General features: G+C 52.8%; 1 protein-coding gene across 2 annotated transcripts; it reads right to left on the bottom strand.

Moving 5' to 3' along the window:
- Window positions 1-18,157: 18,157 nt before the first annotated feature.
- Window positions 18,158-49,468, bottom strand: yif1a (Yip1 interacting factor homolog A (S. cerevisiae)). 2 transcript variants are annotated; one of them, XM_085976064.1, is made up of 8 exons: window positions 49,315-49,468; window positions 40,531-40,754; window positions 36,719-36,823; window positions 34,849-34,933; window positions 29,787-29,844; window positions 28,739-28,894; window positions 20,972-21,065; window positions 18,158-19,935 (listed from the first exon to the last, which is right to left on the bottom strand). In XM_085976064.1, exons 1-8 carry the CDS (start codon window positions 49,340-49,342, stop codon window positions 19,783-19,785), a joined length of 903 nt encoding a protein of 300 aa, XP_085832190.1. In that variant the 5' UTR covers window positions 49,343-49,468; the 3' UTR covers window positions 18,158-19,782. The 2 variants fall into 2 exon arrangements, with proteins under 2 accessions (XP_085832190.1, XP_085832191.1); XM_085976065.1 differs by lacking the exon at window positions 49,315-49,468 and adding an exon at window positions 41,891-42,096.
- Window positions 49,469-65,273: the final 15,805 nt, after the last annotated feature.

The raw sequence follows: 65,273 nt of genomic DNA, 5'->3' as shown, positions 1-65,273 counted from the left end.
TGGGAATCCCCCAATCCTTGTTGGGGGAGGGCGGAAATCAGTCAAACCATTATGATAATTCAACAAGGAACTGTGGAATATGGACTGGGTGGGGTGGGGCGGTCCCAGGTAAATGTTCATCGCTGGCTGCAGTTGCATCTGTGTGCCACCCGGCTGACACTCCCAGTACAGTACTGATGGGAGCGCCGCACTGTCGTAGGGGGAGTACTGAGGGAGCGCCGCACTGTCGGAGGGGCAGTACTGAGGGAGCGCCGCACTGTCGGAGGGGCAGTACTGAGGGAGCGCCGCACTGTCGTAGGGGGAGTACTGAGGGAGCGCCGCACTGTCGGAGGGGCTGTACTGAAGGAGCGCCGCACTGTCGGAGGGGCAGTACTGAGGGAGCGCCGCACTGTCGGAGGGGCAGTACTGAGGGAGCGCCGCACTGTCGGAGGGGCAGTACTGAGGGAGCGCCGCACTGTCGGAGGGCAGTACTGAGGGAGCGCCGCACTGTCGTAGGGGGAGTACTGAGGGAGCGCCGCACTGTCGGAGGGGCAGTACTGAGGGAGCGCCGCACTGTCGGAGGGGCTGTACTGAGGGAGCGCCGCACTGTCGGAGGGGCAGTACTGAGCGAGCGCCGCACTGTCGGAGGGGCAGTACTGAGGGAGCGCTGCACTGTTGGAGGTGCCGTCTTTCGGATGAGACGTTAAACTGAGGCCCCGTCTGCCCTCTCAGGCGGATGTAAAAGATCCCACGGGCACTATTGGAAGAAGAGCAGGGGAGTTCTCACCGGTGTCTGGGCCAATATTTATCCTTCAACCAATATCACTAAAACAGATGATCTGGTCATTATCACATTGCTGTTTGTGGGAGCTTGCTGTGTACAAATTGGCTGCCGTGTTTCCCACATTACAACAGTGACCACACTTCAAAAAAATACATCAATGGCTGTGAAGCGCTTTTGGGATGTCTTGAGGTGGTGAAAGGTGCTATATAAATGCAAGTTCTTTTCCAGCTCCTCTCTACAGTTCTGTGATGGTTGAGGGCCCCCTTTTAGCTCCCATATTGCACGCGGTTTCTCACTGATGGTTTTTAATGAAGTTTCCACGAAGAGCCAGTACTGAAAGGAGTGAGTTTGTCACAGCACAAAGAAACTCTCCGGATTTCTGTGACTTGGGTTACTCTCGATCCCAATGTAATGCCTGTCAATAAAACACTACGGCCTTTCGGATAGAACCGCTCTCAATCTGTAATCAGACGTTAATCGGAATAAAAATTTTATGCAGATTTGAAAGGTCTTTGTGAGTTTACATTGTATTTCGCAGAGGACACTGGGGACGGGACCTGGGTTACGTGACAGGGAATCCGGGGGTTACATGGGTGTGACTTATATTATGAGTGATGGAATCGGTGCGAGTTACGTGGAGAGTGATGGATGCGCGGAGAGGTGGAGTGTGTTGGATGCGGGTGGGAGAGAGGGAGTGTGATGAATGCGGGGGGAGAGAGGGGAGAACCCCATCACTGGGGGAGGGGGAGAGCCCGTCACTGAGGGAGGGGGAGACCCCCGTCGCTGGGGGAGACCCCCGTCACTGGGGGAGGGGAGACCCCCGTCGCTGGGGGAGGGGGAGACCCCCGTCACTGGGGGAGGGAGTGTGATGGATGCGGGGGGAGAGAGGGGAGAACCCCATCACTGGGGGAGGGGGAGACCCCCGTCGCTGGGGGAGGGGGAGACCCCCGTCACTGGGGGAGGGAGTGTGATGGATGCGGGGGGAGAGAGGGAGTGTGATGGATGTGGGGGGAGAGAGAGTGTGATGGATGCGGGGGGAGAGAGAGTGTGATGGATGCGGGGGAGAGAGTGATGGATGCGGGGGGGGAGAGTGTGATGGATGCGGTGGGAGAGAGAGTGTGATGGATGCGGGGGGAGAGAGGGAGTGTGATGGATGTGGGGGGAGAGAGAGTGTGATGGATGCGGGGGGAGAGAGGGAGTGTGATGGATGTGGGGGGAGAGAGAGTGTGATGGATGTGGGGGGAGAGAGGGAGTGTGATGGATGCGGTGGGAGAGAGAGTGTGATGGATGCGGGGGGAGAGTGTGATGGATGCGGGGGGAGAGAGTGTGATGGATGCGGGGGGAGAGTGTGATGGATGCGGGGGGAGAGCGAGTGTGATGGATGCGGGGGGAGAGCGAGTGTGATGGATGCGGGGGGAGAGAGTGTGATGGATGCGGGGGGAGAGTGTGATGGATGCGGGGGGAGAGAGTGTGATGGATGCGGGGGGAGAGAGTGTGATGGATGCGGGGGGAGAGAGTGTGATGGATGCGGGGGACAGAGTGTGATGGATGCGGGGGGAGAGAGTGTGATGGATGCGGGGGGAGAGAGTGTGATGGATGCGGGGGGAGAGAGTGTGATGGATGCGGGGGACAGAGTGTGATGGATGCGGGGGGAGAGAGTGTGATGGATGCGGGGGGAGAGTGTGATGGATGCGGGGGGAGAGAGTGTGATGGATGCGGGGGGAGAGTGTGATGGATGCGGGGGGAGAGAGTGTGATGGATGCGGGGGGAGAGAGTGTGATGGATGCGGGGGAGAGAGTGTGATGGATGCGGGGGGAGAGAGTGTGATGGATGCGGGGAGAGAGTGTGATGGATGCGGGGGGAGAGAGAGTGTGATGGATGCGGGGGGAGAGAGAGTGTGATGGATGCGGGGGGAGAGAGAGTGTGATGGATGCGGGGGGAGAGAGTGTGATGGATGCGGGGGACAGAGTGTGATGGATGCGGGGGGAGAGAGTGTGATGGATGCGGGGGGAGAGTGTGATGGATGCGGGGGGAGAGTGTGATGGATGCGGGGGGAGAGTGTGATGGATGCGGGGGGAGAGAGTGTGATGGATGCGGGGGGAGAGTGTGATGGATGCGGGGGGAGAGCGAGTGTGATGGATGCGGGGGGAGAGAGAGTGTGATGGATGCGGGGGGAGAGTGTGATGGATGCGGGGGGAGAGTGTGATGGATGCGGGGGGAGAGAGTGTGATGGATGCGGGGGGAGAGAGAGTGTGATGGATGCGGGGGGAGAGTGTGATGGATGCGGGGGGAGAGTGTGATGGATGCGGGGGGAGGGAGTGTGATGGATGCGGGGGGAGAGCGAGTGTGATGGATGCGGGGGGAGAGAGTGTGATGGATGCGGGGGGAGAGAGTGTGATGGATGCGGGGGGAGAGAGATTGTGATGGATGCGGGGGGAGAGAGAGTGTGATGGATGCGGGGGGAGAGAGTGTGATGGATGCGGGGGGAGAGAGAGTGTGATGGATGCGGGGGGAGAGAGAGTGTGATGGATGCGGGGGGAGAGAGTGTGATGGATGCGGGGGGAGAGAGTGTGATGGATGCGGGGGGAGAGAGTGTGATGGATGCGGGGGGAGAGTGTGATGGATGCGGGGGGAGAGTGTGATGGATGCGGGGGGAGAGTGTGATGGATGCGGGGGGAGAGAGTGTGATGGATGCGGGGGGAGAGTGTGATGGATGCGGGGGGAGAGCGAGTGTGATGGATGCGGGGGGAGAGAGAGTGTGATGGATGCGGGGGGAGAGTGTGATGGATGCGGGGGGAGAGTGTGATGGATGCGGGGGAGAGAGTGTGATGGATGCGGGGGGAGAGAGAGTGTGATGGATGCGGGGGGAGAGTGTGATGGATGCGGGGGGAGAGTGTGATGGATGCGGGGGGAGGGAGTGTGATGGATGCGGGGGGAGAGAGGGAGTGTGATGGATGTGGGGGGAGAGAGAGTGTGATGGATGCGGGGGGAGAGAGAGTGTGATGGATGCGGGGGAGAGAGTGATGGATGCGGGGGGGAGAGTGTGATGGATGCGGTGGGAGAGAGAGTGTGATGGATGCGGGGGGAGAGAGGGAGTGTGATGGATGTGGGGGGAGAGAGAGTGTGATGGATGCGGGGGGAGAGAGGGAGTGTGATGGATGTGGGGGGAGAGAGAGTGTGATGGATGTGGGGGGAGAGAGGGAGTGTGATGGATGCGGTGGGAGAGAGAGTGTGATGGATGCGGGGGGAGAGTGTGATGGATGCGGGGGGAGAGAGTGTGATGGATGCGGGGGGAGAGTGTGATGGATGCGGGGGGAGAGCGAGTGTGATGGATGCGGGGGGAGAGCGAGTGTGATGGATGCGGGGGGAGAGAGTGTGATGGATGCGGGGGGAGAGTGTGATGGATGCGGGGGGAGAGAGTGTGATGGATGCGGGGGGAGAGAGTGTGATGGATGCGGGGGACAGAGTGTGATGGATGCGGGGGGAGAGAGTGTGATGGATGCGGGGGGAGAGAGTGTGATGGATGCGGGGGGAGAGAGTGTGATGGATGCGGGGGACAGAGTGTGATGGATGCGGGGGGAGAGAGTGTGATGGATGCGGGGGGAGAGTGTGATGGATGCGGGGGGAGAGAGTGTGATGGATGCGGGGGGAGAGTGTGATGGATGCGGGGGGAGAGAGTGTGATGGATGCGGGGGGAGAGAGTGTGATGGATGCGGGGGACAGAGTGTGATGGATGCGGGGGGAGAGTGTGATGGATGCGGGGGGAGAGAGTGTGATGGATGCGGGGGGAGAGTGTGATGGATGCGGGGGGAGAGAGTGTGATGGATGCGGGGAGAGAGTGTGATGGATGCGGGGGGAGAGTGTGATGGATGCGGGGGGAGAGTGTGATGGATGCGGGGGGAGAGAGTGTGATGGATGCGGGGGGAGAGAGTGTGATGGATGCGGGGAGAGAGTGTGATGGATGCGGGGGGAGAGAGAGTGTGATGGATGCGGGGGGAGAGAGAGTGTGATGGATGCGGGGGGAGAGAGAGTGTGATGGATGCGGGGGGAGAGAGTGTGATGGATGCGGGGGACAGAGTGTGATGGATGCGGGGGGAGAGAGTGTGATGGATGCGGGGGGAGAGTGTGATGGATGCGGGGGGAGAGTGTGATGGATGCGGGGGGAGAGTGTGATGGATGCGGGGGGAGAGAGTGTGATGGATGCGGGGGGAGAGTGTGATGGATGCGGGGGGAGAGCGAGTGTGATGGATGCGGGGGGAGAGAGAGTGTGATGGATGCGGGGGGAGAGTGTGATGGATGCGGGGGGAGAGTGTGATGGATGCGGGGGGAGAGAGTGTGATGGATGCGGGGGGAGAGAGAGTGTGATGGATGCGGTGGGAGAGTGTGATGGATGCGGGGGGAGAGTGTGATGGATGCGGGGGGAGGGAGTGTGATGGATGCGGGGGGAGAGCGAGTGTGATGGATGCGGGGGGAGAGAGTGTGATGGATGCGGGGGGAGAGAGTGTGATGGATGCGGGGGGAGAGAGAGTGTGATGGATGCGGGGGGAGAGAGAGTGTGATGGATGCGGGGGGAGAGAGTGTGATGGATGCGGGGGGAGAGAGAGTGTGATGGATGCGGGGGGAGAGAGAGTGTGATGGATGCGGGGGGAGAGAGTGTGATGGATGCGGGGGGAGAGAGTGTGATGGATGCGGGGGGAGAGAGTGTGATGGATGCGGGGGGAGAGTGTGATGGATGCGGGGGGAGAGTGTGATGGATGCGGGGGGAGAGTGTGATGGATGCGGGGGGAGAGAGTGTGATGGATGCGGGGGGAGAGTGTGATGGATGCGGGGGGAGAGCAAGTGTGATGGATGCGGGGGGAGAGAGAGTGTGATGGATGCGGGGGGAGAGTGTGATGGATGCGGGGGGAGAGTGTGATGGATGCGGGGGGAGAGAGTGTGATGGATGCGGGGGGAGAGAGAGTGTGATGGATGCGGGGGGAGAGTGTGATGGATGCGGGGGGAGAGTGTGATGGATGCGGGGGGAGGGAGTGTGATGGATGCGGGGGGAGAGCGAGTGTGATGGATGCGGGGGGAGAGAGTGTGATGGATGCGGGGGGAGAGAGTGTGATGGATGCGGGGGGAGAGAGAGTGTGATGGATGCGGGGGGAGAGAGAGTGTGATGGATGCGGGGGGAGAGAGTGTGATGGATGCGGGGGGAGAGAGAGTGTGATGGATGCGGGGGGAGAGAGAGTGTGATGGATGCGGGGGGAGAGAGTGTGATGGATGCGGGGGGAGAGATTGTGATGGATGCGGGGGGAGAGAGTGTGATGGATGCGGGGGGAGAGTGTGATGGATGCGGGGGGAGAGAGTGTGATGGATGCGGGGGGAGAGAGTGTGATGGATGCGGGGGGAGAGTGTGATGGATGCGGGGGGAGAGCGAGTGTGATGGATGCGGGGGGAGAGAGTGTGATGGATGCGGGGGGAGAGTGTGATGGATGCGGGGGGAGAGTGTGATGGATGCGGGGGGAGAGAGTGTGATGGATGCGGGGGGAGAGAGTGTGCTGGATGCGGGGGGAGAGTGTGATGGATGCGGGGGGAGAGAGAGTGTGATGGATGTGGGGGGAGAGAGTGTGATGGATGCGGGGGGAGAGAGTGTGATGGATGCGGGGGGAGAGCGAGTGTGATGGATGCGGGGGGAGAGAGAGTGTGATGGATGCGGGGGGAGAGAGAGTGTGATGGATGCGGGGGGAGAGTGTGATGGATGCGGGGGGAGAGTGTGATGGATGCGGGGGGAGGGAGTGTGATGGATGCGGGGGGAGAGAGAGTGTGATGGATGCGGGGGGAGAGAGAGTGTGATGGATGCGGGGGGAGAGAGAGTGTGATGGATGCGGGGGGAGAGAGTGTGATGGATGCGGGGGGAGAGAGAGTGTGATGGATGCGGGGGGAGAGAGTGTGATGGATGCGGGGGGAGAGTGTGATGGATGCGGGGGGAGAGAGTGTGATGGATGCGGGGGGAGAGAGTGTGATGGATGCGGGGGGAGAGTGTGATGGATGCGGGGGGAGAGTGTGATGGATGCGGGGGGAGAGAGTGTGATGGATGCGGGGGGAGAGAGTGTGATGGATGCGGGGGGAGAGTGTGATGGATGCGGGGGGAGAGAGTGTGATGGATGCGGGGGGAGAGTGTGATGGATGCGGGGGGAGAGAGTGTGATGGATGCGGGGGGAGAGAGTGTGATGGATGCGGGGGGAGAGCGAGTGTGATGGATGCGGGGGGAGAGAGTGTGATGGATGCGGGGGGGAGAGTGTGATGGATGCGGGGGGAGAGAGAGTGTGATGGATGCGGGGGGAGAGAGTGTGATGGATGCGGGGGGAGAGAGTGTGATGGATGCGGGGGGAGAGAGTGTGATGGATGCGGGGGGAGAGTGTGATGGATGCGGGGGGAGAGCGAGTGTGATGGATGCGGGGGGAGAGAGTGTGATGGATGCGGGGGGAGAGCGAGTGTGATGGATGCGGGGGGAGAGCGAGTGTGATGGATGCGTGGTCGTTTTCCAGCTTAAATCTTTATCCATCCCTCAATGCCTTCTTATTGCTCAGGTTTGTGGATGTTGTGCTTACCTCTGGTGTCAGCGTGGGGCGAAGGAAGAAGCTGAGTTGAAATAATCAGCCATGGGTCCCCCCTCCCCCACATCCCATTCTACCCCTTGCTGTTTAGTGAGATCCTTTCCCGAGTGACCAGCATCGATAAGGAAAAGTCCTGCAGCCCGTACTTTTTTAAATCTCAGATTATCCGTCCCTCTTTAAATGGCAGAGGCGAGCAGATCACGCCAGCTGTGTGCCCCTTTGCTCAGCAGTTTGACCCTGGGGTCACAGGGCACCAATGTGGCGGATGGAGGTCACAGAGCCCCTAATCGTGTGTCCTGCTCCATCACCGTTCCCTGAGAGTGTCACCACTGAATCAACTGCAGTTCCCAAATCCTCGTCCGTTGGATACTAACGTTAATTCGGATAAGACGTTAAACCCAGGCCCCGTCTGCTCTCTCAGCTGGATGTAAAAGATCCCAGGGCTACTATTGGAAGAAGAGCAGGGGGAGTTCTCCCTGGTGTCCTGGGCCAATATTTATCCCTCAACCAACATCACTAAAACTGATGATCTGGTCATTATCACATTTGCTGTTTGTGGGCTCTTGCTGTGCTCACATTGGCGGCTGCGTTTCCTACATTACAACAGTGACTACACTTCAAAAAGTACTTACTGTCTGTAAAACGCTTTGAGACGTCCTGAGGCCGTGAAATATATAAATGCAAGCCTTTCTTTATTGCCCATCTCGAGTGAGAAGATTCACCCGCTGTTACAAGAAATACTTCCCTTCTTCGATTCTGCCCCACGCGCCCTTTAAAAACATATATGAACCCTGTGTGTACTGGGTGATTTTGAATGAAGTGGAACCTCTCCTTCTCCATTGACAGTGGGTTAAATGTCCTGCGTAGCGACAGAGATAACCCGGCTCGGGAGGCTCCTTTGCCGTTCTGTCCTGTGTCAGCTGATCTCAGGTGGTGGTGGGGTGGAGAGGGGTGACAACTGGCCTCAGTGACCCTGGGCAAGCAGTGGGCGGGGAAAGAGTGTGATATCCGAGTGGTAAGGTCAGAAACTGAGAGAAGCGAGATATTAGGAACAAAACCCAACTGTTTATTTACACGGTGTAGCAGAGGAACATATTTCTTACAAGCTGGAGCCCAGGCACACAATTCTTACTGCACGAGCCAAGATGGAGAATCCACCTCTGAGTCATACCCATAATGCAATGCCACATTACCGTATAAACTGGTGTACCAGGACATTGAATACATGACCCATTACCTTAAATACTGGTGAATGTGAACCCTTAATATTTGGCACCATCTGGTGGATAACTTAAACATTACATCCCAGATTACTATATCCCTCCCCTCTTAAGTTGAACATTAATTTCTTAACAACATTCTTAAAAAGTCCCATAAGGAAACTCCTTTAATGATAGTCCATACTGAACGAATCTAGCAGGTCGTTATCAATCCCTCTGGCGGCTTGTGAGAGCTTGGTGAACGTCTTACAGTCAAGTCCCTGCTTGGTTGTGGTAGAGCCACCTGCTGCTCCTGAGCAGTACTCAGAGTATCTGACTCTGCTACGATGGTTTCCTCTTGACGAAGGGGTCCAGTTGGAACTGGCTCTGTTCGTGGTGGTGGTACCACCGATGTATTTGGATAACTGGGGGCCAACTTGTCCTCTGACATCTCCACTGGAGCCTCCATTTCGATTTCCCCTTGTCTGGTCAGTATCTGATCTACATGTCTGTGTACTACCTGACCAGTTCCCACCATGACCGTATATGATACTGGACCGGTCATTGAGTCTATGATGCCAGGAATCCATTTTGGACCATAACTGAAATTCCTGGTAAGGACTGCATCTCCTTCTCCAAAACTGCAGCTCTTTGTCCTTCTGTCATGGTTCTCCTTTTGTTTGATTTGTCGGTTTTCCACCTTCCTTTTTAGATCTGGGTGAACCAGGTCAAGAGTGGAGCGTAGTCGACGTCCTAACAACAGCTCAGCAGGAGAGAGTCCTGTGGTAGATTGAGGTGTTATTCTGTAGCTGAACAGAACTCGTGACACCTTGGCTGCCAAACTCCCTTCCGCACTTTTTTTCATCATCTCCTTAAATGTTTGTACGGCTCTCTCCGCAAGTCCATTTGAAGACGGATGATATGGAGCTGAGGTCATGTGCACTATGCCATTGTTTCTCATGAACTCTTTTGTTTCTGTACTCACAAAACACGGGGCATTGTCACTTACTACGATCTCCGGTAGCCCTTGATTACTAAAACTCCTACGCAGGCAGTCTATAGTAACAGTAGATGAAGCAGAATTTACAGGATAAACATCCATCCATTTGGAATGGGAGTCAATGATTATGAGGAACGTCTTTCCCATGAATTGATCCGCATAATCTACATGTAATCTTCTCCATGGTTTATCCGGCCACTCCCAGGGGTGGAGAGGAGCCGCTGCTGGTGCCTTCCTGTGTACTTGACAAGTGCTGCATGTCTTGACGAGATTTTCTATCTCCTCATCTAGCTTTGGCCACCACAAGTAACTCCTTGCCAAGGCTTTCATACGCGAAACTCCAGGATGACACTGATGTAGTTGCCCTAGGATAGACTGTCGTGCTGGCTGTGGAATAATCACTCGTGCTCCCCACAACACGCAACCATCCTGCACATCCAGCTCTGTTTTCCTGACACTGTAAGGTGTGAAATCAGTCCCTTCCGGATGCTGTGGCCAACCCCTCATCACATATTCTCGGACTCTAGACAGTACTGGATCTTTACCGGTCCATGTCCTTACTTGTTCAGCGGTCACAATTGCCGTGTCCGTGTCCTCCAACATCAAAACTCTGTCCTCTGGAGCTGCACGGATAGGTGTACCTGGCAGCGGAAGACGGCTCAAGGCATCTGCGTTCCCATGGTACTTGCCCGCCTTGTAAACGATGACATACTCATATGCCCTCAACGTCACTGCCTACCTCTGGATCCGGGGTGACACCATCTGTGGTACTGCTTTCATTTCATTAAAAAGAGATAGAAGAGGTTTATGATCGGTGCATATGGTGAATTTCCTGCCATATATGTATTTGTGAAACCTCTGTAACCCAAACATTACTGCTAACCCCTCTTTATCTAACTGGGAATAGTTTTTTTCCGCCGGTGTCAGAGTTTGAGATATAAAGCCTATTGGTCTTCCTGTTCCATCTTCCAAGCTGTGTGAAAGAACCGCCCCCACCCCATAAGGTGAAGCATCACAAGAGAGAATGATGTCTTTCTCTGCATTGTAGTGAACCAGCATATCCGAGGACAGCATCAGTTTCTTGGACTGTTCAAATGAAACTCTGTTCCTCTTCCCACTGCCACTGTGTCTCCTTGCGCAGAAGTTTGTGAAGACGTGCTAACACGGTTGCTAAGTTTGGTAAAAATCTGTTATAATAGTTTAGCAGTCCCAGGTAAGCTTTTAACTCAGTCACATTGGTAGGAGCTGGGGCCTCCTGCAGTGCTTGTACCTTCTCCTTGATTGGATGGAGCCCGGTGGCGTCCACTCTGTGTCCCAGGAACACAGCCTCATTCCCCAGGAAAGTGCACTTACTCCTCTTGAGCCGTAACCCAGCCTTATCCAATCTTTGTAGTACCTCTCTGAGTGCTCAGATGCTCCTGGTTGGTTCTTCCCGTCACCAGAATGTCATCCAGATAGATTGAAACCCTTGCAGTACACCCTCGATAGTCCTCTGGAAAATAGCTGGACGAGATGAGACACCGAATGGTAAGCAGTTATAGGTAAACAAACCCTTGTGTGTATGTATGGTAACATACTTCTTGGATTCCTCATCTAGTGTAATCTGCAAGTATGCATGACTCATATCCTTAAATACTGGTGAGTGTGAACCCTTAATATTTGGCTCCATCTGGTGGATGACTTAAACATTACATCCCAGATTACTATAAAGAGAAAAAGAATTAGACAGGGGTTTGCCCACCTGCAATTATCCAGTGTGTGTGAGTGTCAGGTGAGGGCAGCACGGACTTAGCTGTGATAGCTTCACAGTCGCATAGCCTGCCAGCTCGCACGTTAAGAATGGTGTCATCTGAAGCTATAGGCTGGTGCAGGGCGGGTCAGCGTGGGGGCGAGGGGTCAGCGCAGGGTTGAGGGGTCAGTGTGGGGGCGAGGGGTCAGCGCGAGGGTAGTCGGAGCAGGGGCTGAGATCAGTACAGGGGACGTGAGCATGGCGGGGAGGTCAGCACGTGGGGTGAGGGGTCAGCGCGGGAGAGGTCAGCACATGGGGTGAGGGGTCAGCACATTGGGTGAGGAGTCAGCGTGGGAGAGGTCAGCACGTGGGGTGAGGGGTCAGCACGGGAGGGGTCAGCGCGGGCGAAGTCAGCGCGTGGGGTCGAGTGGTCAGCGTAGGAGGGGTCAGCACGTGGGGTGAGGGGGCAGCATGTGGGGTCAGCGTGGGAGGGGTCAGCACGTGGGGTGAGGGGGCAGCGTGGGAGGGGTCAGCGCGGTAGGGGTCAGCACAAGAGGGGTCAGTACATGGGGCGAAGGGTCAGCACGGGAGGGGTCGGTACATGGGGCGAAGGGTCAGCACGGGAGGGGTCAGCGCGGGAGGGGGTGAAGGTTAACGCAGGGTCAAGGGATCAGCACATGGGCGAGGGGTCAGCGAGTGGCCAATCTGTCAGCGCCTTTAGCAGGGTCGAGAAAGTGTAAAGACCGGGATATAAGCAACAAGAAACCCCAAAACCCATCATCCTTTTATTGCCGTTTCACGGTTCCGGTGAGAGTTCGTGCGGAGACTCGTTGGGCTCCGCTAGCTGGTTCGCCCGTCTCCCGCGGCCCTCCTGCTAGATCACTGCCTCCGAGGTTGAAGCCGCGCTCTCCAGCGCGTAGGTGAGGATTGCCACGTGCTTGCGAACATCATCCCAAGCGGCCACTCCTCCCCCACCCTTGGCGCGCTGGTAGGCGTCGGCCAGTCCCGGGGCGGTCTGCACAGCCGAGGCTTTCTAGGCATAGATGACGTGTCTGCAGAAAGGAACAAGCGAGATCCCCGTCACTAGGGGAGGGGAGATCCCGTCATTGGGGGAGGGGGGACCCCGTCACCGGGGGGAGGGGTTCCCGTCACCGGGGGGAGGGGGAGATCCCATCACCGGGGGTAGGGGGAGATCCCGTCACGGAGGGAGGAGATATTCCGTCACTGGGGGAGGGGAGATCCTGTCACGGGGGGAGGGGGAGATCCCATCACTGGGGGAGGGGAGTGCCCGTCACTGGGGGAGGGGAGTGCCCGTCACTGGGAGGAGGGCAGACCCCGTCACTGCCGGGAGGGGACTGATCGCTGGAGTGTAGATCGAGTGCAATGGGACAGTGATTGCGAGAGACAGTCAGAGAGAGACAGGGAGAGAGAGACAGACAGAGTGAGAAACAGATAGAGAGCGAGAGACAGTGTGACAGAGGGAGAAAGAGAGTGAGAAAGAGAGTGAGTGAGACAGAGAGCGAGAGTGAGAGACAGAGTGAGAGACAGAGAGAGAGACAGAGTGAGAGACAGAGTGAGAGAGTGAAAGAGAGACAGAGAGTGAAAGAGAGACGGAGAGTGAAAGAGAGACGGAGAGTGAAAGAGAGTGAGAGAGGGAGGTAGAGGGGCAGGGAGAGAGAGAGGTGACACTTTCACATGGTCAGGTCATACTGAACAGGCAGGTCTAACGCTGCCTGACCTGGAGTGTTTTGTGCTTTTATTTCCACACCACATGCCAGTGGGTGTACCAGCGGAGAGCGCGGGCTGGTGCTTTGTCTCCTGGGGCAGAGGGTAGCGGGGCTGGAAGTGGGCAGAGAACAGTGAGGGAAACGAGGGTGTGGCGGGGAACCGCTGGTTATCGAGGACTAGCGACCAGACTTACCGATAGTACAGCTTGTCAGGAAAGGCCAGTGGGTTGAAAAAGGAGCACTCCAGCAGCATCAGCTGATCATTGACCATCCGCAGCTTCAGTGGGCTGGATTACAGGAGAGTCACCGTCACACGCACAGAAAATCGACACGAAAGATACCCAGCATAATCACTCCCCTCTGGTACTGTACGGCTCATGTGTGTCTGATGCGCTATCAATTACTCATAAAAGACTGAGAGTTAAGAGAGTAACTAAAGGCTTTTATTAACAAAAGAATGAAGGTCTGCCTCGAGTGGTCGACCGGTCCAGAATACAAAGGGGCTGGGGAGCAGTCACCTTTATACTAGGACTTGTGGGAGGAGTCAGCCGAGGCATGTCCAGGCATGTACACAGTGGAATACAAACAGTGGTTTACCACAGTGTCTCAGTGCCAGTTCCTGTACATGTACAGCGCACACAGCGGGTAAAAGGGAACGATTCACTCCCGCCTGGTACTGTACAGCCAGTCGGTTCCTGTACATGTACAGCACACCGGGTAAAAGGGAACGATTCACTCCCGCCTGGTACTGTGCAGCCCGTGTGTCTCAGTGCCAGTTCCTGTACATGTACAGCACACAGTGGGCATCCCCCAAGAACGCATAATGCTCAGACATTGCCTGTGGTGAACTCTATGAGTTCAAAGGTCGCCTGAACCCACTGTCAAAGTCACAGGGTGCACAGTGCCGGTTCAGAGGTCACTCATAATTAAGGATCGGGTACTCGGGTCAGAGAGCGTCTGACACCCACCTTTCACTCAGCGCTCGCAGCTCCGATATTCGAGCATTGAGCCCGTCTGCTGCTTTTCCCAGCCACGTTACCGCAGACTGTAGGTGTTCTAGAGAAACAGAGTAAGCGTCAAACACCACCCCGAGATCAGCGATACCCCGAGATCAGTCAAATTGAGGGGTTTGGGGTTGGTGGCGGGAGGGCGTGTGTTATATATAGAATAACCCGGGAGTGAGTTACAGGCTGGGATCTAATAGAGGGGTTCGGGGGGGGGTTTATATATATGAGGGAGCGCCGCACTGTCGGAGGGGCAGTACTGAGGGAGCGCCGCACTGTCGGAGGGGCAGTACTGAGGGAGCGCCGCACTGTCGGAGGGGCAGTACTGAGGGAGAGCCGCAGTGTCGGAGGGGCAGTACTGCGGGAGCGCCGCAGTGTCGGAGGGGCAGTACTGAGGGAGCGCCGCAGTGTCGGAGGGGCAGTACTGAGGGAGCGCCGCACTGTCGGAGGGGCAGTACTGAGGGAGCTCCACACTGTCGGAGGGGCAGTACTGAAGGAGCGCCGCACTGTCGGAGGGGCAGTACTGAGGGAGCATTGTACTGTCAGAGGGGCAGTACTGAGGGAGCGGCTGAAACGTTAACTGTTTCTCTCTCCACAGATGCTGCCTAGCCTGCTAAGTGTTTCCAGCGTTTTCTATCAATAATAATATTACCTACCTCATGGTTTAAAAAAAAAATGATTCATACTCGGAATGTGGGCGCCACTGGGCATGTCCGCCCTCGAGGTGGCGGTGGTGGGCCGCCGCCTTGAACTGTTGTGCTCCATGTGATGAAGGAAGTCCCAAACCGCTGTTACATTGAATTCTGCAGCACAGAATCTCACCTTATCAAGATATTGTTCTAATCCTTTCTCCCTCATGTGTTTATCCAGCTTCCCCTTAAATGCATCTGTACGATTCGCCTCAACCACTCCCTGTGGTAGCGAGTTCCACATTCTCACCACTCTCTGGGTAAAGAAGTTTCTCCTGAATTCCCTATTAGATTTATTAGTGACTATCTTATATTTATAGGGTCATAGAAATTTACGGAGGTGGCCGTTCAGCCCATCGTGTCCGCGCCGGCCGAAAAAGAGCTAGCCAGCCTAATCCGACTTTCCAGCTCTTGGCCCGTAGGTTACGGCACTTCAAGTGCATATCCAAGTACTTTTTAAATGTGATGAGGGATTCTGACTCTACCACCCTTTCAAAACAGTGAGTTCCAGGTTTCCATATTTAAGAAAAGATATACTTGCTCTCGAGGCGGTTCAGAGAAGGTTCACTCGGTTGATTCCGGAGATGAGGGGGTTGACCTATGAGGAAAGGTTGAGTAGGTTGGGCCTCTACTCATTGGAGTTCAGAAGAATGAGAGGCGATCTTATCGAAACATATAAGATTGTGAGGGGGCTTGATCGGGTGGATGCAGGGAGGATGTTTCCACTGATGGGTGAGACTAGAACTAGGGGGCATAATCTTAGAATAAGGGGCTGCCCTTTCAAAACTGAGATGAGGAGAAACTTCTTCACTCAGAGGGCAGTAAATCTATGGAATTTGCTACCTCAGAGAGCTGTGGAAGCTGCGACATTAAATAAATTTAAAATGGAGATAGACAGTTTCCTAGCAGATAAGGGAATTAGGGGTTATGGGGAGCGGGCAGGGAAGTGGACGTGAGTCTAGATTCGGATCAGCCATGATCCTATTGAATGGCGGAGCAGGCCTGAGGGGCCGTATGGCCTACTCCTGCTCCTACTTCTTATGTTCTCCCTCTGGGTGAAGAAGGTTCTCAACTCTTTCAACCAATTACTTTCTGGCCCCTAGTTTTGGACTCCCCCACAAGTGGAAACATCATCTCTAAGTCTACCCTTTCAAACCCCATCATAATTTTAAACACCTCAGTCTTCTCTTTTCTGGGCAAAAGAGCCCCAGCCTGTTGGCCTTTCCCGCGAGTTGTACCCCCTCAGTTCTGGTATCATCCTTGTGAATCCTTTTTGCACTCTAGTGCTTCTATATCCTTATTATAATAGAGAACAGAACTGTGCACAGTACTCTCAGTGTGGTCTAACCAAGGTTCTATATAAATTTGACTCAACTTCTCTGCTTTTGAATTCTATTCCTCTAGAAATATAGGGCCCTGGTGAGACCACACCTGGAGTATTGTGCACAGTTTTGGTTTCCTTACCTAAAGAAGGATATACTTGCCATTGAGGGAGTGCAACGAAGGTTCACCAGACTGGTTCTTGGGATGGGGGGATTGTCCTATGAGGAGAGATTGAGTAGACTAGGCCTATATTCTCTAGAGTTTAGAAGAATGAGAGGTGATCTCATTGAAACATTCAAAATTCTTACAGGACTTGACAGGGTAGATGCAGAGAGAATGTTTCCCCCTGGCTGGGGAGTCTAGAACCAGGAGTCACAGTCTCAGAATAAGGGGTCGGCCATTTAGGACTGAGATGAGGAGAAATTTCTTCACTGAGGGTGGTGAATCTTTGGAATTCTCTATCCCAGAGGGCTGTGAGGCTCAGTCGTTGAATATATTCAAGACAGAGATCGATAGACTTTTGAATATTAAGGGAATCAAGGGATATGGAGATAATGCAGGAAAGTGGAGATGAGGTTGAAGATCAGCCATGATCTTATTGAATGGCGGAGCAGGCTCGAGGGGCCAAATGGCCGACTCCTGCTCCTATTTCTTATGTTCTAAATAAACCCCAGTGCTTTGCTTGCACTTATGACTGTTAGCCTGTGTTGTTACTTTTGATGACGTGTGAATCTGTACCGCATTTAGACTCTTATTTTCCCAAGGAGTATGGGCCCCTTGCATTCTTCCTACCAAAATGCACCACCTCACTGGTCTATATTGTAATTCATTTGTCGATTACATGCCCATTCCACAAGTTTGTTGATGTCTTGTATTTTGTCGCATTCTTCCTCAGTATTACCCCAATTTGGTGTCATCCTCAAATTTTGATGTTGTACTTCCGATTCCCGAGTCCCAATCCCCAATCATTTATGTAAATGGTGAACAGCAGCAGTCCCAGCACCAGTCCCTGTGGAACACCACTTCCCACCTTCCGCCAGTCAACTACCTTTAACCTCTAGTTTTCGGTTTGGTAGCCAGTTTGCTACTTGTCTCCTGACTCCACATGCTGTGACCTTAGTTAGGTGTCTTATCAAAGGCCTTTTGAAAGTCCATGTATATTACATCCATTGCATTACCCTTTCTGTACTACTTCAAATAATTCAGTAAGGCTGGTCAAGCGTGACCTTATCTTTTGAAATCGGTGCTGCCCATCCCTTATATGTTCTAGATTATTTTTTAATTCATTCTCAGGCTGTTGGTGCCACGGGCAAGGCCGGCATTTATTGCCCATCCCTAGTTGCCCCTTGAGAAGGTGGTGGTGAGCCGCCTTGAACCGCTGCAGTCTGTGTGGTGAAGGTGCTCCCACAGTGCTGTTAGGGAGGGAGTTCCAGGATTTTGACCCAGTGACGACGAAGGAACGGTCGATATATTTCAAAGTCAGGATGATGTGCGAGCTGGAGGGGAATGTAGGTACATTATAGGCCTATACTCATTGGAGTTTAGAAGAATGAGAGGTGATCTTACTGAAACATAAAAGATTGAGGATGATTGACAGGGTGGATGCAGAGAGGATGTTTCCCCTAGTGGGGGTATCTAGAACTAGGGGGCATAGTTTCAGAATAAGGGGTCGCCCATTTAAGACGGAGATGAGGAGGAATTTCTTCTCCGAGGGTGGTGAATCTTTGGAATTCTCTACCCCAGAGGGCTGTGGAGGCTCAGTCATTGGGTATATTCAAAACAGAAGTCGATAGATTTCTGACTAGTAAGGGCATCAAGGGATATGGCGATAGGGTCGGTGAATGGAGTTGAGGCAGAAGGTCAGCCATGATCTCATTGAATGGTGGAGCAGGCTCGAGGGGCCGAATGGCTGACTCCTGCTCCTATTTCTTATGCTGGGCACGGACCAGAACTACTAGGTTACCTAACTGGGAACCAGTGATGGTCTATCTTGAATGAATCAGGGCCCAACCTGTGAACAGTCAACCAAACCAGCCCTAAACAGCCAGCATGTGAACTCGAATGGAACTGGGTTCGAAACCCGGCTTACAAGCAATGCAGGAGGTAAAGAAGAGTACAAAGATAGCGGTTTTAAAATGGTATGCATTCTATTTATTTACAGAGTCAGCAGCACGGCGAGGATTTAAAACAGATTACGTTGAGAACCACAGCAAATCAAACCAACATTTTGGGGGAGACGACCCTCCTTCATCTTCAAACTGACAGACGGTGAAAGAAACCGCAGGCTGCTCGACAGCTTCTGATGCTCCACGGCCGTCGCCTTTGAAGTCCCGCGATTGATGTCCATTCATTGGCAAACAATACTCTACGGGAGAGGTTCAGGAGGGCTGATCCGTTGCAGCCTGCTGGGGAGGGTAGGGATGCTCTGTTTTTTGCCACTGCCTGCGGCTGGGGAGTTATCGGATAAGCTGCTCCAAGGGCGCCAATAACACCCCAAGGTGCTGAGGGTGGGGGGGGGGGGGGGGAATGCAGGAGCCAATAACTGGGGCAACGGCTTGCTTGGAGCTTGAAGTAGGGTTTCACCACAAGTAAAACGGGGGGTAAAATTACACCAGTTTGCCTCTCCACGTACCGGCAGTTTTATTAAAAGTTGACTGAGGAAGTGTTGCTGGACAAGTGTTGCTAGTTACGGTGGCAGTGCAGGGTTGAAATGAGGACCCGTTTTTAAGGCACTTCCTTCATGGTGCAATCCTCCTTCTCCATGGGGGAGGGAGGTAAAGGAAGGAGGATGGGGGTAGCTGGGGTTGGAGGTTTTGGCTAAGGCAGGAACCGATAACTGGGGCGAGAGCAGCCGGTATGACACTGGATCGAGCTGGGGTGTCACACTTGAGAATTCCACAATTAAAAACACAATCCGTGTGCAGAGCAACAGTGCAGGTGTAATGCGCTGCAGCACAGATGCTGTGTCTGCGATTCCTCCTATGGGAGCTGATGGTTTCAACTGGATTGTAAAGGGGGTGAGGGGGGGGAAATGTCCAGGGCAGGTCAGACATTCCTGCACGCAGTACGTCCACCAGGGAGGGCAGATGGGAACCTCGGTTTAACGTCTCAACCGCAAGACGGCACCTCAGAGAGTGCAGCACTGAAATGTCGGCCTAGATTATGGGCTCAAGTCTCTGGAGTGGGGCTGGAACCCACGGCCTTCTGGAGGGGAGAGAGAGTGCGATACCGGCCGAGCCAAGCTTGGAGAGGAGCGCTTCGAATCTTCTCTTGTTCTCGTGTCCTGTGTCTTCACAGCCAGGGCCCGTGACGAGAATCAGCGATAACCGACCACATTGACAGTGCAGCGGCCCCCTTGCACTGCCCCATACACCACGGCCCCTCCTGGACATAACACCACACAGCAACTGCAGTTCCCTGATCCACAGAATAATGGGTAAGACACTCTTGTACAATACAGCCCCCTCATCATAACGAGCTCGCACTCGACCCACAAAGACAGCATTAGAGACGGTGCAGCTGGACTGAATTACGTACCACGTTCAGCTCAGGCCGAGGCAGCAGGTCCAGGCTTCGAAACTAAACAACAATTGGAACTTTTTGGCGCTCTTTTTAAAAAATGCTGCTGTCAGTTCTTCCGAGGGAGGGAGCAACCCCACCTTGTGCAACAATACACCGGGGTGAAAAGGCAGGACCCCAACCCTCGGCACCACCTGCAGCCCCCCCACCCCACCCACCCCCGGACCCCCTCACCGAATCAAGTGAACAGTCAGCCAGTAAATGACGACGGGCTGAAAGGCGGCGACAGCCAGGGTGACGTACATCCGCAACCGGTTCCTGGAGCTGTGGCTGGTAACTCCGTCCGAGGAGCAGGACAGGACCTTCATTCTCAAGGAGCGGACCTGTGGGGGTCGAAGCGGAAAGAGAAAGTGTGTGAGAGAGAGGTGGTGCTGGCAGCAGCCTTCGGAGAGAACGGTTACACGAGTGCGGAGAGTCAACCGGATCAGGCGTGCTGGAAGGGAGTGAGTGGGGAAAGGTGGGCAGGAATTGAGTGTGGCGGGGATAACGGTTCATCTCACATGGTTAGCAACCGTCAAAGTTCACTAGGCCTCAGCCCCTTAACAAACAGCGATAACGTTCCAGCCACATTACGGTGCCTGGAGGCCCTCGCGCTCAGGCCTCACTCCCCCTCCGACAGATCTTCGATACACTCGAAGGTGATCGCGAATTGAAAAGGGTTGGAAAAACGGAGACTGGTTGTCCAGCACTACTACGATGTTTGCCTGCACCTTCGTCATGGTTCCAATGGGTAATTTTGCGTTCCCCCCCCCCCACCGATTTAAAACAGAGACCGAGGCCCCAGGCTGGATGGCAGAGTGCGACGGGCCTCAAGTCTTTGCTTTCCTGCAGAGGCTCGGGCCAGTCCTCCTCCTCCCAGTCTCGATTGGTTGGCGGAGCGCCCACAGGCAGCGCGCGCCCCTGCCGCCACCGAAGGCCCGGCCTCCAAACTCCCCGCAGGACGTCACCCGAAGGTGGGAGCAACGAGGCGGGTCCACCCAAAGCCACCTGCTAAAGCTAGCCGCTCACCCAGGGGCGTGGACCCCTTGAAATCTTCTATTAACAATTATCACATTGGTAAAAGGAGAAATTTTGGAGGGCTACGGGGAAAGAGCAGGGGGGGAGCGGGACTAATTGGAGAGCTCGTTCAAAGAGCCGGCACAGGCACGATGGGCCGAATGGCCTCCTCCTGTGCTGTGAGATTCAATGTCTGGGTCTGTTCAAAGCTAATTGGTGAAGTTTGATTGCCATCATTAGTCAACGACTCCCATCATCCATGCATCATGCGACTACCAGAATGGTAGATGGACCCTGGTCTTTTTTCAATTCCGATCGGGCAGAAAGCTGGGGCAGGCAGGAGGGTGCGAGGGAGCCACTTACCAGGAAGAACATGATCGCGCAGGAGGTCCAGGCCAGTGCCACATAGTAGCCATCTCGCCCAAATAACAAGCCGCTTAGAATGGTGATTATTATCCTGCGAGAGAGATAAGGAGAGATTGCTGTTACTGCTCTATCACAGGGTACAGACAGACAGGAAATCCAGATCTATACCGAGTAACAGATAACCGAGAGTGATACAATCTGAACTCAAAAGCAGGAGGTTAGGTCCCTGCATCATCAGCACTGCCCTGGAAATGGAAAGGTCGAGTGTGAATTAGTGGCAATAAAAGGCTTGTATTTCTTCAGCGTTTTTCACCACCTCAGGACGTCCCAACATGCTTTACAACCAATGAAGTGCTTTCGAAGTGTAGTCACTGTTATAATGTAGGAAACGTGGTAGCCATTTTGCACATAGCAAGCTCCCACAAACAGCACGGAAATAAATCACAGAATCCGTTTTGGTGAGGGATAAATATTGACCAGGGAGAAGTCCCCTGCTCCTCTTCCAATCATGCCATGGGATCTTTTACATCCACCTGAGGGGGCAGAGGGGGCCTCAGTTTAACGTCTCATCCGAAAGACGGCACCTCTGATAGTGCAGCGCTCCCTCAACATTGCACTGAAATTGTCATAGGATTACATCGGATATACGGCACAGAATACAGGCCATTTGACCCAACTAGTTGATGCCGGTGTTTATGCTCCACTCAAGCCTCCTCCCGTCTTTCCTCATCTAACTACCAGCATAACCCTCTATTCCCTTCTCCATGTGCTTGTCCAGCCTCCCCTTAAATCCATCTATACTATTCACCTCAACCACTCCCTGTGGTAGCGAGTTCCACATTCTCACCACTCTCTGGGTAAAGAAGTTTGTCCTGAATTCCCTATTGGATTTCTTGGTGACTATCTTATATTGATGACCTCTAGTTCTGGTCTCCCCCACAAGTGGAAACATTCTCTCTGTATCCACTCTATCAAAACTGTTCATCATTTTTAAAGACCTCTATTAGGTCACCCCTCAGCCTTCTCTTTTCAAGAGAAAAGAGACCCAGCCTGTTCACCCTTTCCTGTTAGGTATACCCTCGCATTTCTAATCTCATCCTTGTAAATCTTCTCTGCACCCTCTCCAGTGCCTCTACAGCCTTTTTATATGGCGACCAGAACTGTACACAGTGCTCCAAGTGTGGTCTAACTGCCATTGCCACTTCATCTAGAGCCATCTTTTGTTTCTTAACTTGTCCCATGACCATCTCCTTTTGCTTTGCACCATCCCTTTTGTCTCTTAATCGCTCCTGCCTGCAATCCTATCTCAGACCTTCCCTTTTGGTCTTCGCTCCTTTCCCTGCCCCTACACTTGCTTAAAAACCCGTTGCATCTCCAACTTTTTCCAGTTCCGACGAAGGGTCAATGACCTGAAACGTTAACTCTGTTTCTCTCTCCACAGATGCTGCCTGGCCCGCTGAGTATTTCCAGCATCGTCTGTTTTTATTGCGGATTTCCAGCATCTGCAGTATTTTGCTTTTGTATGTGGTCTAACCAAGGTTCAATACAGGTTTATCATAACTTCCCTGCTTTTCAATTCTATCCCTCTAGAAATAAACCCTAGTGCTTGGTTTGCTTTTTTTATGCTTTTTTGAATCCGAGACTCAACATTAACGGAGCAAAGGAAGGCTTTTATTAACTCAAAGTAATACACAGTGGAGAAGTGTCTCTCATCCAGAGATCTGCTGTACTGCCTGAGACACGCTGGGGCCTGCTTAAGTAGGGGCCAGGTATGGGCGGAGCCTTACACACAATACAATACAGGTAAGGAAATGAAACTGAAACTAAAGCTAAAAGGCCATAAAAAAAAGCATAAAAATTTAGCGATTTGGGTCAGCCTTGGATTATGTGCTCAAGTCCCTGGAGTGGGACTTGAACCCATAACCTCCTGTCCTCGTAGAGCTCCAATCACTGCCGAGCACCCAGCGTAGGTGAGGATATCGTTGCCCTCAGTGATGCATTACTCACTGTTACCTATACTGCTGGCAACAGGATGCCACTGTACAGGAGTCGTCTAATAAGGAGAAAACAGCGAGCTCCCACGGGTGGGACTGAGCCTCAGAACCAGCTTCAACTCCTGCCCTGTGCCCAGTTAGCATCTCGCCGGGGTGCAACAGCTGGCTGCTGAACTTGTGCCCCTGCAGCACATCATAAAATCCTGCCTGGATTCCCGCTCCCGATCATGATCCAGTACAATCGTACAATTTACAGCAAGCCTTTGTTACCTCCAGACTTGACTATTGCAACGCACTCCTGGCTGGCCTCCCACATTCCATCCTACGTAAACTTGAGGTCATCCAAAGCTCGGCTGCCCCCGTGTCCTAACTCGCACCAAGTCCCGTTCGCCCATCACCCCCTGTGCTCGCTGACCTACATTGGCTTCCGGTTAAGCAGCGCCTCGATTTCAAAATTCTCATCCTGGTTTTCAAATCCCTCCATGGCCTCGCCCCTTCCCATCTCTGCAATCTCCTTCAGCAGCACAACCCACCGAGATATCTGCGCTCCTCTAATTCTGCCCTCTTGAGCATCCCCGATTATAATCGCTCCATTGGTGGCCGTGCCTTCTGTTGCCTGGGCCCTAAGCTCTGGAATTCCCTGCCTAAACCTCTCCACCTCACGACCTCTCTTTCCTTCTTTAAGATGCTCCTTAAAACCTACCTCTTTGACCAAGCTTTTGTCCTTATGTAGATCAGTGTCAAATTTTTTCGTCTTAAAATATTCCTGTGCAGCGCCTTGGACGTTTTACTACGTTAAAGGCGCTATACAAATACAAGTAGTTGCTGTTGTTACGAGCCCGCTGAGCCCATCGTGCCTGTGTCGGTGCCAGCTCTTTGTCTGGAGTTATCTACCCTAATGTCATTTCTCTGCTCTTACTCCATATGCTTTTAGATCCTTTATTAAAAATCCTTATCCAATTCCCTTTTAACTAAGGTTATTCCTCACCCACAGGCTGGCCCTTGGTGGCCTCACCCACAGAATGGGGGTCAGGTTCCACATGTTACACAGACGACGCCCAGCTCTACCTCTCCACCACACCGCTCCGTCCCTCCACTGCCTCAGCTGTTGGGACAGTGTTTTCCCTACATTAAGCTGTGCATGTCAGAACTCCGAAGTCATCGGCTTCTGCCTTGCCCCGTCCCCACCCCTTCAATGGACCCCGCCCTTTATCCATTCCCTGCCTTGCTCCCCCTCACCCCACGAATGGGCCTTGGTCTCTATCCACACCCTGACCCGCCCCATCCCCAGTGAATGGGCCTTGGTCTCTATCCACACCCTGACCCACCCCCCATCCCCAGTGAATGGGCCTTGTCCTCTATCCACACCCTGACCCACCCCCCATCCCCAGTGAATGGGCCTTGTCCTCTATCCACACCCTGACCCACCCCCCATCCCCAGTGAATGGGCCTTGTCCTCTATCCACACCCTGACCCACCCCCCCCCCCATCCCCAGTGAATGGGCCTTGTCCTCTATCCACACCCTGACCCCCCCCCATCCCCAGTGAATGGGCCTTGTCCTCTATCCACACCCTGACCCACACCCCATCCCCAGTGAATGGGCCTTGTCCTCCATCCACAGCCTGACCCGCCCCCCATCCCCAGTGAATGGGCCTTGTCCTCTATCCACACCCTGACCCACCCCCCATCCCCAGTGAATGGGCCTTGTCCTCTATCCACACCCTGACCCCCCCCCCCCCCCCCCAGTGAATGGGCCTTGTCCTCTAGCCACACCCTGACCCACCCCCCATCCCCAGTGAATGGGCCTTGTTCTCTATCCACACCCTGACCCACCCCCCATCCCCAGTGAATGGGCCTTGTCCTCTATCCACACCCTGACCCCCCCCTCCAGTGAATGGGCCTTGTCCTCTATCCACACCCTGACCCCCCCCTCCAGTGAATGGGCCCTGTCCTCTATCCACACCCTGACCCATCCCCAGTGAATGGGCCTTGTCCTCTATCCACACCCTGACCACCCCACCCCCATCCCCAGTGAATGGGCCTTGTCCTCTATCCACACCGTGACCCACCCCATCCCCAGTGAATGGGCCTTGTCCTCTATCCACACCCTGACCCACCCCCCCATCCCCAGTGAATGGGCCTTGTCCTCTATCCACACCCTGACCCACCCCCCATCCCCAGTGAATGGGCCTTGTCCTCCATCCACAGCCTGACCCGCCCCCCATCCCCAGTGAATGGGCCTTGTCCTCTATCCACACCCTGACCCCCGCCCATCCCCAGTGAATGGGCCTTGTCCTCCATCCACACCCTGACCCACACCCCATCCCCAGTGAATGGGCCTTGTCCTCTATCCACACCCTGACCCCCGCCCATCCCCAGTGAATGGGCCTTGTCCTCCATCCACAGCCTGACCCGCCCCCCATCCCCAGTGAATGGGCCTTGTCCTCTATCCACACCCTGACCCCCGCCCATCCCCAGTGAATGGGCCTTGTCCTCTATCCACACCCTGACCACCCCACCCCCAGTGAATGGGCCTTGTCCTCTATCCACACCGTGACCCACCCCATCCCCAGTGAATGGGCCTTGTCCTCTATCCACACCCTGACCCACCCCCCCACCCCCAGTGAATGGGCCTTGTCCTCTATCCACACCGTGACCCACCCCATCCCCAGTGAATGGGCCTTGTCCTCTATCCACACCCTGACCCACACCCCATCCCCAGTGAATGGGCCTTGTCCTCTATCCACACCCTGACCCCCGCCCATCCCCAGTGAATGGGCCTTGTCCTCCATCCACAGCCTGACCCGCCCCCCATCCCCAGTGAATGGGCCTTGTCCTCTATCCACACCCTGACCCACCCCCCATCCCCAGTGAATGAGCCTTGTCCTCTATCCACACCCTGACCCCCCCCCCCCCCAGTGAATGGGCCTTGTCCTCTATCCACACCCTGACCCACCCCCCATCCCCAGTGAATGGGCCTTGTTCTCTATCCACACCCTGACCCACCCCCCATCCCCAGTGAATGGGCCTTGTCCTCTATCCACACCCTGACCCCCCCCTCCAGTGAATGGGCCTTGTCCTCTATCCACACCCTGACCCACCCCCCATCCCCAGTGAATGGGCCCTGTCCTCTATCCACACCCTGACCCACCCCCCCATCCCCAGTGAATGGGCCTTGTCCTCTATCCACACCCTGACCCATCCCCAGTGAATGGGCCTTGTCCTCTATCCACACCCTGACCACCCCCCCCCCATCCCCAGTGAATGGGCCTTGTCCTCTATCCACACCCTGACCACCACCCCCCCATCCCCAGTGAATGGGCCTTGTCCTCTATCCACACCGTGACCCACCCCATCCCCAGTGAATGGGCCTTGTCCTCTATCCACACCGTGACCCACCCCATCCCCAGTGAATGGGCCTTGTCCTCTATCCACACCCTGACCCACCCCCCATCCCCAGTGAATGGGCCTTGTCCTCTATCCACAACCTGACCCCCCCCGCCCCCCATCCCCAGTGAATGGGCCTTGTCCTCTCCACACCCTGACCCCCCCCATCCCCAGTGAATGCGCCTTGTCCTCTATCCACACCCTGACCCCCCCCCCCCCCCATCCCCAGTGAATGGGCCTTGTCCTCTATCCACACCCTGACCCACCCCCCATCCCCAGTGAATGGGCCGTCCTCTATCCACACCGACCCCCAGTCTCCACCCCTCAGCCTGCGGTGTTTACACCAGTCACCTTTACTCTCTCCAACCATCGTTCACAAACCCTATTGCGCATCACGGAAATAGGCCCGGAACTAGCCTCCGCCCAGTGCATGACGCACAGCCGAGGGAGGTGGTTGCATCCCGCATGTTTGTGAAAACAGAGTGTGTCAAGGCTGCAGGCTAATCTGCAGCATCAGGTGATGGCAATAAATCACTCGAGGTTTGCTCTCACTTATTAGATTGCAGCGTTGTCACACAAACACACGCTGTCAGTGCCATCTGTTCACCGCCGGCTGTGGACTGGCAGGATGCCTGCAATCGGTCACCCCGATCACTCAGGCTGTCAAGCTGCCTCTGCCTGGGTACTGCCTCCCCCCTCCCTCCCCTTCCAGGTGCTGGGGTTTGAATCCATGCTGGCTGACAGCTTCCAGTGCAGGGGAGCAAAGGGTGAAAAGAGTGGTCGCTGCTGGATACTGATCGGGAGCAGAAGCCCTGGCTGATGCCCGGACTCGAGGCCGTCAGACTAATTCTAACATCTCAACTGCTGCCCCCGACGGAGATTAGCACGGACCAGGGATGGGACCGGAGGCGCTTCTGGCCTGTGTATCTCTGAACACCTTCTGTAGTGGCTCAGCAAGCTGAGCTGTCGTCAGGGCAATTAGGGATGGGTAGTCAACACAGTGCTGCCCACAGCCCAAGGATAAATAAAAACAGAATTACTGCTCGGTCTAAACGCTTGCACTTCGAGCTTCCGTTGTCTAAACTGCGGGACTGGTGACTCCGTGCCCGGGGGCGATCGCACGAGGGTCATTTTCACCACCCGTGTGTTGGCCGCTGCAGTATCCAGGCAGCAGGAGCATGGGCCTGGGCCTGGGCCTTCACCATTAAAGGCGCACTCTCCAAATACTGTCAGATAGGAACACCGCTCCCCTCCTGAAGATCAGGGGCCACTTCCGCTTTAAGGACGACAGCTCTGAGCTAGCAGAGGGGCTGTGAGCCCGAGAGCAGACCCTGACTGCATCCCTCGGAGGTATCGGGAGGCAACACCCCTCGCCCATTCTGTTGGTGCTTACCTCTGCTCTGCACCCTGTCCTGTTATCCCCCGCACCGCTGCCCCCCGCGCCGCCGTCCCCCGCGCCGAGACCCCCCGCACCGTCGTACCCCGCGCCGCGCCGCCGGCCGCCGCACCGAGACCCCCCGCGCCGTCGTACCCCGCACCGAGACCCCCCGCGCCGTCGTACCCCGCACCGAGACCCCCTGCGCCGTCGTACCCCGCACCGAGACCCCCTGCGCCGTCGTACCCCGCACCGAGACCCCCCGCGCCGTCGTACCCCGCACCGAGACCCCCCGCGCCGTCGTACCCCGCACCGAGACCCCCCGCGCCGTCGTACCCCGCACCGAGACCCCCCGCGCCGTCGTACCCCGCACCGAGACCCCCCGCGCCGTCGTACCCCGCACCGAGACCCCCCGCGCCGTCGTACCCCGCACCGAGACCCCCCGCGCCGTCGTACCCCGCACAGAGACCCCCCGCGCCGTCGTACCCCGTACCGAGACCCCCCGCGCCGTTGTACCCCGCACCGGAGACACCCCGCGCCGCCGTACCCCGCACCGGAGACACCCCCGTACCGTCGTACCCCGCACCGAGACCCCCCCGCACCGTCGTACCCCGCACCGAGACCCCCCGCACCGAGACCCCCCGCACCATCGTACCCCGCACCGTCGTATCCCGCACCGAGACCCCCCCACACCGTCGTACCCCGCACCGAGACCCCCCGCACCGTCGTACCCCACACCGAGACCCCCCGCACCGCCGTACCCCACACCGAGACCCCTTGCACCGTTGTACCCCACACCGAGACCCCCCCCACACCGTCGTACCCCACAGAGACTCCGTTCCGCAGTGCCGTTATATCCCACATTATTGCATCCTGTCCTCTGACATTATACCCCTTGCCCACCCAGTCATTCCCTCCATTACACCCATCCGGCACGACACCCTATTCTATGTGCAGCAGTTAACAGAGAGTGAAGCAGACCCTTTCATGATCTCACTGATACTTACCCCACATACTTATATCCACTGTAGGCAATAAGGTCAAAGGTAGTGAGGTCAGTGTGCACCGATATCAGGTAGAGTGCGAGGACGAGGGCCAGAACCTCAATAATGACCCACACTAGAGCAGTACTGGCACACATTCCCAGCACCTCGGGAGAGAACCTGAAACACAAATCGTCAGGCCACATCAACAGCCAGCTCCAGATAAGCACACCTCTACATGATATAGCATTTACTCCCATTGTATACAATCCCAATGGACCAAACCCCTTCCCATTCACTCCCATTGTACACAATCCCAATGGACCCAAACCCCTTCCCATTCACTCCCATTTTACACAATCCCAATGGACCCAAACCCCTTCCCATTCACTCCCGTTTTACACAATCCCAATGGACCCAAACCCCTTCACTCCCATTGTACACAATCCCAATGGTCCAAACCCCTTCCCATTCCCTCCATTGCACACAATCCCAATGGACCAAACCCCTTCCCATTCACTGCCATTGAACAGAGGCAGAATACACTGGCAGAGAAGGACATTAAAGCGGTCGGTTGAGATGGGAGCAGCAGATAATTGAATGCGTTTCTGGAGGGATATGGTGAGAAGATGAGCTTATCTGTGTAATAGAGACAGTCTTGTTGGGTTGAAAGAGCTTTTCCAGCTGCTAGCACTCCGGATGTAGCCGAGTTATAAATCACGTCTTCAAGTTCATAAATCTCATGGCAATCCTTAAAGTAAAGTCAGTACTTTACAAAGGGCTGCAGTTAGCGCTAACACTCCCCCCTGCTGGGACAGCGCAACAATACCAGCCCCCCCCCCCCCCCGTGTGCCGGGACAGCGCAACACCCGCCCCCCCGTGTGCCGGGACAGCGCAACACCAGCCCCCGTGTGCCGGGACAGCGCAACACCAGCCCCCGTGTGCCGGAACAGCGCAACACCAGCCCCCGTGTGCCGGAACAGCGCAACACCAGCCCCCGTCTGCCGGAACAGCGCAACACCAGCCCCCGTGTGCACAACACCCCCCTCTGCTGGAACAGTGTAATACTAACCTCTGCTGGATGCCCAGTGCCACCCCAGTCAATAGGATGTACGTAATGAAAGCCATGGCTGAAACAGAAAACCAAAGACGGCAGTCAGCTCCTGCTCTGGAACCACATGTGCACATCATTTCCTCAATCACTCCGGGTGGCAGGGCGACATAGAGCTGGACCATGTCAGACTGCGCTCGATGCACCTCACTGCTCACCGTGAAGTGCAAGTCTGGCCCACTGCCCCGGGGGAGAGGGGGCTAAAGACAGAAGAATGCTCCCCTACCCAGGGAGCTGCTGCTCACACATTGTGGCAGCTGATTACAGGGTGGAATTGGCCGTCTATGAGCTGGTGGGTGAGAAAACAACACATTTCATGAACTAAGTTAAACGATATGATGCTAAATGTGACACCACAGGACTGCTCGTCGAGTAAGACAAGTTCTGCTTCTACTGATTTGCAGCTACAGCTGCCAGTGTGCTTTACAGCACTGCGACTCTGCTACTGATAATCTAGCGGTATGGGGTTTAGCGATACTTGTGACTGATCAGAAATCGGTTCTACAGTCTGCGAACTTTATATACGACATACAAGTGAACTGCCCTTTGCATTATCCAGTCAGTTGATGAATGTACTTTTGTATATAAAAAGATGACGGCGCAGTTGGGATCCACACTTCGGACACTCGCTTCACAGAGCTGACTAGTAGCCAGAACCTGCAACTACATTGTGACAGTTGACATAGGAAAATTGAATGTGAAATGTTGACAGAAAAACGTGACTAAAATCTGTGACAACGGGAAGTAAGTGTGTGTTCAGGATGTGCGCACCTAATGCAAGATGTTTTAATACTATATAGATTTTTTATATATAGAGACCAATTATACACTGCATATCGACCACTTTGACGTGTTTACTGTGAACAGAATGCAGATCTAACCCTTCAAATGGACAAGGCTAGTGACTGGATTACTAGTTACAGAAAACACAAGAAGTGTGGAAACACCGAGGAAGGAAAAAGCTTTATAGCTACATAAAACTTAAGTTATTTGTGCATGCGCAGAAAACGTGTTCATTAATTAAAACTTCCTGCAGATTTTGTATAGACAGGATTTTTGCTTTGTTCTGAAGGTACTCAATTAAAAAGGTAATGGTGCTCGGAATTATGTACGACTGCATTTGTGACCAGCACCTATTCTGAGGCGGTCAGGCTGAAGCCAGCCCGGTGCCGTTTTACCCGGTTTGAAAAGCCCGGTGAAGCTTGGAACTCCGGTAACGCAGCCTGCACGGTGGAGTGAGGGGCAACTGACAGCTCCGTGTCCAGGCAGAGATATACTTGGCTATTTCTCTACCTGTCGTTCAGGGTTCCTCAAGACACCTAAAGACTATGCGATGATTAGACAAACTCAAATATAAGCTACATTGTGGGCGCAGGTCCACGTCCAGCAGTACTTTAGTCGATGAATTGTTAGGTCTTTTGTTATTTTTGTATTTGAGGTGGTGTGGTACAGGCTCTGTAATCGAGTGACATCTGCTCCATTCAGTATTGCTTCACCTTTACGTTTAATAAATCTGACACTACCACAGGGAGTGGTTGAGGCAAATAGCATAGATGCATTTAAAGGGAAGCTAGATAAGTACGAGAAAGGTATAGAAGGATATGTTGACATGGTGAGGCGAAGCCCGACATCAGTAATTGGGAAAATGCCAGAATCTATTATTAGGGACGTGGCAACGGGGCACTCAGAAAATAATAGGATTGGGCAGAGTCAACATGGATTTATGATATGATAGAATTCTTCATTAAGATGGAGAGTGAAGTAGTTGACTCAGAGACTAGGGTCCTAAATTTAAATAAAGGAAACTACGATGGTATGAGGCGCGAGTTGGCTAGGATGGATTGGGGAAACGTTACTTAAAGGGTTGACGGTGGATAGGCAATGGCAAACATTTAAAGATCGCATGGATGAACTACAGAATTTGTTCATCCCTGTTTGGCATAAAATTAAAACAAAAAAGGTGACTCAACCGTAGCTAAGGGAAATTAGGGATAGCATAAGATCAAAGGAGAGGACATATAAATTGGACAGAAAAAGCAGCAAACGTGAGGATTGGGAGCAGTTTAGGATTCAGCAAAGGAGGACAAAGTGATTAATTAAGAGGGGGGAAATAGAGTACGAGAGTAAGCTTGCAGGGAACATAAAAACTGACTGTAAAAGCTTCTATAGATATGTGAAGAGAAAAAGATTGGTGAAGTCAAGCGTAGGTCCCTTGCAGTCAGAATCAGGGGAATTTATAATGGGGAACAAAGAAATGGCAGACCAATTAAATACATACTTTGGTTCTGTCTTCACAAAGGAGGACACAAATAACCTCCCAGAGATGTCAGGGAACATAGGGTCTAATGAGCGGGAGGAACTGAATGAAATCAGTATTTGTAGGGAAATGGTGTTAGGGAAATTAACGGGATTGAAAGCCAATAAATCCCCAGGGCCTGATAATCTACATCCTAGGGTACTTAAGGAAGTGGCCCTAGAAATAGTAGATGCATTGCTGGTCATCTTCCAAAATTCGATAGACTCTGGAACAGTTCCCATGGATTGGAGGGTAGCTAATGTAACCCCACTATTCAAAAAAGGTGGTAGAGAGAAAACAGGGAATTATAGACCGGTAAGCCTGACATCAGTAGTGGGGAAAATGCTAGAGTCCATTATAAAAGACTAGCTGGGGGGGCCCGGCGTTGCCTAGGCTTTTTTGTAAAGCGGCAGTTTACAGGGCCGCGCGGTTGACGGCCGGCCGCTGCCCCGCTCTGTGTCTCGGGCCGAGCGGTTGTCAGGCCCGGCCCGAGTGAGCCCAACTCACCTCCCGCTCCGGCGGGCCGGGAGCGGGATACTGTGCCGGAGCCACAATGTGGGGGTTTGTTGTGCTGGTGCTGTCGGTATTAAAAAAATGGCGGCGACATTTCGGGAGGCTGCAGGATTAGGCCCGCCCACAGACGGAATGAAACGCTCCCCGTGACGCACCGATTGGTCAACCATCAGGTCATTAAACTGTAGGATTGGTCAACCATCACGTCACTCAACGTTAATGAGCGGTAGGATTGGTGAACCGCTAATGAGCGGATTTTTGAACGTTTTTTGTATACTGTCCGAACAATTTTTGTCTGACCAAAAAGTAAATACGCCTATGACACTCCCCTGATCAGCTTTCTTTTGATATAACATGTGTAGGTACGCTCTATAACTTGAGTGTATAGCGGACAGGCAGACATACATAGAGAGAGAGACGGACAGACACCACTATCCTTTTATATATAAAAAAATGTAATAGTAGAGCACTTGGAAAACAGTGACAGGGTCAGACAAAGTCAACATGGATTTACAAAAGGTAAATCGTGCTTGACTAATCTACTGGAATTTTTTGAGGATGTAACTGGTAAAATAGATAAGGGAGAACCAGTGGATGTGGTGTATTTGGACTTTCAGAAGGCTTTCGATAAGGTCCCGCATAAGAGATTAGCGTGTAAAGTTAAAGCACGTGGGATTGGGGATAAGGTACTGACTTGGATAGAGAACTGGTTGGCAGACAGGAAACAAAAAGAGTTGGAATAAACTGGTCTTTTTCCGAGTGGCAGGCAGTGACTAGTGGGGTACCGCAGGGATCGGTGCTAGGACCCCAGTTATTCACAATATATATTAATGATCTAGACGAGGGAACTAGATGTAGTATCTCCAAGTTTGCAGATGACACAAAGCTGGGTGGGCATGTGTGCTGTGAGGAGGATGCCGAGAAACTCCAGTATGATTTGGACAGGTTGGGTGATTATACTGCATCTGCCATGCATCTGCCCAATGTGGATAAATGCGAGGTTATCCACTTTGGTGGCAAAAACAGGAAGGCAGATTATTATCTGAACGGCAATAGATTGGGAGAAGGGGAAGTGCAACGAGACCTGGGTGTACTTGTGCACCAGTCGCTGAAGGTAAGCATGCAAGTGCAGCAGGCAGTTAAGAAGGCAAATGGTATGTTGGCCTTCATAGCGAGAGGATTAGAGTACAGGAGCAAGGATGTCTTGCTGCAGTTGTACAGGGCCTTGGTGAGACCACACCTCGAGTATTGTGTGCAGTTTTGGTCACCTTATCGGAGGAAGGATGTTCTTGCCATGGAGGGAGTGCAGTGAAGATTCACCAGCCTGATACCTGGGATGGCAGGAATGACGTATGAGGAGAGATTGGGTTGATTGGGCTTATATTCGCTGGAGTTTAGAGGAATGAGAGGGGATCTCATTGAAATTTATAAAATTCTAACAGGACTAGATGCAGGAAGTATGATCCTGATGGCAGGGAGTCACAGTCTAAAGATAAAGGGTAAGCTATTTAGGACAGAGATGAAGAGGAATTTCTTCACCCAGAGAGTGGTGAACCTGTGGAATTCTCTACTGCAAAAGGCAGTTGAGGCCAATTCATTAAATGTATTCAAGAAGAGTTAGATATATTTCTTAAGGCTAAAGGAATCAAGGGATATGGGGAGAAAGCAGGGACAGCATACTGAATTTGGATCAGCCATGATCTCATTAAATGGCGGAGCAGGCTTGAGGGGCCGAATGGCCTACTCCTGCTCCTATCTTCTATGTTTCTATGTACTGCTCAATGAGCGCTCGTTATCCAACACACTGGTGTCAGCCGTGGCTCAGTCGGTAACACACTCGCTTCGGAGTCAGAAAGTCGTGGGTTCGCGTCCCACGCCAGAGGCATGAGCCCGTAATCCAGGCCGACACTCCCCGTGCCAGTACTGAGGGAGTGCTGCGCTGCGCTGTTGGAGGTGCCGTCTTTCAGATGAGGCCCCGTCTGCCCTCTCCGGTGGAAGTAAAAGATCCCATGGCCACTATTGGAAGAGCAGGCGTGCTCTCCCCGATGTCCTGGGAGCTTGCTGTGCGCAGACTGGCAGCCACGTTTCCTACATTACAACAGTGACTAGACTTCAAAAAGTACTTCATTGGCTGTGAAGTGCTTTGGGAAGTCCTGGGGGTGTGAAAGGCGCTGTATTAAATAAATCCTCAGCAACACCACATTACGCACTCACTTGGAATGTACAGGTCTGGAGCATTGGCGTGAAAATCCTCTCGCGGGGTCAAGCGCGAGTCGGCGCGGTACCCGAGCTCCCAGTTCTAAGACGAGACAGAAAAATTTGAGTTAGAGTCTGAGCCCTAGAGTTTCCGATTCACGCATTGTGGAGACGTTCTAGTCCTTTACTGTAATTTGTTGCTTTGCCTGGGGACCTCCAAGGAGCCCAGTATCTGGCTGCCGGGAGACTAGCAGGAGCACCCAGGAGTGGGAGCCTGCCCCTCTGCAGGAGGGGCAGCGTCTTCAGCTCCGTGTGGATCAGAACCCACCCCCAGGTGAGAGCTGATGTAGTAAATATTTACATTCTGCCCAGCCCGCGTTGCACATGGCCAGGAAGTCTCTCTCTCTCTTTGTTTACCGTGCTAAACATACAAGCTCAGTTTATTAACCCCAAGCAGGCTTCAGAAACAAGCATCAAGCCTTCCCAGGCCCGGGGTGCTGTAACTGAGTGGGACAGAGGATCTGCTTGGCACTGAAGCATGAAGAACACACTGTAAAGACTGTTCTATTCTTATCGACGATCCTACTTCATTATGCAAGAACTACCCTGGCAGCAGAATTGCTTGGCCAGCTTGGCGCTCTCTCCTCTGGGTCAGAGGTCGTGGGTTCGAGCCCCACTCCAGAGACTTGAGCGATCCTGCAGTGCCGCACTGAGGGTGTGCTGCGCTGTCGGACGTGCCGTCTTTCAGATGACGCTCCGTCTGCCCGCTCAGGTGGATGCAAAAGATAACCATGTCCCTGGTCATTTATCTTATTGCTGTTTGTGTGCCTTACTGCGTGTGGGGTCTAACTGGCTGCTGCGTTTGCCTTCTGTGAAGCACTTTGGGACGACCTAGGGTCGTAAAAAGGTGCCAAATAGAAAGAACGAACTTGCATTTATATAGCACCTTTCTTGACCCCGGGACATCCCAAAGTGCTTCACAGCCAATCAAGTACTATTGAAGTGTTGGTAATACAGGAAACTTCGCGATATCCGGCACCGACGGGACCGAGCTGCTGCCGATCTATCAAAACTTCCGGATAGACCAGCGCTAATGTTGAAGGATACGGAGGTTTTCATCTCCGTATCCGACAACAAACACTGTTGCTTAGCAACAGCTTGTAAACACTCGGCCTGTACCTTGGAAGCGTCTCTGAAGCTGTTGCTAAGCTACAGAGACGCTTTCCAGAGCCTGACTGTTAAAAAAAAAAATGCTAGAAGAAAAAAAACCTAACCAAAACAGCTGCCGATTTCTGCCGTTAGATTGAGGTTTCCGGACATACAACCTCCGGATAAACCAAAGTTTCCTGTATAGGGAAACACTCCCTCAGTACTGCACTGGGAGTGTCAGCCTAGATTATGGGCTCAAGCCTCTGGAGTGGGGCTTGAACCCACGACCTTCTGACTCAGTGATGCTGACCGAGCCACGGCTGACTCTTAAATGCAATGTAACTAAAGGCTGAAGTTTAAAGTGTCTCTCAGAGGCAAAGATGGAAGTTTTTTTCTACCAGTGTCAGCAGACGACAGACACCCCCACCCCCTTCGAACTGTACCCCAACAAGATGCTTTCACCTGAGCCTCAGAGAACCAGTCCTACTGCCCCGTGGCATTGCCATCCTGCTGTCTCTCAGCGACACAAGACAATTTAGTGCCAAGCTGCGCTGTGGGCCCATGCCCACTTGGACTGGCATTGAGACAGCCAGCTGGATTTTGCTTTGGCACCTTGCAGCCAGCAGAGGGACCCCAGCCCACCCATCGGTCTGGGCTGGGTTCAAGCTGGGATCCAGGAGATCGGCGTTCTGGGCTCCATTATATATTTCCTGCGTAAAGCTCCAGCGAGGCTCAGTACCTGGTGGGTGTACGGGAACAAGAGCAGTGCCAGCTTCTTGGTGACGTATCGGGTGTCGACCGTGAAGAAATACTTCAGCTTGTTGACGGACACAAACCTGTTCAGCTGTCAGAAGGAAAAAAGGAGCACGCGGTTAGTCTGGCCCGAGTTTGTGAGGGTCCCTCGGTTAATATACCAGCAGATCCCCCATGACATTGCTGATAGTGAGCCAGGGATGTGGTGCCAAGTGGTGCTACCAGGGACACTGACTGATCGGTGACTCCAGACCTACACCGCGTGGTGACACTCCACGCCCTCTAAAGTGGCGCAGGAAGCCATTCTGTTGTGCAAACAACAGATGAAAACCAGCGAGGGAACAATGAAGAGTCATATTACCATAGAATGGTACAGCACCGAAGGAGGCAATTCGGCCCATCGTGCCTGATCTTTGAAAGAGCTCTCCAATTAGTCCCACTCCCCCCTGCTCTTTCCCCGTAGCCCTCAAAATTGTTCCCCTTTAACTATTTATCCAATTCCCCTTTTGAAAGTTACCATTGAATCTGCTTCCACTGCCCTTTCAGCCAGTGCGTCCCAGATCACAACAACTCGCTGCGTGAAAACATTCTCATCTCCCCTCTGGTTCATTTTCCAATTATCTTCAATCTGTGTCCTCTGCCACGGGAACAGTTTCTCCTTATTCACGATCTAAACCGTTCACAATCTTGAACGCCTCTATTAAATCTCCCCTTAACCTTCTCTGCTCTAAGGAGAACAACCCCAGCTTCTCCATGTAATTGAAGTCCCTCATCCCTGGTGCCATTCTAGTAAATCTCCTCTGCACCCTCTCCAAGGCCTTGACATCCTTATTGAAGTGTGGTCTCCAGGATTGGACACAATACTCCGGCTGGGGCCGAACCAGAGATGTGTAACTTCCTTGCTTTTGTACTTCATGCCTCTTCTGTTTATAAAGGCAAGGATCCCGAACGATTTTTTAAAAACAACATTCTCAACTTGTCCTGCCACCTTCAAAGATTTGTGCAGGAACACCCCACTGTAAGATGTAACCCCACACCACTTTGGGGGGGGGGGGGGGGGGGGGGGGTGGTTAGAAGGGCTCAAGCACACAAACGGTAACTGAAGATAGGGTAGACATGGAGAAAATGTTTCCACTTGTGGGGAAGACCAGAACTAGGGGCCGTAAATACAAAATGGTCACTAATAAATCCAATTGGGAATTCAGGAGAAACTTCTTTACCCAGAGTGTGGTGAGAATGTGGAACTCGCTACCACAGGGAGTGGTTGAGGCGAATAGCAGAGATACATTTAAGGGGAGGCTCGATAAACACATGATGGAGAAAGGAATAGAAGGTTATGCTGGTAGCACCCCAAGAAGGGTGGGAGGAGGCTCAGCGTGTGGAGCACAAACACCGGCACGGACCAGTTGCACTGACTGGCCTGTTTCTGTGCTGTAGACTCGATGTAACATTAACAAGGAGCTATCTACTTAAGTCTGCTCTTGCATTTAGTGCACCTTCGGGGGTACGGTCGCATAGTGGTTAAGTTACTGGACTAGGAGTCCTCGCCGCCCTTGGCCTCTTGCACTGTTCCAAAGCTCGAGGAACAGCACCTCATCTTTCGATTAGGCACTTTATAGCCTTCTGGACTCAACATTGAGTTCAACAATTTCAGACCATGACCTCTGCCCCAATCTTTTTTCTCTTTCGCATGACAGCCATCTTTCACTCTGCCATTGCCATTTACACTTCATCTAGAGCCATCTTTTGTTTCTTAACTTGTCCCATTACCACCTTCCCTTTTGCTCTTTCCCCCCCCCTCCCCCCTTTCCCTGCCCCCACACCTGCTTAAAACCCTGTTCCATCTCCAGCTTTTCCCAGTTCTGACGAAGGATCATCGACCTGAAACGTTAACTCTGTTTCTCTCTCCGCAGATGCTGCCTGACCTGCTGAGTATTTCCAGCATTTTGTTTTTATTTCAGATTTCCAGCATCCGCAGTATTTTGCTTTTGTAGTAATCCAGAGGCCTAGGCTAATGATCCAGAGATAAAGAATTCAAATCCCACCACGGCAGCTGGGGAACTTAAATTCAAAATAATTAAATAAATCTTGAATTTTAAGAAAAAGCTAGCATCAAGTAATCGTGACCATGAAACTATCGGATTGCTGTAAAAACCCATCTGGTTCACTAATGTCCCGTTCCCTAGCCAGTGACTCCATCCCTCTCCCTAACATCTGTCTGAGGCTGAACCACACTGTTCGCATCCTTGGTGTCATATTTGACCCTGAAATCAGCTTCCGACCACACATCCGCGCCATAACCGAGACCGCCTATTTCCACCTCCGTAACATCGCCCGTCTCCGCCCCTTGCCTCAGCTCATCCGCTGCTGAAACCCTCATCAAAGCCTTTGTTACCTCTAGACTCGACTATTCCAACGCACTCCTGGCCGGCCTCCCACATTCCACCCTACGTAAACTTGAGCTCTTCCAAAACTCTGCTGCCCCCGTGTCCTAACTCGCACCGAGTCCCGTTCACCCATCACCCCGTGCTCACTGCCCCGTGTCCTAACTCGCACCGAGTCCCGTTCACCCATCACCCCCTGTGCTCACTGCCCCGTGTCCTAACTCGTACCGAGTCCCGTTCACCCATCACCCCCTGTGCTCACTGCCCCGTGTCCTAACTCGCACCGAGTCCCGTTCACCCATCACCCCCTGTGCTCACTGCCCCGTGTCCTAACTCGCACCGAGTCCCGTTCACCCATCACCCCGTGCTCACTGCCCCGTGTCCTAACTCGCACCGAGTCCCGTTCACCCATCACCCCCTGTGCTCACTGCCCCGTGTCCTAACTCGCACCGAGTCCCGTTCACCCATCACCCCCTGTGCTCACTGCCCCGTGTCCTAACTCACACCGAGTCCCGTTCACCCAACACCCCCTGTGCTCACTGCCCCGTGTCCTAACTCGCACCGAGTCCCGTTCACCCATCACCCCCTGTGCTCACTGCCCCGTGTCCTAACTCGCACCGAGTCCCGTTCACCCATCACCCCCTGTGCTCGCATTGGCTCCCGGTTCAGCAACGCCTCGATTTTAAAATTCTCATCCTTGTTTTCAAATCCCTCCATGGCCTCGCCCCCTCCCTATCTCTGTAATCTCCTTCAGCCCCACAACTCCGAGATCGCTGCGCTCCTCCAATTCTGCCCTCCTGAGCATCCCTGATTATAATCGCTCAACCATTGGCGGCTATGCCTTCAGCTGCCTGGGCCCTAAGCTCTGGAACTCCCTCCCTAAACCTCTCCGCCTCGCTACCTCTCTTTCCTCCTTTAAGACGCTCCTTACAACCTACCTCTTTGACCAAGCTTTTGGTCACCTGCCCTAATTTATCCTTGTGACTCGGTGTCAAATTTTTTCGTCTTATAACACTCCTGTGAAGCGCCGTTTTACTACTTTATAATAGCGCTATACAAATACAAGTTCTTGTTGTTGGGTGCGACTCCAGAGCCACAGCAATGTGGTTAATTCTTAACTGAATACTGAAATGGCCTAGCAAGCCACTCAGTTGTATTCAAGGAGGCTCACCACCATGTTCAAGGGTAATTAGGGATGGGCTATGAATGCCAGCCTTGCCAGTGACGCTGAAGACGCTACAACCGGCAACATTGAAATTGATGTTTCTCCATTTGCAGTACTGGTATCACCTTGTGACCGGCACAAGCGACTGCTTGTTCTAAACGTGGACGGTTTAAGTGGTGGGGAATATACCGTCAAGACCACACGCCCCCACCGTGATAACAACGGACCCAGCCTCCCCCCGTCACCTACCTCTTTATGGACCATGTCTTTTCCCTGGGTGGCTATCGTTGTGCCGTAGGCCATGGCGACATTAGCCACAGGCTCGCTGAGGAAGTTGTTGATTGGAAGCCCCATGTCGATTCCTTGGACGGTGTAGCTGGCAGGCTGGGGCGGCTGCGAGGCGCTCGTGTCGTCGAAGAGCTGGTTGGGGTCCATCGCGTGTGGGTTGGGGCCCCTCACTCGCTGTTTGGGAGCTAGGAAGCAATGCACAGGTATGCCCTGGTCAGGAGCTTCAAAACCCTTCATCATTTTAAAGACCTCTATTGGGACACTCCTCAGCCTTCTCTGTTCAAAAGAGAGACCCAGCCTGTTCAATCTTTCCTTTTAAAAAAAAAAAGGTATAACCTCGCATTTCTGGTATCATCCTTGTAAATCTTTATTGCTCCTTCCCCAGTGCCTTTATATCCTTTTTGTAATATGACCAGAACTGTACGCAGTGCTCCAAGTGTGGTGTAACCAAGGTTCGATACAAGTTTAAAATAACTTCTCTAATTTTCAATTCGATCCCTCTAAAATAAACCCGAGTGCTTGCTTTGCTTTTTTGTTGGCCTCATTAACCTGCGTCACTACTTTTAGTGATTTGTGTACTTATTCTCCAGATCCCTTTGCTCTTCTATACCATTTGTTGGAATCTGGAACTCGCTGCCTGATAGGGTGGTAGAGGCAGGAACCCTCACAACATTCAAGAAGCATTTAGATGAACACTTGAAATGCCATAGCATACAAGGCTACGGACCAAGTGCTGGAAAATGGGATTAGAATAGACAGGGCTTGATGGCCGGTGTGGACACGATGGGCCGAAGGGCCTCTTTCTGTGCTGTATAACTATGACTATTTAGATTGTTATTTTCCCAAATAATGTGACCAAGTAGGAGGTCACAGTGTGGTTAAAGGGTGGTGAGGAATACAGGTTTCAATGTGCACTCCAACACCGCCAAGAGGGAAGGCCAGTGATTTATTCCCTGCACTCCGATAGTAACGCTCTGTACCTTGTAGGAGTTACCCGACAAGTACTGCTTGGTCTTGTCATCATGTTTTCCACCCACTGACTTGCAGGGAGGGCAGGGGGAAGAGTGTATTATCTGGATTCCACTCCCTGACTGCGCCCCCCCAACCAGACGCCAGACCAGGGACGAACAAACCACACCAGACGTTGCGGTTTAACCTGGAGTCGCGTTCCCTGGATTTATTTTTTCCCCAACACCGTTTGTTATGTGTATCCTGGATACGTGCTCAAATCAGCAATTAATTCCACTTTGACTCTTGCGAGCTGGAGTTTGCCCTCTTAATCTGGGGATGGAAAGATCTTGAAAGTGGGAAAGTATATTACCCATATCATCAAATGCTAGAGACATTTCCTGTTCCTAGTCTCCCGGTTTGTCCCTTGTTGCAGTATTTTATGTGGAGGCCCGGCAGGTTACACATTGTGTGCCGAACTCCCAGTGTGGGATATTCTGCTGACATCAGCAGGGTCAGTGTGCTGCCCATTCATAAAGCTGCTGGAACAGAACATTGTGTCAGATAAGGGGGCGCTCGATCAAAACGCCTGCTCCAGGACCTCGCCATGGTAACCGGGGCTATTGAGAGAAAAGGAAAATATCTCCCGTTATAACACTGAGCAAGCCATGGGGCAATTCAGTAGAATGCACATTCCCTTTAAATAAAACAGGGTTTAAACACGAGCCAGCATCTCAAAGTATATCTTCTACTCCCCTCTGAGAAATAACACCAACACTGAATGCTTCACAGCCAAAATAACCATCTCTGCTCTCGAATAACCCTGCCTCCGGGGTGCTGTCTGGACAACTTAACTCATCTTATGGTGAACGTACGCGAGCTGTACAAACAAGAATTAGCCACTAGACACACACCAGCAATGTTGTGATCTGGAATGCAGTGCCCGAAAGGGTGATGGAAACAGATTCAACAGTAACTTTCAAAAGAGCGTATACTTAAAAAGGAGAAATTTGCAGGGCTACAGGGAAAAAACAGGGGAGCGGGACTAATTGGAGAGCTCTTTCAAAGAGCCGGCACAGGCACGATGGGCCCAATGGTCTCCTTCTGTGCTGCAAGACTCTAGTGCAGTGCCAGGCATGCCTGAACGGTTCCTTTCTCGTTCGAATCCTGCTAACTATCCTGTAATAAATCACAGGTCCGACAGTCCTGGGCCTCAATTCATTAAAGATTTTTTGCAGTCTCCCCACCCTAGGGACTTGAGGGTTGGTGCTCACAGACCTTCATTGCATTTGAACACAAGTCACTGGCTGCTGGGAATCAGATGATTCCAATTCGTCCACAACACAGACATGACAACGGGGACACGAGGGGGTTGAGGCCGCCGTTAACCGTCACTCTTTGGTCAGTCTCGCAGGTGAAGATCCTGCAAACTGGGCACAGATGATCAGGATCGAGGTCAGGAAAGGACCCGCTCCGGATTGGAGGCCATCACAGGGTCGTCCTAGGTTAACCTGGTTAGATCAGATCAGTGGAACTCTGACACCTGGGATGAAGCTCTGGGCCTCCGCCATCTAAGGGTAATCACCTGCTTAGTGATTTTGGATCTTTCGGAGAGATGTGCTGAGGAGCTATCCAAATACAAAGCATTTTCTCTTCCTTCTTCTTAGGCAGTCCCTCGGAACCGAGGATGACTTGCTTCCATGTTAAAAATGAGTTCTCAGGTGACTGGTGAGTCTAATGCGGGACCTACAGTCTCTGTCACAGGTGGGGCAGATGGTGGTTGAAGGGGCGGGTGGGTGGGGTGCTTGGGTTGACGTGCGCTCCTTGCGCTGCCTGCGCTTGGCTTCTGCTTGCTCCCGGCGAAGAGACTTGAGGTGTCGGGCGCCGTCCCGGATGCTTCTCCTCCACTTTGTGCGGTCTTGGGCCAGGGATTCCCAGGTGTCGGTGGGGATGTTACACTTTTCCAAGGAGGCTTTGAGGGTGTCCTTGAAGCGTTTCCTCTGCCCACCTGGGGCTTTCTTGCCGTGCCGGAGCTCCGAGTAGAGCGCTTGTTTTGGGAGTCTCGTATCAGGCATGCGGACAATGTGACCCGTCCATCAGAGCTGATCGAGCGTGGTCAAAGCTTCGATGCTGGGGATGTTGGCCTGAGCGAGAACACTGACGTTGGTGCGCCTATCCTGCCAACAGATAGGCGCAACTTTCTCTTCACTCAATATATATAAAGAATGTTTTGAATGTCAAAACGTTGGTAGGCAACATCCTCCAGCCCTACAACCCTCCGAGATCACCGGGTTCCTCCAATTCTAGCCTCTTGCACATCCACGATTTTAATCGCGCCACCTACCAAGCTTTTGCTCAGCTGTCCAAGTATCACCTTATGTAGCCCGGCGCCAAATTTTGCTTGATAACACTCGTGCAGCGCCTTGGGACGTTTTACTACGTTACAGGCACCGTACAAATACAACTTGCTGTTTGCTGCAGCTCATTGAAGTCAGCCATTTCCCTCTGCCGTGTTGGCCTCAATCTCAGCCCCCGCTCCGGGGATGCCCCTCGCCCGCACGATTTCCCCAGATTGCCGCCTAACTCGTGAGTAGGTTCAAATCCCACACCACCAACTGGAGCCTATAATCTAGGCAGACACTCCAGTGCAGTGCTGAGGGAGTGCATTGCTGAGGGAGCGCTGCACTATCGGAGTAGCCGTCTTTCAGATGAGACGTTAAACCGAGGCCCCGTCTGCGCTCTCAGGTAGTTAAAAATAAAAGTTCCACAGCTATATTGGAAGAGGAGCAGGGGAGTCCTCCCCGGCGTCCTGGGCCCAATATTTATCCCTCAAACGTCAGTAAAACACGATCTGGTCATTATCACATTGCTGTTTGTGGGAGCTTGCTGTGCGCAAATTGGCTGCCACGTTTCCTACATTACAACAGTGACCACACTTCAAAAAGTACTTCATTGGCTGTAAAGTGCTTTGGGACCCGAGGTCGTGAAATGCAAGTCTTTCTTTCTTGTTCTTGGTTTGCCCTATTTCTCTTCTCCCCTCCCGCTCAACACCCCCATTCTCCTCAATGTCCTCGTTCCTCTCCCCTCATCAGCCTCCTATTCCGCTCCCGCCCCCCCACATCTCCCCAGCCCCACATCTCTTCCCCCCCCCCTCCCTCGCCCCACATCTCTTCCCCCCCCCTCCCTCCCTAGCCCCACATCTCTTCCCCCCTCCCTCCCTAGCCCCACATCTCTTCCCCCCCCTCCCTCCCTAGCCCCACATCTCTTCCCCCCCTCCCTCCCTAGCCCCACATCTCTTCCCCCCCCTCCCTCCCTAGCCCCACATCTCTTCCCCCCTCCCTCCCTAGCCCCACATCTCTTCGCCCCCCTCCCTAGCCCCACATCTCTTCGCCCCCCTCCCTCCCTAGCCCCACATCTCTTCCCCCCCCCTCCCTCCCTAGCCCCACATCTCTTCCCCCCCCTCCCTCGCCCCACATCTCTTCCCCACCCCCCTCCCCCGCCCCACATCTCTTCCTCCCTCCCTCCCAAGCCCCACATCCCTTCCTCCCTCCCTAGCCCCACATCTCTTCCTGCCTCCCTCCCTAGCCCCACATCTCTTCCTGCCTCCCTCCCTAGCCCCACATCTCTTCCTCCCTCCCTCCTAGCCCCACATCTCTTCCCCCCCCCTCCCTCCCTAGCCCCACATCTCTTCCCCCCCCTCCCTCGCCCCACATCTCTTCCCCACCCCCCTCCCCCGCCCCACATCTCTTCCTCCCTCCCTCCCTAGCCCCACATCCCTTCCTCCCTCCCTAGCCCCACATCTCTTCCTGCCTCCCTCCCTAGCCCCACATCTCTTCCTCCCTCCCTCCCTAGCCCCACATCTCTTCCTCCCTCCCTCCCCCCACATCTCTTCCTCCCTCCCTCCCTAGCCCCACATCTCTTCCTCCCTCCCTCCCTAGCCCCACATCTCTTCCTCCCTCCCTCCCTAGCCCCACATCTCTTCCTCCCTCCCTCCCTAGCCCCACATCTCTTCCTCCCTCCCTCCCTAGCCCCACATCTCTTCCTCCCTCCCTAGCCCCACATCTCTTCCTCCCTCCCTCGCCCCACATCTTCCACCCCCCCTCTACAGCCCCACATCTTCCACCCCCCCTCTACAGCCCCACATCTTCCACCCCCCCTACAGCCCCCCATCTTCCACCCCCCCTCAACAGCCCCCCATCTTCCACCCCCCTCAACAGCCCCCCATCTTCCACCCCCCTCCTTCCACCCCCCTCTACAGCCCCCCATCTTCCACCCCCCCTCTACAGCCCCACATCTTCCACCCCCCCCTCTACAGCCCCACATCTTCCACCCCCCCTACAGCCCCACATCTTCCACCCCCCCTCTACAGCCCCCCATCTTCCACCCCCCTCTACAGCCCCCCATCTTCCACCCCCCATCTTCCACCCCCCCTCTACAGCCCCACATCTTCCACCCCCCCCTCTACAGCCCCACATCTTCCACCCCCCCTCTACAGCCCTACAGCCCCACCCCCTCTAGCCCCACCCCCTCTACAGCCCCACATCTCTCCCCCCCCCTACAGCCCCACATCTCTCCCCCCCCCTACAGCCCCACATCTCTCCCCCCCCCTACAGCCCCACATCTCTCCCCCCCCCCTACAGCCCCACATCTCTCCCCCCCCCCACAGCCCCACATCTCTCCCCCCCCTACAGCCCCACATCTTCCACCCCCCTCTACAGCCCCCCATCTTCCACCCCCCTCTACAGCCCCCCATCTTCCACCCCCCTCTACAGCCCCCCATCTTCCACCCCCCCTCTACAGCCCCACATCTTCCACCCCCCCCTCTACAGCCCCACATCTTCCACCCCCCCTCTACAGCCCTACAGCCCCACCCCCTCTAGCCCCACCCCCTCTACAGCCCCACATCTCTCCCCCCCCCTACAGCCCCACATCTCTCCCCCCCTACAGCCCCACATCTCTCCCCCCCCCCCTACAGCCCCACATCTCTCCCCCCCCTACAGCCCCACATCTCTCCCCCCCCACAGCCCCACATCTCTCCCCCCCCCCCACAGCCCCACATCTCTCCCCCCCCCTACAGCCCCACATCTCTCCCCCCCCTACAGCCCCACATCTCTCCCCCCTACAGCCCCACATCTCTCCCCCCTACAGCCCCACATCTTTCCCACCCCCCCTCCCTCTACAGCCCCACATCTTTCCCACCCCCCCTCCCTCTACAGCCCCACATCTTTCCCACCCCCCTCCCTCTACAGCCCCACATCTTTCCCACCCCCCCTCCCTCTACAGCCCCACATCTTTCCCACACCCCCCTCCCTCTACAGCCCCACATCTTTCCCACACCCCCCTCCCTCTACAGCCCCACATCTTCCCCACCCCCCTTCTCTCTACAGCCCCACATCTTCCCCACCCCCCTTCTCTCTACAGCCCCACATCTCTCCCCCCCCTCTACAGCCCCACATCTCCCCCCCACCTCTCCAGCCCCACATCTCCCCCCCCTCCAGCCCCACATCTCCCCTCTCCACAGCCCCACATCCCCCCCCCTCTCCCCCCCCTCTCTACAGCCCCACATCTCCCCCCCCTCTCTCTCTACAGCCCCACATCTCCCCCCCCTCTCTCTACAGCCCCACATCTCCCCCCCCCTCTCTCTACAGCCCCACATCTCCCCCCCCCTCTCTCTACAGCCCCACATCTCCCCCCCCTCTCTCTCTACAGCCCCACATCTCCCCCCCTCTCTCTCTACAGCCCCACATCTCCCCCCCCTCTCTCTCTACAGCCCCACATCTCCCCCCCCCTCTCTCTACAGCCCCACGTCGCCCCCCCCCTCTCTCTACAGCCCCACGTCTCCCCCCCCCTCTCTACAGCCCCACGTCTCCCCCCCCCACCTCTCTACAGCCCCACATCTCCCCCCCCTCTCTACAGCCCCACATCTCCCCCCCCTCTCTACAGCCCCACATCTTCCCCCCCCCTCTCTACAGCCCCACATCTTCCCCCCCCTCTCTACAGCCCCACATCTTCCCCCCCCCCTCTCTACAGCCCCACATCTCCCCCCCCCTCTCTACAGCCCCACATCTCCCCCCCCCTCTCTACAGCCCCACATCTCCCCCCCCCTCTCTACAGCCCCACATCTCCCCCCCCCCTCTCTACAGCCCCACATCTCCCCCCCCTCTCTACAGCCCCACATCTCCCCCCCCTCTCTACAGCCCCACATCTCCCCCCCCCTCTCTACAGCCCCACATCTCCCCCCCCCTCTCTACAGCCCCACATCTCCCCCACCCCTCTCTACAGCCCCACATCTCCCCACCCCTCTCTACAGCCCCACATCTCCCCCCCCCCTACAGCCCCACATCTCCCCCCCCTCTCTACAGCCCCACATCTCCCCCCCCTCTCTACAGCCCCACATCTCCCCCCCCCTCTCTCTACAGCCCCACATCTCCCCCCCCCCTCTCTCTACAGCCCCACATCTCCCCCCCCTCTCTCTACAGCCCCACATCTCCCCCCCCTCTCTCTACAGCCCCACATCTCTCCCCCCCTCTCTCTACAGCCCCACATCTCTCCCCCCCCTCTCTCTACAGCCCCACATCTCCCCCCCCCCTCTCTCTACAGCCCCACATCTCCCCCCCTCTCTCTACAGCCCCACATCTCCCCCCCTCTCTCTACAGCCCCACATCTCCCCCCCTCTCTCTACAGCCCCACATCTCCCCCCCCTCTCTACAGCCCCACATCTCCCCCCCCCTCTCTACAGCCCCACATCTCCCCCCCTCTCTCTACAGCCCCACATCTCCCCCCCCTCTCTACAGCCCCACATCTCCCCCCCCTCTCTACAGCCCCACATCTCCCCCCCCTCTCTACAGCCCCACATCTCCCCCCCTCTCTACAGCCCCACATCTCCCCCACCCCTCTCTACAGCCCCACATCTCCCCCCCCCTCTCTACAGCCCCACATCTCCCCCCCCTACAGCCCCACATCGCCCCCCCCCTCTCTACAGCCCCACATCTCCCCCCCCTCTCTACAGCCCCACATCTCCCCCCCCTCTCTACAGCCCCACATCTCCCCCCCCTCTCTACAGCCCCACATCTCCCCCCCCCTCTCTACAGCCCCACATCTCCCCCCCCCTCTCTACAGCCCCACATCTCCCCCACCCCTCTCTACAGCCCCACATCTCCCCCCCCCTCTCTACAGCCCCACATCTCCCCCCCCCTCTCTACAGCCCCACATCTCCCCCCCCTACAGCCCCACATCGCCCCCCCCCCTCTCTACAGCCCCACATCTCCCCCCCCTCTCTACAGCCCCACATCTCCCCCCCCTCTCTACAGCCCCACATCTCCCCCCCCCTCTCTACAGCCCCACATCTCCCCCCCCCCCTCTCTACAGCCCCACATCTCCCCCCCCTCTCTCTACAGCCCCACATCTCCCCCCCCCTCTCTCTACAGCCCCACATCTCCCCCCCCTCTCTCTACAGCCCCACATCTCCCCCCCCCCTCTCTCTGCAGCCCCCCCCCCTCTCTCTGCAGCCCCCCCCCCTCTCTCTGCAGCCCCCCCCCCTCTCTCTGCAGCCCCCCCCTCTCTCTGCAGCCCCCCCCCCTCTCTCTAGCCCCCCCTCTCTCGCAGCCCCCCCCCTCTCTGCAGCCCCCCCCCCCTCTCTCTGCAGCCCCCCCCCTCTCTCTGCAGCCCCCCCTCTCTCTCTGCAGCCCCCCCTCTCTACAGCCCCACATCTTCCCCCCTCTCTCTCTCTCTCTCTCTCTCTACAGCCCCACATCTTTCCCAGGGGGAGCTTATTAGAGAGCCGGGGGGGACACTTACGCTGCCGAAAGTTGACCTGGTGAGCCATGGCCGATTCGAATCGATTATCGACGAAGGAGTGTGCGCGGTGAGAGCCTGTAGGCCCCGGGCGGCGCTCTGGCGCGTCTCCCGTCACAACCGGCGCACTCTCAACCTACCCTCACCCGCCCGGCCGGACCCGCCCCCTTACGCAAATTATTGCCCCGCCCCTCAAGCCGGCCGCATCCGCGGCTCCGATTGGCCAGATGCCACGTCCATCAAGCCTGGGGGCGTCAATCAGGTTAGGTTGAGCCGGGCCGCGCAGGCGCAGTGGCGTGTTTCCCTCCCCCCGCCGATCGGTCGTCGTCGTCCCGCCTTCGAGCTGCCACGAAGTCAGATCCACGGAGAAGGTGAGAGAGGAGAGATGGAGGGAGGGGACGAGACGAATAAAGACCCACATTTCACCTCAGGTCCTCTTATAAAAACCTCGAGTCATCCGTCTGGGTGACCAAAAACGGCGAAATGTGGGGGAGGGAGGGAAAGAGAAAATAAAAAATCCCGTCTATTCTCTGCATTGCCTCTTAAAGGGGATGTCACTTTTTTTTTGGCCCCACTGAAAAATTGTTGGATACATCATTTTTAAAATCAGGATTGTTGCATGCATCATTTTTTAAATAAGGATTGTCGGATGCATCATTTTTAAAAATAAAGATTGCTGCATGCATCATTTTTTTAAATAAGGATTGTTGCATGCATCATTTTTTAATAAGGATGCATTTTTTAATGAGGATTGTCAGATGCATAAATTTTTAATAAGGATTGCTGGATGCATCATTTTTTAATAAGGATTGTTGCATGCACAAGTCAGGAGTGTGATGGAATACTCTCCACTTGCCTGGATGAGTGCAGCTCCAACAACACTCAAGAAGCTCGACACCATCCAGGACAAAGCAGCCCGTTTGATTGGCACCCCGTCCACCACCTTAAACATTCACTCCCTCCACCACCGGCGCATCGTGGCTGCAGTGTGTACCATCTACAAGATGCACTGCAGCAACTCGCCAAGGCTTCTTCAACAGCACCTCCCAAACCCGCGACCTCTTCCACCTAGAAGGACAAGGGCAGCAGGCGCATGGGAACACACCACCACCTCCAAGTTCCCCTCCAAGTCACACACCATCCTGACTTGGAAATATATCGGCCGTTTCTTCATCGTCGCTGGGTCAAAATCCTGGAACTCCCTCCCTAACAGCACTGTGGGAGCACCTTCACCACACGGACTGCAGCGGTTCAAGAAGGCGGCTCACCACCACCTTCTCAAGGGCAATTAGGGATGGGCAATAAATGCTGGCCTTGCCAGCGAGGCCCGCATCCCATAAGCAAATAAAAAAATGCATAATTTTTTAGTAAGGATGCATTTTTTAAATAAGGATTGTTGCATGCATTATTTTATACTAGCTTTTTATTCAAGATTTATTTTAATTAAGTTAATTTAAATTCCCTAGCTGTTGTGGTGGGATTGGAATTCACAGTCTCCAGATCATTAGTTCGGGCCTCTTGGATTACTAGCCCAGCAACATTACCACTACGCTACTGTTCCTGGATCCATTTGAGCCTCCTCCCACCCCTCTTCATCTCACCCTATCAGCATATCCTTCTATATTCCTTTCCTCCCTCATGTGTTTATCCAGGCTTTTCGTCTCAACCACTCCCTGTGGTAGCGAGTTCCACATTCTCACCACTCTCTAGGGAAAGAAGTTTCTCCTGAATTCCTGGTTCTTACGAATGATTAGGATACCATCCAGAATTTTGGAAAATAGTGGTGCCTCCAAGGTGTCACAAGTGAGTGCAAGCTGGTTATATTCCAGATGATCCAGCAAGCAGCACCCCTACGGATCAACACAGGATCTTTTTTTAAAAAAAAGCAAACTTCAAACAACCGCAGAAAGGACAACGGGAAGGAGCTTTTAGCCGAGGGAAAAATAGGACAATTTAAAGGCTGTCAGTCAGATATTTATGTGTCCAAGAGCATAACACAGCCCTGTTGATACATGAGAGAGGGAGAGTTGACAATTCGCCCAGCAATAGTCAGATGACACGAAAATTAGTGGTGTGGTAAATAGCGAGGAGGGGAGCCTCAGGCTACAGGACGATATAGACGGGTTGGACAGATGGGCAGAACAGTGGCAAATGGTATTTAACCCTGAAAAGTGTGAGGTGATGCATTTTGGGAGGACTAACAAGGCAAGGGAATACACAATGGATGGTAGGACCCTAGGAAGGACAGGGGATCAGAGGGACCTTGGTGTGCATGTACATAGATCCCTGAAGGCAGCAGGACAGGCAGGTAAGGTGGTTAAAAAGGCATACGGGATACTTGCCTTCATTAGCCGAGGCATAGAATATAAGAGCAGGGAGGTTATGATGGAGCTATACAAAGCGCTAGTTAGGCCACAGCTGGAATACTGTGTGCAGTTCTGGTCGCCACACTATAGGAAGGATGTGATTGCATTGGAGAGGGTGCAGTGGAGATTCCCCAGGATGTTACATAGAAACATAGAAAATAGGAGCAGGAGTAGGCCATTCGGCCCCTCGAGCCTGCTCCGCCATTCAATGAGATCATGGCTGATCGTCCAAATTCAGTCCCCTGTTCCTGCCTTCTCTCCATATCCCTTGATCCCTTTAGCCTTAATATATCTAACTCCTTCTTGAATATATTTAATGAATTGGCCTCCACTGCCTTCTGTGGTAGAGAATTCCACAGGTTCACCACTCTCTGGGTGAAGAAATTCCTCCTCATCTCAGTCCTAAATGGCTTACCCCTTATCCTTAGACTGTGACCCCTGGTTCTGGACTCCCCGACCATCGGGAACATCCTTCCAGTATCTAGTCCTGTTAGAATTTTATAAGTTTCGATGAGATCCCCTCTCATTCTTCTAAACTCCAGCGAGTACAAGCCCAATCGACCCAATCTTTCCTCATACGTCATTCCTGCTATCCCAGGTATCAGCCTGGTGAATCTTCGCTGCACTCCTTCCATGGCAAGAACATCCTTCCTCAGATAAGGCGACCAAAACTGCACACAATACTCCAGATGTGGTCTCACCAAGGCCCTGTACAACTGCAGCAAGACATCCTTGTTCCTGTACTCAAACCCTCTCGCTACGAAGGCCAACATACCATTTGCCTTCTTAACCGCCTGCTGCACCTGCATGCTTACTGGGCTGGAGCGTTTCAGCTATGAAGAGAGACTGGACAGGCTGGGGTTGTTTTCCTTGGAGCAGAGAAGGCTGAGGGGGGACCTGATTGAGGTGTACAAAATTATGAGGGGCATAGATAGGGTAGATAGAAAGGAACTTTTCCCTTTAGTAGAGGGGTCAATAACCAGGGGGCATAGTTTCAAGGTAAGGAGCAGGAGGTTTAGAGGGGATTTGAGGAAAAACTTTTTCACCCAGAGGGTGGTTGGAATCTGGAACTCACTGCCTGAAAGGGTGTTAGAGGCAGGAACCCTCACAACATTCAAGAAGCATTTAGATGAGCACTTGAAATGCCATAGCATACAAGGCTATGGACCAAGTGCTGGAAAATGGGATTAGAATAGACAGGGCTTGATGGCCGGTGCGGACACGATGGGCCGAAGGGCCTCTTTCTGTGCGGTGTAACTCTATGACTCTATGTTCGAGGTTGATCGACAGAACGTTCCAACAGCAACAGCAAAAAAACCACTGATGCATGCCGAATAGACAAGCTACTAAGAATTAGGCTAGGGATTGCCATATAAGTCAATGTGCAGTAAAAGAACCAATCTGGAGAAAAGGGGAAAAAAATTAAGAAAAAATTGTGTGCAAGTACAAGCTTCTTGTTCAGGGAGCGCAAGGAGATGAATTCATGCCTACGTTCAATCATGCTCTGTCTGCCGACAATACTCACACTTGTAGATTGCTTTGTATGCTGAAGAAATAAGACTCCGCTTGTAGATTGCTGAAATAAAGAATAAAGTGATAGCAACCACCGACTGACTTTGTTACTGCTCAAGTGGACAATGCAAGTTTTGTTATAACAACCAGTCCCCAAAATTGATAAATTGCGGGAGTGCTGCACTGTCGGGGGGGCATTACTTGCGGGACTGCTGCACTGTCGGAGGGTCAGTACTTGCGGGAGTGCTGCACTGTGAGGGGCAGTACTGAGGGAGCGCCGTGCTGTCGGAGGTGCAGTATTGAGAGTGCCGCACTGTCGGAGGGGCACTACTGAGGGAGTGCTGCACTGTGAGGGGCAGTACTGAGGGAGCGCCGCGCTGTCGGAGGGGCAGTACTGAGGGAGCGCTGCACTATTGGAGGTGCAGTACTGAGAGTGCCGCACTGTCGGAGGGGCAATACTGAGGGAGCGCTGCACTGTCGGAGGTGCAGTACTGAGGGAGCGCCGCACTGTTGGAGGGACAGTACTGAGGGAGCGCCGCACTGTCGGAGGGGCAGTACTGAGGGAGCGCCGCACTGTCGGAGGGGCAGTACCAAGGGAGCGCTGCACTGTCGGAGCGGCAGTACTGAGGGAGCGCCGCACTGTCGGAGGGACAGTACTGAGGGAGCGCCGCACTGTCGGAGGGGCAGTACTGAGGGAGCGCCGCACTGTCGGAGGGGCAGTACTGAGGGAGCGCCGCACTGTCGGAGGGGCAGTACCAAGGGAGCGCCGCACTGTTGGAGCGGCAGTACTGAGAGTGCTGCACTGTCGGAGGGGCAGTGCCAAGGGAGCGCTGCACTGTCGGAGGTGCAGTACTGAGGGAGCGCTGCACCATTGGAGGTGCCGTCTTCTGGATCAGACGTTAAACCAGGTGGACGTAAAAGATCTCACAGCCACTATTTTGAAGAAGAGCAGGGGAGTTCTCCCCGGTGTCTTGTGGCCAATATTTATCCCTCAATCAACATCACTAAAACAGACTACCAGGTCATTATCACATTGCTGTTTGTGGGAGCTTGCTGTGCGCAAATTGGCTGCTGCGTTTCCTACATTACAACAGTGACCACACTTCAAAAAGTACTTAATTGGCTGCAAAGCGCTTTGGGGCGTCCTGAGGTTGTGAAAGGTGCTGTAGAAACGGGAGTCTGTCTTTCTCATTGTCACAGTACACTTTGGGTATTGTAGTTTCATAGGGAGCAGGATGAAAAACTACAGCTCTCATGCTGTAGCTCATTTGCACCAAATTTCTCCACCTGAGCAGGAACACTCTGGTCCTTTCCTACCTGGTTTCCAAGAGACATGGGATGTCGTGACATGCTTTGGTTATTGTAGTTCCACAGAAGCAGGTTCACACCTACAATTCCCACAATGTCTCTCTCCTGCACCCAGAAACCGTGATGCTGCACAGATCTACACGTCCATCCACGGGGTGGAGATTATAACTTTCCCATTCTTGTCTTTCAAATGTCAAGTCGGTTTCTTCGACAGCACCTCACAAACCTGCGACCTCTGCCACCTAGAAGGACAAGGGCAGCAGGCGCACAGGGGGGCATGATGAAGAAGTTTGCAGATGATACAGAAATTAGTCGTGCGGTTGATGGTGAGGAAGAAAGCTGTAGACTGCAGGAAGATATCAGTGGGCAGGTCAGGTGGACAGAAAAGTGGCAAATGGCATTCAATCCGGAGAAGTGTGAGGTAATGCATTTGGGGAGGGCTAACAAGTCAAGGAAATACACAATAAGTGGTAGGACACTCAGAAATGTAGAGGAACAGAGGGACCTTGGAGTTCATGTCCACACATCCCTGAAGGTAGCAGGACAGGTAGATAAGGTGATTAAGAAGGCATACGGAATACTTGCCTTTATTAGCCGAGGCATAGAATATAAGAGCAGGGAGGTTATGCTTAAACTGTATTAAACACTAGTTAGGCCTCAGCTAGAGTACTGCGTGTAGTTCTGGTCACCACATTACAGGAAGGATGTGATTGCACTAGAGAGGGTACAGAGGAGATTTACGAGAATGTTGCCTGGGCTGGGGAATTTTAGCTATGAGGAAAGATTGGACAGGCTGGGGTTGCTTTCTTTGGAACAGAGGAGGCTGAGGGGAGATTTAATTGAGGTGTATAAATTATGTGGGGCTGAGATAGATAGGAAGGACCTATTTCCCTTAGCAGAGAGGTCAATAACCAGGGGGCAGAGATTTAAAGTAATTGGTAGAAGGATTAGAGGGGAGTTGAGGAGAACTTTCTTCACCGAGTGTGGTGGGGGTCTGGAACTCACTGCCTGAAAGGGTGGGAGAGGCAGAGACCCTCACCACATTTAAAAAGTACTTGGATGTGCACTTGAAGTGCCGGAACCTACAGGGCTACGGACCAAGAGCTGGAAAGTGGGATTAGGCTGGAGAGCTCTTTGTCGGCCGGTGTGGACATGATGGGCCGAATGGCCTCCTTCCGTGCCGTAAATGTCTATGATTCTATGAACAACACCACTCCCAAGTCACACACCACCCTGACTTGGAAATATATCGGCCGTTCCTTCATCGTCGCTGGGTCAAAATCCTGGAACTCCCTAACAGCACTGTGGGAGTACCTTCGCCACACGGACTGCAGCAGTTCAAGAAGGCGGCTCACCACCACCTTCTCAAGGGGCAATTAGGGATGGGCAATAAATGCTGAGCCTTGCCACCGATGCCCACGTCCAGTGAATGAATTTTTAAAAATGTCATCAGTAAAGTACCAATTAAGTTAATTGACTGGTGAGGTTCATCCGATTCGGTAAGTCACATTGCATACAGATGGGGTCTTTGAGTCCAGCTGAGAGCTGGTATTTAATTCGACAGACTTCACCACACGCTCTGTGGCGTCAACCTTTTAGATGAGTGGGCTAGACAGGTAATTAGGACATGCCTGATTGTCACAAATTTCAGCTAAACGATCTCCAATAGCCTAGTGTAAGAGAAAAATAATGAGCATGCATTTATACATCATATACTGAGGGTCAGCTGTGGCTCAGTCGGTATCTCTCGCCTCTGAGTCAGAAGGTCGTGTGTTCGAGCCTTACTCCAGAGACTTGAGCCCCATAATCCAGGCTGACTTTCCAGTGCAGTACTGAGGGAGTGCCGCACTGTTGGAGGGGCAGTACTGAGGGAGCGCTGCACTGTCGGGGGGTGGGGGGGGGGGCAGTACTGAGGGATTGCTGCACTGTCAGAGGGGCAGTACTGAGGGAGCGCTGCACTATTGGAGAGGCAGTACTGAGGGAGCGCTGCACTGTCAGAGGGGCAGTACTGAGGGAGCGCTGCACTGTCGGAGGGGCAGTACTGAGGGAGCGCCGCACTGTCGGAGGGGCAGTACTGAGGGAACGCTGCACTGTCGGGGGGGCAGTACTGAGGGAGCGCCGCACTGTCGGAGGGGCAGTACTGAGGGAGCGCTGCACTGTCGGGGGGTGGGGTGCAGTACTGAGGGAGCGCCGCACTGTCGGAGGGGCAGTACTGAGGGAGTGCTGCATTGTCGGAGGGGCAGCACTGAGGGAGCGCCGCACTGTCGGAGGGGCAGTACTGAGGGAGCGCTGCACTGTCGGAGGGGCAGTACTGAGGGAGCGCCGCACTGTCGGAGGGGCAGTACTGAGGGAGTGCTGCACTGTCGGTGGGGCAGTACTGAGGGAGTGTCGCACTGTTGGAGGTGCCGTCTTTCGGATGAAACGTTAAACCGAGGCCCCGTCTGCTCTCTCAGGTGGACGTTAAAGATCCCACGACCACTATTGGAAGAAGAGCAGGGGAATTCTCCCCGGTGTCCTGGGCCAATATTTATCCCTCAACCAACATCACTAAAACATGATCTGGTCATTATCACATTGTTGTTTGTGGGAGCTTGCTGTGCGCAAATTGGCTGCCACGTTTCCTACATTACAACAGTGACTACATTTCAAAAAGTACTTAATTGGATTTAAATCGCTTTGGGACGTCCTGAGGTGATGAAAGGCGTGATAGAAATGTAAGTCTTTCTATACACCACCTTAGAATAGCCCAAAATGTTAGATTTGAACATTCATGACGTTACCACATTAACCTGCGAATAGCTGCTTCCAACAGGCCTCGCTAAGGACCTGAGTCGGGACTGGTTCAGTATACAGAATATTATCATTTTCGATGGCCCATGGCCAGACACCTAGAGTCATAACGGCATTCCCCCGCTCTATCCCCGTAGCCCTGCAAGTTTATTTCCCTCCAGTGCCTATCCAGTCTCCCCTTGAAAACATTGAGTGTCTCCGCTTCCACCACTTCCGTCGGCAGCGAGTTCCAGGTCCTCACCACTCGCTGCGTAAAAGTTTTTCCTCACATCCGCCCTGAATCACTTGCCCAAAACCTTAAATCTGTGTCCCCTAGTCCTTGTATCCTCAACTAGTGGGAACAGCCTTTCCCCGTCTAGCCTGTCCAAACCCGTCATAATCTTGTACACCTCTATCAAATCACCCCTCAACCTCCTTTGTTCTAATGAAAACAAATCCAGCTTCTCCAACCTGTCCTTGTAGTTAAGATCCTCCATCCCCGGAACCATTCTGGTAAATCTCCTCTGCACCCTCTCAAGGGCCTTCACATCCTTCCTAAAGTGCGGTGACCAGAACTGGACGCAATACTCCAGTTGTGGCTTAACCAGCGCTTTATAAAGGTTCAGCATCACTTCTCTACTTTTGTACTCAACACCTGTCGAGGATTCTCCCCTGGTTTCCCCTGCATCTCCTGGCAGGTCCCAGGCAACACCAGTGGTGGTGTGTTCACAGCCGCTGTGCTGAAGACTTGAGTTGGGGTGCTCACTTGCCCTCGTGGCACCAGCTGATGCAGGGACACTGTGCAGGTAGTTCAAAAAACTGTTTTCCAGTTCTGACGAAAGGTCATCGACCGGAAACATTAACTCTGTTTCTCTCTTCACAGATGCTGCCTGACCTGCTGAGTATCTCCAGCATTTTCTATTGTTAGCTCATAAAACTTGTCGTCCTGACTGAATTGCAACAGCAGAGGGCAGCAGAGTCCTAACAATCTCAGTAACTGGAGTCCAGCAGGAAGGCGACAGGTAAATGCTGTCACAGTAAACAAGCAGTCTCATTATTCAGCCAACTCATGTGTGTCTCAGTGTCAGCTCCTGTACATGTACAGCACACAGCAGGTAAAAGGGAACGATTCACTCCCGTCTGGTACTGTACAGCCCGTGTGTGTCTCAGTGTCAGCTCCTGTACATGTACAGCACACAGCGGGTAAAAGGGAACGATTCACTCCCGTCTGGTAATGTATGGCCCGTGTGTGTCTCAGTGTCAGCTCCTGTACATGTACAGCACACAAGCGGGTAAAAGGGAACGATTCACTCCCGTCTGGTACTGTATGGTTCGTGTATGTCTCAGTGTCAGCTCCTGTATATGTACAGCACACACAGCGGGTAAAAGGGAAGGATTCACTCCCGTCTGGTACTGTACGGCCCGTGTGTGTCTCAGTGTCAGCTCCTGTACATGTACAGTACACACCGGGTAAAAGGGAAGGATTCACTCCCGTCTGGTACTGTATGGCCCGTGTGTGTCTCAGTGTCAGCTCCTGTACATGTACAGCACACAGCGGGTAAAAGGGAACAATTCACTCCCGTCTGGTACTGTACGGCCCGCGTGTGTCTCAGCGTCAGCTCCTGTATATGTACAGTACACACAGCGGGTAAAAGGGAACGATTCACTCCCGTCTGGTACTGTACGGCCCGTGTGCGTCACAGTGTCAGTTCCTGTACAGTACACAGGGAACGACTCACTTGTGTGAAAATGACGAGAGTTGGACTGGTGCCAGCTTCCAAATTGTTTTTAATTAATGCGGCTGAATGTAGCTATTTAATTAGAGTAACCACTTTCTGACGCAACCTTCAAGCCTTGCCCAATCCTCCGATGCCCCCCAGGTATTCCTGGCAGGAACTCGGAATCCCGGAGGTGTGTGCAAGGCCCTCGAGTATGACACTGGCGGTGTCGGGAACTGATCAATCAACACAACAGGGCTCCCCCTCTCTAAAATCCAACTCCCTACAAGACTGGAAGCGTGCTCTTCTCTCCTGCTCTCCTTCAGTTTAAATATTAGTGGTGGTCCTGCACTGTGGCCCTCAGCACCTCAACCGTATCCGTGCCGAAGAAGAAGAGGACTTTCAAAGAGCCGGCACAGGCACGATGGGCCGAATGGCCTCCTTCTGTGCCGTGAGATTCTATGATAACTTTATTGTCAACCTATATTGTGCACGTGTGCTTGTGTGTGTGTCTGTTTGCTTTTTACCACTGCGCGACCCCCTTGCTGCCCATGTGGGATGTACGAATTCTTAACCCTAATCCGGCTCTACGTCTAGGTGATGCCTCGGGTCAGGAGTGTGTGAGTTGGCTGTGTTCCAATATGCGCCTCTTGGCACTATGGGTAGCTCTAGTCTCAAGACGGCTATGTCCTGAGATGGGCTTGCGGCAAATGCAAGAGAGTGAGTCAGGAGTTACCAGAACACACAGGAAATTGAGCCGCGGAGTTATGATAAAGTGATCAAGGAACGGCATGAAAAACAGGGGCCGGCCAGCTAGATACAGGAAACAAAAAAAAGAAAGAATATGAGCAGGGTGTTGCATTAACAATACAGGAAAGAGATCAAGGAGCTAAACAGGAGAGTGAATTATAGCCAGTGCGAATCAATCCAGTGCTAGTGCTGTTGGGAAGGATTTAAACTAGTTTGTCAGGGGGCTGGGAACCTAAATGTGGGCCCAGAACGGAGAGAAACAAAGCTGGAAGTGCAAGTTAGAAAAGTAGTCAGCAAAACTAGTAGGGAGCAGAAACAAAGGCCAACAGTAAAGAGGGTCAAAGTGCAGAAAAATATTAAACTGGCAAAGTTGAAGGCACTTTATCTAAATTCACGTAGCATTCGCAACAAGGTGGATGAATTAATGGCACTAATAGAAGTAAATGGGTCTGATGTAATTGCCATTACAGAGACATGGTTGCAGGATAACCAAAGCTGGGAACTGAATGTTCCAGGGTACTCAACATTTAGGAAGGACAGACAAAAAGGAAAAGGAGGTGGCGTAGCGCTGTTAATAAGGGATGAGATCGGTACGGTAGAGATAAAAGATCTTAGCTTGGCAGATCGTGATGTAGAACTGGAATCAGTTTGGGTGGAGCTAAGAAACAGCAAAGAGCGGAAAACGTTGGTGGGAGTTGTGTATAGGCCACCAAACAGTAGTGGTAATGTAGGGCACAGTATCAAACAAGAGATTAGAAGTGCATGTAACAAGGGCAATACAGTAATCATGGGGGACTTTAATCTACATATTGACTGGGCAAATCAAGTTACCACTAATGGTGTGGAGGGCGAATTCTTGTAATGCAGGCGAGATGGTTTCCTGGATCAGTATGTGGAGGAACCAACCAGGGAACAGGCTATTCTGGATCTGGTACTGTGTAATGAGAAAGGGCTCATCAATAATCTTGTGGTAAAGGGGCCTTTAGGGACAAGTGACCATAATATGATTGAATTTTACATTAAGTTTGAGAGTGATGCAGTCCAGTCTGAAACTAAGGTCTTCAATCTAAACAGAGGAAACTACAAGGGTATGAGGGACAAGTTGGCCACGGTAGATTGGGAGACTACACTAAAAGGTATGAAGGTGGACATACAGGAAACTTCGCGATATCCGGCACCGACGGGACCGAGCTGCTGCCAATCTATCAAAACTTCCGGATAGACCAGCGCTAATGTTGAAGGATACGGAGGTTTTCATCTCCGTATCTGACAACAAACACTGTTGCTTAGCAACAGCTTGTAAACACTCAGCCCATACCTTGGAAGCGTCTCTGAAGCTGTTGCTAAGCTACAGAGATGCTTTCCAGAGCCTGACTGTTAAAAAAAAATGCTAGGAGAAGAAAAAAAAACTAACCTGATTTCTGCCGTTAGATCGAGGTTTCCGGACATACAACCTCCGGATAAACCAAAGTTTCCTGTACATTGGTTAACATTCAAGGAAATAATGCATAATTTGCAACAAACATATATTCCTCTAGGGCATAAAAACCCAAAAGGAAAAGTGATCCAACCATGGCTAACAAAATAAATTGAAGCTAGTGTTAAGTCAAAGGAGGAAGCTTATAAAGTTGCCAGAAAAAGCAGTCAGCCTGAGGATTGGGATCTTTTTAGAAATCACCAATAAATTGATAAAGAAAAGTAAAATGGAATATGAGCACAAACTAGCAAAAAATATAAAAACGGATTGTAAAAGCTTCTATACGTATGTGAAAAGGAAAAGACTGGCGAAGGTAAATGTAGGTCCTTTACAGTCAGAGACGGGAGAATTTATAATGGGGAAATGGTAGAGAAATTAAATAAATACTTTATTTCTGTCTTCACGGAGGAAGACACAAATAACCTCCCAGAAATACGAGAAAATCAAAGGTGTGACGAGAATGAGGAACTTAAAGAAATTATTATTAGCAAAATTAATGGGACTAAAAGTCGATAAATCCCAAGGACCAGATGACCTACATCCTAGGGTTTTGAAAGAGGTGGCCATTGGAATAGTGGACGCATTGGTGGTCATCATCCAAAATTCTATAGATTCTGGAACGGTTCCTGCAGATTGATGGATAGCAAATGTAACCCCGCTATTTAAGAAAGGAGAGAGAGAGAAAACGGGGAACTACAGACCAGTTAGCCTCACATCAGTAGTTGGGAAAATGCTGGAATCTATTATAAACGATGCAATACTGGGCACTTAGAAACTAATAGTAAGATTGGGCAGAGTCAACATGGATTTATGAAAGGGAAATCCTGTTTGACAAACCTATTGGAGTTCTTTGAGGATGTAACTAGTGGAGTAGACAAAGGGGAACCGATAGATGTGGTGTATCTGGATTTTCAGAAAGCCTTCGATAAGGTCCCACACAAGAGGTTGGTGAACAAAATTAGGGCACCTGGAATTGGGGGTAATATACTAGCATGGATTGAGAATTGGTTAACAGACAGAAAACAAAGAGTAGGGATAAATGGGTCTTTTTCAGGATGGCAAGCTGTGACTAGTGGGGTACCGCAAGGATCGGTGCTTGGGCCCCAGCTATTCACAATCTATATCAATGATTTGGATGAGGGAACTAAGTGTAACATTTCCAAATTTGCTGATGATACAAAGCTAGGTGGCAGTGTTTGTTGCGAAGAGGCTGTGAAGAGGCTTCAAAGGGATCTCGACAGGCTCAGTGAGTGGGCGAGAACATGGCAGATGGAATATAATGTGGATAAATGTGAAGTTATCCACTTTGGTAGAAAAAACAGAAAGGCAGAGTATTTCCTAAATGGTGAAAGATTGGGGAATGCAGATGCTCAAAGGGACCTTGTACATGAGTCACTGAAAGTGAATGTGCAGGTGCAGCAAGCCATTAGGAAGGCAAATGGTATGCTGGCCTTCATTACAAGAGGATTTGAGTACAGGAGTAAAGAAGTCTTACTCCAATTATATAGGGCCCTGGCGAGACCACACCTGGAGTACTGTGTACAATTTTGGTCTCCTTACCTAAGGAAGGATATACTTGCCATAGAGGGAGTTCAACGAAGGTTCACGAGATTGATTCCTGGGATGGCGGGACTGTCGTATGAGAAGAGATTGAGTAAACTAGGCCTGTATTCTCTTGAATTCAGAAGAATGAGAGGGGATCTCATTGAAGCATACAAAATTATTACAGGGCTTGATAGGGTGGACGTTGGGAGAATGTTTCCCTTGGCTGGGGAGTCTAGAACCAGGGGCCACAGCCTCAGGATAAAGAGTAGGCCATTCAGGACTGAGATGAGAAGAAATTTCTTCACACAGAGGGTGGTGAATCTTTGGAATTCTCTACCCCAGAGGGCTGTGGAGGCTCAGTCATTGGGTATATTCAAAACAGAAGTCGATAGATTTCTGACTAGTAAGGGCATCAAGGGATATGGCGATAGGGCCGGTGAATGGAAATGAGGCAGAAGATCAGCCATGATCTCATTGAATGGTGGAGCAGGCTCGAGGGGCCGAATGGCCTACTCCTGCTCCTATTTCTTATGTTCTTACGCAGTGTAAATGATCCCAGTGTGAATCACATCCAGTGTGAATAATACACGTGTAAATTACATTCAGTGTGAAATATATCCAGCATGACTGATTCCCAATGTAAATTATACCTGGTGTGAAATATATCCAGTGTGAAATATATCCAGTGTGAAATATATCCAGTGAAATATATCCAGTGTGAATTATATCCAGTGTGAAATATATCCACTGTGAGTTATGACTAGTGTGAAATATATCCAGTGTGAAATATACATGGTGTGAAATATACATGGTGTGAAATATACCCAGTGTGAAATATACCCAGTGTGAAATATACCCAGTGTGAAATATATCCAGTGTGAATTACGCCCAGTGTGAATTACGCCCAGTGTGAAATATATCCAGTGTGAATTATGCCCAGTGTGAATTACACTCAGTGTGAAATATATCCAGTGTGAATTATGCCCAGTGTGAAATATACCCAGTGTGAAATATACCCAGTGTGAAATATATCCAGTGTGAATTACGCCCAGTGTGAATTACGCCCAGTGTGAATTACGCCCAGTGTGAATTACGCCCAGTGTGAATTACACTCAGTGTGAAATATATCCAGTGTGAATTACACTCAGTGTGAAATATATCCAGTGTGAATTATGCCCAGTGTGAATTACACCCAGTGTGAAATATATCCAGTGTGAATTACACCCAGTGTGAAATATATCCAGTGTGAATTACACCCAGTGTGAATTACGCCCAGTGTGAATTACACTCAGTGTGAAATATATCCAGTGTGAAATACGCCCAGTGTGAAATATATCCAGTGTGAATTACACCCAGTGTGAAATATATCCAGTGTGAATTATGCCCAGTGTGAATTACGCCCAGTGTGAAATATATCCAGTGTGAATTATGCCCAGTGTCAAATATATCCAATGTGAAATATATCCAGTGTGAATTACGCCCAGTGTGAAATATATCCAGTGTGAATTACGCCCAGTGTGAAATATATCCAGTATGAATTATGCCCAGTGTCAAATATATCCAGTGTGAAATATATCCAGTGTGAAATATATCCAGTGTGAAATATATCCAGTGTGAAATATATCCAGTGTGAATTACGCCCAGTGTGAAATATATCCAGTATGAATTATGCCCAGTGTGAAATATATCCAGTATGAATTATGCCCAGTGTGAAATATATCCAGTGTGAATTATGCCCAGTGTGAAATATATCCAGTGTGAAATATATCCAGTGTGAAATATATCCAGTGTGAATTACGCCCAGTGTGAAATATATCCAGTGTGAAATATATCCAGTGTGAAATATATCCAGTGTGAAATATATCCAGTGTGAATTACGCCCAGTGTGAATTATATCCAGTGTGAAATATATCCAGTGTGAGAATTACGCCCAGTGTGAAATATATCCAGTGTGAGAATTACGCCCAGTGTGAAATATATCCAGTGTGAAATATATCCAGTGTGAGAATTACACCCAGTGTGAAATATATCCAGTGTGAAATATATCCAGTGTGAGAATTACGCCCAGTGTGAAATATATCCAGTGTGAAATATATCCAGTGTGAGAATTACGCCCAGTGTGAAATATATCCAGTGTGATTAAACCCAGTGTGAAATATATCCAGTGTGAAATATATCCAGTGTGAAATATTTCTACAGGTATTGTGAATTAAACCCAGTGTGAATGATATGCCACATGTCACAGTTATTTAGTGAGAAATGTTACTGGTAGACATGCACAGCGCTTGGGTGAGAACTAGGGAGGTTTGTGCGTTACATTTAAAGGGTTTGTTTCACTGGGAATGTGCTGAATGAGAACAGTTCTGGTCCACATCACGTAGTAGGAATTGGTGGGAGGTAAATACCTGTATAGCGACCGTCTGTTCTTACTTCAGCTGACATGTGGAGCGGCCTGAGCTGTGAGCCTCAGGAAGCAATTCGTCTTTATTTAGCCTTTACCAGCAAGGCTCCTCCCCC

This window comes from Somniosus microcephalus, unplaced genomic scaffold (genome assembly GCF_052327205.1).
Source record: "Somniosus microcephalus isolate GS21.2 unplaced genomic scaffold, FLI_Smic_1.0 unresolved_chr2, whole genome shotgun sequence".
Taxonomy (NCBI): domain Eukaryota; kingdom Metazoa; phylum Chordata; class Chondrichthyes; order Squaliformes; family Somniosidae; genus Somniosus; species Somniosus microcephalus.
Note: the sequence above shows the minus strand (reverse complement) of the source record. Positions and strands in the feature narration are given on the sequence as shown.

Excerpts from the sequence above, each read along its gene's own strand:
- yif1a (XM_085976064.1), bottom strand. The coding sequence starts at position 49,342 with ATGGCTCACCAGGTCAACTTTCGGCAGC. Across the intron at positions 36,824-40,530 it reads AAGACATGGTCCATAAAGAG|CTGAACAGGTTTGTGTCCGT; the intron begins GTAGGTGACGGG and ends TCCTTCTGACAG. Across the intron at positions 21,066-28,738 it reads AGTGGATATAAGTATGTGGG|GATAATAATCACCATTCTAA; the intron begins GTAAGTATCAGT and ends TCTCTCTCGCAG.